The following is a 72,089-nucleotide window of genomic DNA, read 5'->3' on the forward strand; positions in this document are numbered from 1 at the left end:
AAGCAGAAGGAGATGAATGTAGAGGAACTTATTGTTAGACTTCACATCAAAGAAGACAACAAGAATTCATAGAGAAAGTTGTTCTCTCAGGCTACTGTAAAAGCCAATGTGGTTGAGCACGGTTAAATCTCGAAATAGAAGAACCCCAAGTCTTCCAAGATGGGACCCAAAGGTGGCATCAGCAAGAAGAAGTTCCCTGGGAAGTGCTTCAACTATGATAGAATGGGTCACAAATCTTTGGAGTGCAGAAAGTCGAAGAAGAAGCAGGAGGCCAACCTGAACGAGGGACCAGAAATGGGCGACCTCTGCGCTGTGGTCCAAGGAAAAGTGGTGCTGAAGATGACCTCGGGCAAGGATCTTACTATGAACAATGTGTTGTATGTTTTGGAGATTCGGAAGAATCTAGTGTCTGGATCACTGTTAAACAAGCATGACTTTCACATTATTTTTGAGTCAGACAAAGTTGTATTATCCAATAATGGAATATTTGTAGGAAGAAGCTATGTATCTGATGGGATGTTCAAGCTTAATGTAATGGTCATTATGCCTAAGATGAATAAAAACGAGAGCTCTTCCACTTATATGCTCGAGTCTTCATGTTTATGATATGGTAGACTAGGACATGTTAACTATGATGTATTGCATAGATTAATAAACATGTAGAGTATACATACATTCCATCTTGACCCGAAATACAAGTATGAGATTTATGTAGAAGCGAAATTGATGAGGTCATCATTCAACATGTTGAAAGAAGCAACAAACAACTCGGCCTAATCCACACCGACGTGTGCAACCTTAAAGGTACACTAACACGTGGTGGGAATAAATACTTCATCACTTTTGTAGATGATAATACGAAATACTATTATATGTATCTTCTCAAAAGTAAGGATGAAGCTATAGAGAAATTTGCTTTCTATAAGAATGAGGCTAAAACTAGCTTAATAGAAAGATTAAGGTAGTTCGAAGTGACCGAGACAATGAATATGTATCACCGTTTGCTGAGTTATGTGATGAACATGGGATCAGACATGAAACAACAACTCCTTATACTCTTCAGCAAAATGGAGTTACTGAGCGGAAGAATCGAACTCTAAAGGAGATGATGAATGCTTTTCTATTGAGCTCTGGATTGCCAGAATTCATGTGGAGGGAAGTTGTGTTAACAGCTAATTACCTTTTAAATAAGGTGCCCCAGAAGAAAATAGATAAGAGCCTTTATGAATTGTGTATGGAAGACAACCGTCATAGAAACATTTAAGAATATGGGGGTGTCTTGCCAAAGTTTTGGTACCTGATCTGAAAGGATTAAGATAGGACCAAAGCCTGTTGATTGCGTATTTATTGGATATGTACAGAATAACAGTGCTTATCAGTTTGTTGTGTATGAATCACAAATACTAGAGATACATAAGAACTCGATAATAGAATCGAGAAATGTCTCGTTCTTCAAGCATGTGCTTTCGTATAAGACCCGAGAGGATGTTGTTGGATCGTAAAGTTCGCTAGGGGGTGAATAGCGATCGTCGAAAATCATAAATTAAATTGAGTACGCGGTGGAAGAGGAAAAATTGAAGCAATGCTAACAAACCAATTTTACTTGGTTCGGAGCCTTCGTCGACTCCTACTCCAAGGCCTACACGTGAGAGTGTTTTCGTTGGGCAATCACTAATAATTCATAAAAAGTATTACACAATTTAGTACACGAACTATAAAAAATGCTGACAACAAGGAAAATAAAATTGAGTCGCACGTTATCGGAGGAGCTTCGTAGTGTCGTAGGAGCGTCGTAGGAGCAGCGCATAAGAGAGCAATCATAGAAGAAGTTGTTTTTCGCTCTTGGTGGAAGACTGCTTATATAAGAAGTTTCGGGCGCTCGGATCCCTTCCGAGTGCCTGGACTGTGACGTCGGCCCAACCAATCAGCGCACTCCACGTTTGCGACGAGATAGAGTTTTGCATTCCGGGTGCCCGGACCAATTCCGAGCGCCCGGACCAGCTCCGGGCGCCTGGACCAGCTCCGGGCGCCTGGACCCCTTTTTCCAACAAAGCTTTTTCCTGCAAGAAAAAGATTAGTCCGAGAAAATAAACATTATACTACCCTGCAAAACAAAAGTTAGCATAATTTATAAAAACAGAGTAATAATTAGATTCTGTCTCCTCGAGCCCAGAATCTAGTCAAGATCTCAACTTAGATTTTCGAAATAGATCTAAGTTAGATCGACGCCTACTGTTTCCTCAAACGGGGAACACATCCTCACCAAGTCACTCCCCTCCAGTGACTTACCTTAACTTACCATTTTGCCAGACATCCGGTCAGCCCGTCGACTTGTCTGGGCTTCATGTCAGCTATCCGGTTAGCCCATTGACCTAGCTGGACTTCGTACCAACTATTCGGTCGGCCCGTCGACCTAGCTAGACTTTGTACCAGATATCTGATCAACCCGTCGACCTATCTGGACTTCGTACCAACTATCCGATCAGCCCGTCGACCTATCTGGACTTCTCCTGCACACTAGTTACATCGTTAGATTATAACAAACCTAACTTAACTTATTTTGTCATTCATCAAAACCTGAGTTCAACCGTTAGTGCAACCTACACCAACAATCTTCCCCTTTTTGATGCAATGACAACCTGGGTTAAGTTAGGGAAAAAACAATGAAAAAATGATATGGTTTTTAAGTTAGTTTTGTTTTAATGTTATATCTTTGGTATTTTGCTAACTTAAACCACCTAACCCTCTCCCTTTGGCATTCATCGAAAAAATAGACAAGTCATGAAAAATTTGCTAAGTAAAGTAAGTAAAAAAAATTTGATAATAGAAAAATTTTCAAGATTACTTGGGGAGTTTAACTTAGAAAATAAGTCAATTAACTTTAAAAAAAATCTTTAAAGACATCCTAGAACATGATTTTCAAGAGCAAAAAACTTTATGTCAAGCTTTCCAATAATGTAATTTTGAAATTATTTTCAAAATCTACTTTGTTTTCAAAATATAAGATTTTCAAAAGATACAAGAATTTAATAAGTCTAAATTTTTGCGAAATTAACTTAAAAGATTTGAAATTGTTTTCAAAAGCTACTAATTTTTCATAAGGGTTGCAAAAGAAAAGTTTTTGCAAAAAGAACTTTAAGGCTAGAAAATTCAAAATTAATTTTCAAGAAAAATTGTTTTGAAAATAGCTAGGTCTTTAAAATAACTTTTGAAAACTTTTTCAAGAGATGGAATTTTGAAGAAGATATAAGAGATAAATAAAATGGTAAAACTAAGATAAGATTGTGAAATTCTTTGAAAATTGGGTCAAGTTGTTTTCAAAAATATTTTTTAATTCAAAACTTGGATAGTTGTCAAGTTGTTTTCAAAAAAATATATTTTAAAGTAATATTTTAAAGCTTAAATATTTGTCAAACTGATTTTTGAGGGTTATCTTTTTAAAACACTTTTGAAATTTGTAAGGCCAAAAGTTTGAAAACTCTTTAAAAATATTTAAAGTTATTAATCCTCCCCCTGAACCTGACATTCTTTCAAAATAAATAACTAAAAATTATCCTTAACTGTCTAACCATTAGTTACTTACTAACTATCAGAAGATAACAATTTTCACTTGGTTAGTCAGATTAAGTTAATTTATCCAGTTAGTGTTTGACTAAGCTGAAAACTTAACCTGATTACTGTAAGTTTGATTTTTAACCCCCAGACTTGTATTAATGCACTAATATTAGCATCTTAAGTCTAGGCAATCCGCCTATGCATCTCACCCTTTTCTAAGTTTAGCAATACACAAACAAGGTAGTCCTAGTGTGTTGGTGAGATGCTCAAATTCTAGACCTATAGGAGCATGCTTTCTAAGGGTTTGATCTAGACTAAGGCTAAAAGTAATTTTGAAAATTCTAAAAATAAGGAAAATTTTGAGAAAAATAAATAAGGAGTTTTATCCTAGAATTTTAAAAAAATTGAAATTAATTTTGAAAATAAGAGTCCTAGTCTATTAAGCATAATATGACAAGTCAATATCTGAAGTGAAAAATAAGTCAATATACAAGAACAAGGCAAAATGCACGGAGATAATAGCAACCTAGTCTAGTGTGATGAGGAGGAGGGTGGTATGGAACCCAAAGAGCATAACATCTCTATTAGCTCAGTGTGACGAGTCCGATCATCCTCTCGAGAGCTGGATATGTCCAGTCGAAGATTAGAGACATCCTGCAGTAGGTCTCGTCCAAGATAAGAAATCTCCTGCTGCATGTTCCGTCGAAAATCAGAGATCTCCTTCCAAAAATCGATCATAGCTGTCTTAAGGCCGGTAACTCGAACGACTAGAGTTCAAGGGGTGGGATGTGGTGCTCGAGCTGGGGGCAGTTCTGGAGCCGAGGGATCTCCAAAAAGCGCATTCATGAACTCATCCATCCCTGCCTCCTCCCCCTCGGCATCTAGCTGTGGCTCGACATTCGGGTCAAGCTGGTGCTAGGCCCTCCTCCTCCAGGACAAGGCACCCTCATCATCGGTATGTATACCACCTAAAGAAAAGTTCCTAGATCCTACCATGTCAAACTCAGTCAGGGCTCTCACATCACCTCCGGTGACATCAATATCTAAGGATGCAAGGCATGTGGTCAAGATGTGGTAGTAGGGCATGTGAACCCATCTGCTGGTGATGAGTCCAGCTGAGTAAATAATGACATGAAAAATATGTAAGCTAATATCTATGTCTAGTCTATGACCGAAGGTATAGAGTAGAAATGAGTGAAAGGGACGCATCATCGCGACGTCGCGAGTAGCCAATGGCAAAATGCAAGAGACTAACACCCTATAAAGGACATAGTCCTAGATTCTAAGGGAGACCAACCTATATAGGGTAATTGTGGGTATCAGCGCCAACTACCCTAGTGGTGTATGTAAGGTCATCTACTCTAACTACGTTGTTGTACAGTTCAGCATATAAACCTATGTTGACTGAACTGGTACAGTAAACCAGACGATGCAAGCTGTAGTAGTCAATGACCTCTACAACAGGAATGCATGAACGCATAAAAAACTGTCTATCTAAACACCTAGTCCATATAGGCATGTAGATAGTAGTGACAAACCTAATCCTAAATTCCTCAGTATGAAACCTAGGGTCAGTACTAGCAGTAGAAGGCTGAGCACTCGGATTAGAACGTTTCCTAATTTATCAAAGAAAACTGAACTAAGCATAAAATACTAAAATAAAATAATTTAAAAACTTAGGAAGGAAATAGAATTTACCGAGGCATCGTTAATGAAAATAATAGAATTAACGACCTCGGTAATTCTGCAGCGGCGTAATAACTGGATGAGGAAGAGAAAATTTAAAATTTTATTTCTTTTGCGTTAAAGCCTGATGAAGACCTTTGCAAAAGATAAAGGGGAGGTGCAGGTCTTTGGGGGCGCCCCTGCCACCCCTTTTATAGGGCTCTCCGAGTGCCCGGACAGCGTCCGGGCACCCGGAACCAAATACCAGGGGCACCCGCCCCTGGTTTCTGACCTTCAATATTTTTTTAAAATTTTTTTAATTTAATTTAAAAATTAAATTTTGAATTAATTTAATTTAATTTGAATTTTAAGTTAAGTTTAGTAAATTAAGCCTTAATTTAAGTTTATTTTAAGATTTAACTTTAAGTTTTAATTAATTTAATTCTGATTTAGTTTGGTTTAATTTTAATTTTAGTTTAGTTTTAATTTAATTTAATTTTAATTTATCTCTAATTTAGATTAAATTTAATTTTACTTTAATTTAATTGTAGTTTAATTTAATTATTTTTTTTTAATTTAAGTTAAAGTTAATTTTAAGCTAAAGTTAATATTTTTTTAAATTTGAGTTAAAGTTAACTTTTAAGTTAAATTTAATTTTTTTAAGTTTAAGTTAAAGTTAATTTTTAATTTTAAGTTAAATTTTTTTTTTAATTTTAAGTTTACTTTAATTTAATTTAATATAAATTAATTTAATTTAATTTAATTTATTATAATTCAATTTAATTTGATTAATTTAATTTTAATTTTAATTTTAACTTTAACTTTAACTTTAATTTAATTTAATTTAATTTTAATTTAATTTTAACTTAAACTTTAATTTTTAATTTTAATTTAACTTTAATTTAATTTTAAATTTAATTTAATTTAAATTTAAATTTAATTTAATTTAATTTTAATTTAATTTTTATTTTTATTTTAAATTTAATTTAATTTAATTTTAATTTTAATTTTAACTTTAATTTAAATTTAAATTTAATTTTAATTTTAATTTAACTTTAATTTGATTTAATTTAATTTAATTTTAATTTTAATTTTAACTTTAATTTTAATTTAACATTAATTTAATTTAACTATAATTTATTTTTAATTTAACTTGAATTTAATTTTAATTTAACTATAATTTATTTTTAATTTAACTTGAATTTAATTTTAATTTATTTTTAATTTAATTTTAATTTAACTTTAATTTAATTGTATTTTAATTTTAATTTTAACTTTAATTTTAATTTTTAGTCATCTCACCCGATTTATATTTTCAATAAGGGAATCCTATAATTTTTGTGAGATGTAATAGATTCAATTTCATGGTTTGGTTTAACTTCTTATTAGATTCAGGTTTAATTTTGGGCTCAACAAATAGATATTGTTTGGATAAACTTTTGGGCTATGGTGAGCTACCTGGACATCATTAGAGTAATCATGCCTTCAAGGTTTTTTAAATAGTATCATCCACTGAACTTAGTACAAAATCTTGGTCTAGCTAGTTAAGATCCGTAAGAGGTAGCTTTAGTTAGTTCCACTAAGTCAAATGCACCAGGTCTAAGTCATATCTTCCTAGACATGTATAGATAGAGCTTCCATAACCTACTATTATCTAAAATTTCACCAGTATCATAGGTCAAGTTAAACTTTTGTCCCTTTGTACTCAAATCCTAATTACCCTGTCGGGTAGGTTACTTTTGGAGGTGCCAACTAGTTTGGAGCATCCCCTTGAATTATTGCTCAGAATTTTGAAGTTTTAGTTTTGAGTTTATGCCGATTACTTTTGTAATTATAATAGACTTAATGATAGTTTGGATTTGAGTTTATTCTATAGTTATTTTTATGATTTAATTTTGGTTTAGTTGATTTAGTTTTATAGTTAGGATTTTGAATTGGGTTGTTTGATTTTACATAATATATTTTATTTTTAGGTATATAGTATTGGTTAATTCCTACTTGCGTGGTTAGATACGCTTTTGGAACCCAAGCTTTAGTTTATGTTTTGTTTTGAGTTACAAGTGACATAAATGATTTATTTGTTGAGTTGGACTTGTATCCAAGCCCAAATTTGTTGTATACACCTTTTTGATTTTTGAGAATTAAATCCAAGATTTTAGATCTAGTTGTAAAGTTTTCTAACAACCCTTTAAGTTTATTAATTTCAATTTTTAATATTAAGTTTTCCTCCTCGAGCTTTACAACTTGATTTGGATTTTCAATCTGTTCCTTGAGTTGTTGGTTTTCCTCAAGGAGCATTTTATTTTGATTTTCATTTTTAGTTAATTTTTGATTTAAGCATGCGATTATTTTAAAAAACTTTTTGCTTAAATTAAAGCATACCTCATCGGAACCTTCAGAAACGAGTGCGAACTCATGGCTTGATTTGGGTTCGGACCTGTCTTCTGATTCGTTCTCCAATTCTGATTCGCGGGCCATCATCGCGAGGTAGCTTCGATGCTTTTGATCTTCGGCATCTGATTCATCTGATGATTCATCCCACATCGCCTTGAGTGCTTTCTTCTTGGTTGTTTTGTTTTTGTCATTCTTCAGCTTTGGGCACTCGTTTTTATAGTGACCTTTTTTGTTGCATCCGATGCAGGTCATATTTTTTGATTCGTTAGTGGAGTTGATCTTCTGCAAGTCATTTCTGCTAAAGTTCTTCTTTCTCCTGGTGAACATTTTTCTTACCAAGTTCACCAGGTATTCTTCATTTTCTGAGTCTTGGTCAGACTCACCTTCAGATTCAGGCTTAGTTCTTAACTTTTCCTTAGAGGAACCTGTAAAAAGAGCAATTTCTTTCTCAACCTGTTTTGAGTTAGTCTGCTCACAGAGTTCAAGTTCACAAAATAATTCATCAAGTTTTAATTTAGAGAGATTCTTTGAAATTTTGTAAGCATCCACGATGGATGTCCACAATGCATTTCAAGGAAATACGTTTAGGGCGTACCTTATTAGATCGCAGTTCTCCATTTGGTGGTCGAAAGTGTGAAGCCTGTTGAGGATGTCCTTTATCCTCGCATGAAGTTGACTCGCAGATTCTCCTTCATGCATTTTAATATTAAATAACTTATTCAAGTAGAGATCTCATTTGGTTACCTTCGCGTCGCTGGTTCCCTCGTGCAGTTTGATGAGCTTGTCCCACAGTTCTTTTGTATTTTCATGTGGGCTGACGCAGCTCAGTTCCTCCTTCGTTAGCCTGCACTGGAGGGTGTTGACGGCTTTGAAGTCTATTTGGGCTTTCTTATTTATCTCCGGATTCCACTATTCTGAGTCTATTGGATTTCTGGAGTTGTCGACGAGAGCCTTATAGCCTCTGGTGATGCTGAACCACTGGTCGAAGTCGGTCTTTAGATAGACCTCCATTTGCTTCTTCCAGTATGGGAAGTCGTCTCCGTTGAAGAGGGGAGGACGGACAGTGCTGAATCCCTCGATTTGGGCCATAACTCTTGCACACAAAGAAATAAGGAAGAGGATCCCAAGACTTGGTCTTGGATTTAGCAGCGTGGGAGAAAAATCAAAATATTAAAACTGAATTGGTGTTGCACCAATTCAGATTGGTTTACTATGAAAAAAAGTTTCCAAAGAGGGAATGATACCAATTTGAATTATGTTCAAAAACTTAAAGCCGAAAAAATGGGAAAAAAATTTCACCCCCTTTGCCTGATTGGTGGTTGCACCAAATCAGAGCGGTACCTACTCTGATACCACTTGTTGGATCACAAGGTTCGCTAGAGGGGGGTGAATAGCGATCATCGAAAATCATAAATTAAATCGAGTATGCAGCGGAAGAGAAAAAATTGAAGCAACGCTAACAAACTAATTTTACTTGGTTCGAAGCCTTCGTCGACTCCTACTCCAAGGCCTGCACGTGAGAGTACTTTCATTGGGCAATCACTAATAATTCGCAAAAAGTATTACATAATTTAGTGCAAGAACTATAAAAAATACAGACAACAAGGAAAATGAAACTGAGTCGTAGGTTGTCGGAGGAGCTTCACAGTATCACAGGAGTGTCTTTGGAGCAGCGCGCAAGAGAGCAATCGTAGAAGAAGTTATTTTTGACTCTTGGTGGAAGACTACTTATATAAGCAGTTCCGGGCATCCGAATCCCTTCCGGGCGCTTGGACTATGACGTCGGCCCAGCTAATCACCGCGCTCCACATTTATGATGAGATAGAGTTTTGTATTCTGGGCGCCTGGACCCCTTATCCAACAAAACTTTTTCCTGCAAGAAAAAGATTAGTCCGAGGCAATAAACATTATACTACAGTGTAAAATAAAAGTTAGCACAATTTATAAAAACAGAATAGTAATTAGATTCTGTTTTCTCGAGCCCAAAATCTAGTTAAGATCTCAACTTAGATTTCCTGAAATGGATCTAAGTTGGATCGATGTCTACTATTCCCTCAAATGGGAAACGTGTTCTCACCAAGTCACTCCCCTCCAGTGACTTACCTTAACTTATCATTTTGCTAGACATCCGGTTAGCCCATCGACCTGTTTGGGCTTCGTGCTAACTATCCGATCAGCCCGTTGACCTAGCTAGACTTCGTGCCAGCTATCCGATCGGCCCATCGACCTAGCTGGACTTCGTCCTAGATATCTGGTTAGCCCATTGACCTATTTGGACTTCATACCAACTATCCGGTCAGCTCGTCGACCTAGCTAGATTTCTTGTTAAATATCTGGTCAGTCCGGCGACCTATCTGGACTTCTCCTGCACACTTAGTTACATTGTTAGATCATAACAAACCTAACTTAACATACTTTGTCATTCATCAAAATCTGAGTTCGATCGTTAGTGTAACCTGCACCAACAAGCTCCTCAGAGCGGACATATGAAACATAAGGTGATGATGATGATGAGGAACCAGTGGAGGTTGAGCTTAGACGGAGCAAAAGAGCTCGGGTAGAAAAATCCTATAGATCGGATTTTATCACTTTCATATTGGAAAATGAGCCCCGAAGTTACTCAGAAGTTGTAGGCTCTTATGATGAATCTCACTAGAGAGAGGCAATTGCATCTGAGATGGAATCTATCTTGCAAAATCACACTTGGGAACTTGTGGATCTTTCTCGGGGAAGTAAACCACTAGGTTACAAGTGAATCTTCAAGAAGAAAATGAAATCAGATGGCATAATTGATAAGTATAAGGTCAGATTGGTAATCAAAGGATACCGACAATGAGAAGACTTTGATTACTTTGATACATATTCTCCGGTATCTAGAATAACTTCCATTAGAGTATTGTTGACTATTTCTGCTCTATGGAATCTCGAAATATATCAGATAGATGTAAATATAGCCTTTCTAAACGGGGATTTAGAAGAGGAAATCTACATGGAGTAACCTGAGGGGTTTTTTGTGTCAGGACAGAAAAATAAGGTTTGTAGATTGGTAAAGTCATTATATGACTTGAAACAAGCACCAAAGCAGTGACACAAGAAATTTAATAATGCCATAAAGGAATGTGGATTCAAGATTAATGAATGTGATACATGCGTCTACATGAAAGCCACAGAGAGTGACTATATCATCTTGTGCCTATATGTAGATGACATACTTATCATTGGGAGTAATGATAATATAATCAAATCCACTAAAGATATGGTGAACTCAAGATTTGACATGAAACACATGTGCCTAGCTGATGTGATTCTAGGAATCAAAATTCTTAGAATAACAGAAAGACTTGTTCTTAGTCAGCCCCATTACATGGACAAAATTCTTGAGAAATTCACCAAGAGTGATACTGCGTTGGCACAAACGTTGATAGATTTGAATCAACATCTATCGAAAATCAAGGTGAAAGTATCTCTCAACTAGAGTACTCTCGAGTGATTGAAAGTCTGATGTACCTGATGAGTTGTACACGACCATACTTGACCTACGCAGTAAGTAAACTGAGTAGATATACGAGTAATCCCAGTGTTGAGCATTAAAAAGGGATAACAAGAGTACTGAAGTACTTTAGGTATACTCGTGAATATGGTTTGCACTATACAAGATATCCTGTTGTGATCGAAGGATACAGCGATACAAGTTGGATATCTGACATAAAAGACTATAAGTCTATGAGTGTATATGTATTCACTTTGGAAGGTGCAGTCATTTCCTGAAAATCTTCTAAGCAAACCGTAATAACTAGATCCACGATGAAATCTGAGTTTGTAGCTCTTGACAAATGTGGTGAAGAGGCTAAATGACTATGACAATTCTTAGAAGATATTTCACAATGGCCGAAACTTGTGCCGACAATTTGCATACATTACGATAGTCAATCAGCAATTGGTTGGGCATAGAGCCATCTATATAATGATAAGTCTAGATATATATATGTCGTAGACATAATACCGTTAGACAACTACTCTTAACGGGAGTTATCACCGTTAAATATATGAAGTCAAAGGATAACCTAGCGAATCCGCTAACCAAAGGGTTAAATCGAGAGTTAGTTGCGAGCTCATCACAAAGAATGAGCTTGATGTCTTTGTTAGTGATCAGTGCAGAGGACACCCAACCTATACTGACTGGAGATCCCAAGAACTAGGTTCAAAGGGACAACTAATTTGCACTGACTAGATACACTGTGGAGGAACGACCCAATGAATCAGTGAAGGATGGAGGTTAAACACATGACTTTTAATGATCAAAGAAGAGTAATGTGGAATACTCTTAAGGGAACATCCATGTGAGAAAGAAGTGGGGTCACTTCGAAGAGAATTGGAGGCACAATTCTTAGAGTTTCTCATAGAACTAGGCGTGTTCATGGCCAAGAACGAACACACTTATGAGAACTGAGTTATATTAGGGAGAGTCTTTGATGAGATATATCAATGCTTACACAGACGACAGAATAGTTTAAAGACATTACATTTACTATCAGTTATTAAGCAAACAAATCCCATAAGGGAAGGTTCAAAGGGTAAAACCTACTTATTCTATACTGGACTCAACTGCTAAATGTTATCACATACCCTATCTCAATTTATGTGGGGGGGGGGGGGGGATTGTTGGATATATGTGAATGGAAAAGAGGTGGAAGAGGCATGGAGCTCCATTGTGAATGAGACTTTAGTCCCACATTGGGAGCTTCAAGGCATGTTGGTTAGTTTATATTGATTCACATGCATTGAGGATGTAAACAAATGCATGGGGAGATGTTCTCTCTCACGCGTGGGTGCGCAGGGGGGGGTGCAAATCCATGGCCCGGATTACATTGAACCATGTTGATTTGTGTGTGGGCACGACCTACGTGCGTTGAATGTCGGACCGGTCGAGGTAAAATTTGTCCAAGTAGAACAACCAACATTTTGCCACGATGACCCGAGAAAGCCTCGAAGCATAGCCGGAGGTGAGGCGAATCTGTTTCAAGAAAACTGCGTTTGTCGTAGGCCTCGATTCACTCGTCTGACCGCTTTCTAGGCTTCGCTTTGCTGTTCCGCAGTAACTTGCTCGGCAGAAGCCTGCAACTCGCTCGGCAGAAGCCTGCAACTTGCTCGGCAACAACTCGCTCTGCAAAAGCCTGCAACTCACTCAGTAGAAGCCTTCGATTCACTCGGTCGTCCTTAAGCTTCACTCTGTCGGCTTTAAGCTTCGCCCGATCGGCCTAAGCTTCTACACTCGGTCGACCTTAAGCTTCACTCCGTCAGCCTCTTCGCTCGGTTGGCCTTAAACTTCGCTCGGTCGGCCTAAGCCTCTACTCTCGGTCGACCTAAACTTCCACTTTCGGTCGACCTTAGCCTATTTCGCCCGGTCGGTCATTGTGAAGCCTGCGTTTAACACTTGGCAGACACCAACCCCTACTGGCAGCCTGAGATTATCAGCTCAGGTCATTTTAACAGATAAGTTGAATTTATCTGTGTAATTTAAATTCAACTAAGTCCCCGAAAATCTCCGGCAATAAATTATTTTTTGCTAACAATTTGTTTGGTTAATTGATCCTCTTGATTAGTTGATTGAATCTCTATTTCCCTTGTGAACTTGATGACAATCTGTTTGTGCTTGTCTGCTTAGATCGGTTGACCGAACCACCTTATTTGTTCGATCAAACCCTTTGGGCAACCCAAATCTTTATTTTCTATAAAATAAAGTTAATACAATAAAGTTAGAAACATATAATTATGCATAAATAAGTTTGACAATTAGGCTTGTTGATCTCGATTTAGAAGCTTTCGTTAGTTTTTTCAGTTGGATCAATGCCTAAGATTGTCCCAACTATGACGCGTCCTCATTGCCTTCCAGAATGGAAGACCTCTCGAGAACTTACTTTAGTTACCTGCCAAACATATGAGCTAATTGACTTATTTTGATTTATTCTTTTGCTCAGTGTCCGATCGACCTATCATGACTTTTCTTACATGATGTTTGGTCTTCAAGTGCTCTATCAGATCAGTTTATCTGGTCTTCTATATGGTATCTGGTCATTCTGATTTACTAAGATTCGCTTACTTAGTATTCGATCTTCTTGACCCATAATGTCTTTCAAATGTCTAATGTCCTATATTTATGATCCATTAAGATTTTTCATGTTAAGTGATCTATACGCTTAACTAATATATCAAATACATAATGTCTAACTTTAAGCTCTTTGTTAGACATAAAAAAAATATAACCTTGATTATCGATGTTGACTCTACCTAATATATAAAATTTGCATTTAAGAACATATGTTGTGAAATTACAAAAGAAATTGAGTAAAATTAAAAGATTATTTTAAAGTATATAAATAATAAAAAATATAGATATTTTATATCTAAAATACCTTTTATTTCAGCATTATAAATACTTAATAGGTACTTAGACATTTTTACAATTGTGTAACAATTATTAGGTAGCTATTATTATATATAACAATTATTGAGTTACTCCTAAACAACTAGGACATACTGAAAAATTTACTATTTCATTTTACTCAAAATATTACTATATATATACAAAGTTTTATTATATTAAAATATATTTTTACTAACTTAATTAAAATTATATAAACTTCATTCTAATATTTATCAAAATCATTTTAAAATAATTATAATAATTAATTAACTTAAGTAAGAAAAATAATTAATCAGCCTGGGTAACATCGAGCCTGAGGTGACCGGTTCGGTCCCATGTAGATTTCCCACCAGACATCAGGATAAATCGGGAAGCGTTTGCAACGGATAGTTCAGGAACCCAATATCCTTTAGTTACGTGTCCTATTTGGAAAAAAAATTCCTACAAATTCATTTATAATTGGGGCTTGAACCGTAAATACTTAGATGATAATCTAAATACTCTGTCACTACACTATAGTCCGAGTGCTAAAAATTAACTTAAGTAAGTACTATATAATTGTAGCTCCATTTTAAATTTTAAACTCGGAATAATATTATATTAAAATATTTTTTTATAGAATTATTTTAAAAATAATGGTAGCGGCTATTTAGGTAAAACTCACCGAGTAATTCCTGTATAATTATAGAAGTCATACTATGCAACTAACTGTTATAATAATATTAAAATTAGAGATATTTTAAATATATATAATATGAATCTTTTTTTTTTAAAAAATAAAGAATGTTTTTTGAAATTTAGTACGCTCTTTTGATTTCCCAAAGAAACTCCCGTTAGATACGTCAGCGATCTTTCTCGCAAGACGAAAACAACCAGCTGTCACACACACAAACAAACTGTAGTTCACTGTAGCGGACTCTGCAGACTGCCTCTTCAAATTCCACGTGCCTTTTTTCATTTTTTTAAAAACAAATATCTTGGATCTTTTAATCTTCTGATTATTTCTCTCGTCGCCTTCAAATTTAATTTGAATTTTTACATTAATTTAAATGACAAAAGCGACTGTTCATTCGAAAGAGGAGCAGGCTAACGAAGTCGTTGAGCCGCGGGCCATCAGGCCATGTCAGTGCCTCGCGACGGCCGAGTTATCCGCCTCGCGTCTCGACTTCTTCCACCGTTCCATCCCCGCTCTTCAGAGCTCTCAGTCCTCGGACACTCCCAGGCCCCGTCCCTCCGATCTGCTGAGATATGGCTTCCGTTCTTACTGTTGTCTCCTCTTCTTCCTTCGCCTTGTCCAGTCGCAGTCCTCATCGACACTGTTCGCCGGCCGTCCGAGCTCCTCCACCCTTCTCTTATCGCTGCTACTCAAGTGAGTCCATCTTTTCAAGCTTTCCTCTCGCTACTCGCCGATTTTACCAGATTTGTTTTGACGATTTGAGATCTGAATAGGGGGCTTCCAGCGGAGGACGCTTACCGTGAAGGCGGCTGAGACCGACGCCGACGAAGGTTCGCATTCAGTAGGATTTCGTCAGTTTTACCTCTTGCGTCTGCTCTTATGATGTTCGTTTGCACCAGTCAAAGCTGCGGCGCCTGAGGAGGCGCCGTCAAGTAGTGGAGCGGGTGGGTCTAGCATCAATCAGCTTCTTGGCATCAAGGGTGCGGCTCAAGAATCGGTAAACCTTACGAATGGAAAGATGTCCTCTCTATTACCACTACAAGCCCGCTTTTCTTCTGATGGAATTGGTCTATTTATTACCACTTTAAGACCCCTTTTCTTCTGATGGTTACATCTTTTGAATAATAGATATTTGGCTACACAATTGGTTGAATTAGTTCAAACACCAGATAAATATGCTCCGTGATTTTAGTTCAACAAGACTAACTATTGATCTAGTTCAGGAACAGATTTACGTGAATGCGTTTTTTTTTAAACAATTTTGCTGTGGAAGCCCAAGTTACTTTTTCTGTGATTGGGTGGGTACTTTTTCTGTTCTTTCAAGCTATATGGTTCATTGATTATTGGTAGGGTGTTTATTTGCAGAAGCTGCTATAGATTGTTTCCATTAGCAGATAGTCTCTATGATTTAGTTATCACCATATACATCCCTTCAATTATCATTTTAACTTGCTCATTGACTTTTCCTTCTTCAATCAGAAAGCATGCATTGTATAAGTTAGTTCTTTATTCCATGGTTTGAAATCCCGTGCCATCCAAAATGGACGGTATGGACCCTACTGACATTGCGAGGTCGCGGAGGGTGCTGCAACCCTGCGGTTCGTGTGGGTGCGGAGGAGTTGTGACTCTCCACACCTGAGGTCGCCATGAGGTTGCGAAGGGTGCCGTGACCCCGCGATGACCCTCCATGGGGGTGTGGAGGGTGCAGCGACCCTCCACGGGGCCGCGGAGGGTGCCGCAACAGCAACCCACGCTTTTTTAGATTATTTTTTAAATATATATTTTTATATTATAAATAAATTATTAATTATTATATAACTATTTATTATATATAATAGTTATTCATGCAGTGATAAAGGGGGCCCACTAAGTGTGGGTCAAAAGAGGACGTGGAGGTCAAAGTCAAGGATGTCAACGCCAGAGGGTCAACGGATCTATCAAAGGGTATTCGAGCGGAGCTCTACATCATAAGCCGATCGGGCATGTTTTGCCCGACCGACAAAGGGATGGGCCAAGCGAAGCGCTCGTGCAGCCAAGATCATTAGAAGTTCGTCACGGAGCAAAGGAGCGTTGAGATGACCGGAGCGTTACTCCTGTCGGGTGAGAACATACTATCGAGACTCGTCGCCGCATGGAAGAGTAGCCGAGTTTGGCCGACCGGAGAAGTACTTGGCCAAATGGAGGAGTATTAGGCCAAGTGGCTATCTCGGTCGACCTATCTCGACCGACCTATCTCGGGATATCCTTTTGGGAGATAGTGCCACCGACATGGGACATGGTCAACAGGCAGATTGCACGACGATAAATCGGAGGACTTACCCACGACCAATTGGAGAACGTGCCCATGAACACGTGTCCAAGACTAATTGGAGAATGTGTCCGCGACCAATGGGCGAACGTGCCTACGCCTCGAAAAGTGTGCATGTCGTCCACCAGGGCATTATATAAAGGGGGGTGCGTACACCGGCGTAGGTACGTGTTATTCATGATTCACGCCTATATTTACTGTTGCTCCACCTTTTTCCTCTTTCCGGTGACTGACTTGAGCGTCAGAGGGTCAACACCGGGGACCCCTTCCCTTGCTCGACACTGACGTTTCTTTTTGCAAAGCGGAGCGGAGTGTACATCCAATCAACACAATAGCCTCATCCCCAGCTTGTCATTTCCACGATTTTCGGGCAGGATTATATTGGCGCCGTTTGTGGGAAGATAGTCTGAATTCGAAACGCGAAGATGGAGGACGTTGGACGACTCGCCATGGTTACTTTAATAAAGGAGGAGCTGAATATGCTGATACAAGCCTGAGCGACAAAAATAGTGGAGCAACAACATCAACAGGCGCTGGCCGATCACCATGTACAAGAGCTCGCAACCTCAGCAGCGAGTTATCCAGCCGAATATGGAGACCGAGTGGATCATGTATCTGTTCGGGGACAAAGTAAGAAGCCGACCGACACATACGGAGACGCTCCTCACGCACCGATCCCCTTCCATCGAGCACTGTTCCACACTCCAACAGAGGAGCTAGGTCGAGCGGATAAGGAGCGAGGATCCTCGGATGACGCACCCGTTCGGGATGCACGTAAAGGGAAAGCACCAAGGAATGATGATTCGCTCGAGCGGATCAATCAACAATTTTATCAGGGAATCTTGGACGACCCTCAACCAAAGCACTACACCTTGTTGACAATCGGTGAGTACAACGGAACCACCGATCCAGACGACCACTTGGCCCAGTTTGATAATGCGGCCACACTTCATAAGTACACCGACGGGGTGAAGTGTCGGGTCTTCCTCATTGCACTTTCCGGGTCAGCGCAGCGCTGGTTCAGACGAATGCCGATCGGCTCAATTCATAGCTTCAAAGATTTTCGAGCGGCATTCATACACCACTTCGCCAGTAGCTACCACTACCAGAAGACGAGCGTTAACCTATTTTCCTTGAAACAAGGGCCCAAGAAGGCACTGAGAGCCTACATCAAGCGCTTCAACCAAGTGGCGATGGATATTCCATCGGTCTCCTCGAAAATATTAGTGAATGCCTTCGCCCAAGGGCTCACCGAAGTAGAGTTCTTCCGCTCACTCATCCGGAGGCTGCCAAAGGACTTCGACCACCTGCTCAGGAGGGTCACGGAGTACATAAACATAGAAGAGGCCCAAGAAAAAAGGAGGTGTCGGGTGAGCTCGCAGGAGCGCCTGAGCGGCGACCACTTAGTAGCCATCAACTACCCAAGGGGCCCTGAGCGGGTGGAGCACTGCAACAACAGGAGCCTAGAACGCACGCTGTAGAGCATGTGACAGCCAGTCGTCCAAAGGCGACGAAGGGAAAGGTATGAACGCCAATGTTTTGTTCGTTCCATCAGTCGGTAACCCACAACACGTGCGATTGCTACGATCTGACGCCAATTGCGAGCCGACCAACTCCTCAAGGGTATCAGCGTTGGTCACCATCACCCGATCGACATAAGAGGCGCCAATCAGCGGGGCGACGAGATGATGATCGAGCGGCGTCAGCATCTGCTCCACCCGCCCGAGCGAGCTTCTGTTGAGCGGACTAGGACCTCGGCTCGGGAGGAGAACTGAAATAACGACGCTTGGGGAGAGATCGGAATGATCGCCGGATGGCCGACGGATGGTGATTCAAACCGAGCGAGGAAGTCACACGCTCGACGCCTAGAAATACATGCTGTCGGATGCAGTAAGGAAAAGGCCGAGAGGCCTGAGATCAGTTTCGGCCCCGGAGACCGGGAGGGAGTGGAGATCTCTCACGACGATGCCTTGATTATCTAAGCGGTAATAGCTAATTTTACTATTCATCGAACCTTTGTTGGTACAGGAAGTTCAGTGAATATTATATTCAAGAAGGTGTTCGACCAGCTACAAATTGACCGAAGCGAATTGCAGCCACGACCCCACTCGCAATGAAGTATTATCGATCGGCTAGGCTCGGCTGGCCATATTGCTCGGAGAGGAGCCGCTCAAGAGGACAAGGACCACGAACTTTATTGTGGTGGATGCGCCGTCCGCCTACAATGGTATATTGGGCGACTGACCCTTAACGAGTTCTAAGCGGTGATGTCCACTTTTTGCTAGAAGATCAAGTTTCTAGTGGACAACAAGGTGGGCGAAGTTAAAGCCGATCAGCTGGTCGCTTGGCGATGCTACACCGAGATAGTCAAGTTCGAAGTAAAAGCCGCGCAGAAGGCCCCACGCTTGGAAGTGAACGCCATCAAGGAAGAACCTCCCGCGCTGGTCTACGAGGAAAAGGAGGAAGTTTAGATTCATCCTAGCTGATCGGAGGCCACCACTTTCATAGTTGCCGACTTGACAGAGGAGAAGAAGGCGGAGTTGGTCACCTACCTTAGGCGAGACCACGATTTGTTCGCCTGGTCAGCCCACGAGCTCCCAAGCATCTCGCCAAGTGTAGCTCAACACGAGCTTTATGTTCGACCAGACGCTCGGCCCGTGAAACAGCGGAAGAGGGACTTCAGTGCAGAGTAGAACCAGATCATCTGGGCGGAGATAGAAAAACTGTTTGAAGCCAATCACATCCGCGAGGTTCAGTTTCCCAGCTGGCTTGCCAACGTCGTACTGGTCTCTAAGCCAGGTAACAAATGACGAGTTTGCATTGACTTTCGTGATCTGAACAAGACTTGCCCGAAAGACTTCTATCCCCTGCCCAAGATAGACCAGTTGGCGGACTCCACGGTGGGTTGCGAGCTGATCTGCATGCTCGACGCATATCAAGGTTACCACTATATGTCGCTTGCCCAGGAGGATAAAGAGAAGGTCAGCTTATCACTACCGACGGAACTTATTGCTACAATGTTATGCCGTTCGGATTGAAGAATGTCGACGCCACCTACCAGAGACTGATGAACAAGGTGTTTCGACGATAGATCGACATGGAGGTATATGTCGATGACATATTAATAAAATTCCTCCGAGCTGCTGACCTTTGTGCATACATCGAAGAAACTTGGCATACTTTGAGGGCGTATGAGATAAAGCTGAATCCGAATAAGTGTCTGTTTGGAGCAAGGAGTGACCGCTTCCTCGGATACATCGTCACTGAACGGGAAATTAAGGCGAATCCGAGCAAGGTGAAGGCGTTACAAGGCATGCCCCACCCCGCAACTTGAAGGAGGCTCAACGGCTGACCGGACGGATCACAGCACTATCCAGATTCATCTCTAAATCATCCGATCGGAGTCATCCGTTCTTCACGATCTTGCATCGAGTGACTAAGTTCTAGTGGGACGCGAAATGCGACTAGGCGTTGGAAGAGCTGAAGGAGTACTTGACCTCCTTGCCTATATTGGCCAAGCCCATTGCTAGTGAGCCGTTATGGATTTACTTGTCATCCACCGAGTATGCTGTTGACTCGGTGTTGGTAAGGCAAAACGACCATGAGCAACAACTTTTGTATATTTCCTAAGTCATATATTAAAAGATGCAAAATCCTATTACACCAGTCTCGAAAAATTGACTTTTGTGCTAGTACTCACCGCTCGGAGATTTCGTCCGTACTCTCTATCACATTCGATCGCTGTGATGACCAACAACGCCTTGGGAAGAGTCCTTCTTAACCCAGAAGTATTCGGACGGCTGATCAAATGGACAATCGAGCTGAGCGAGTTCTGTTGGTCCCTTTGGAGGCCTACAAGAGGGGAGGGGTGAATTGCCTTGCAAAAAAAAACACAACCATTCTCGAACTTTTAAAGAACACTTGCATAAATTATAAAAGCTATAAATTAAAAAGAAGAGGCAAAGAAGTTTACTTGATCACAACCAAGGAGATTGTTAATCCAAGCAATGAAATACACACTAAAGATCTCCTTCAGACGGAGAAACCTCTTACAGCAATGACGTACAAAAAATAGAAGCTAAACTAAATAAGAAGAGTGCACAAGTGTTGAATATGCAATTGCTTGTTGTGTTGTAGCTTCTTGGACCAAGGCTATATTTATAGCCTTGGTCGGGGCACTTGGAAGGTTCCAGGTGCCTGGAAGGGGATAAAATTTTATCCCTTTTCGCATAGATCGCGTTTGACCCCAATCTGGATAAAATCCAGGTCCGGGCGCTCGGAAGGGTTCCAGGCATCCGGACCAAGAAAGTCAACAGTGTTGACTTTTTCAGTCCGGGCCCTTTGCTCCGGTTCAGCTTGCCTCGATCCGGGTCTTCCGCTTCGGCTCCTCTTGCTTGGGTGATCTCGACCATATGGAACAGGGCTCTCTCGAACCCAAGTTCCGACCTTCTCCTCGAGCAGACTTCCTCCTCGGTTTCTCGTCCCTCGAACGTCGCGTACGTTCTTTTCGTCCACCGGTATACTCTTCCGCGGCACCTCGTCCCTCGGACACACCGAGCCCGTCGGCTCTCTCCTCGTGCCATCCTTCTCGCTAGCCGCGTCTTCCGCTCGACTTCCTGTGCTCCTAAGCTCCTGTACACTTAGACACAAGGGTAAAACTAAACAGGACCTAGCTTAATTTGTTTGATCACATCAAAGCAACCTTGGGGTTTCAACAATCTTTTCCTTTTTGATGCGAGCAACGGGTAAACAAATGCAAGAAAAAATGCAATGTAAAGACAATTAATCTTGAAAATAAGTGCAAACAGATTTTTTAGTTATAAATTAGATTATACCTTCCCCTAGACTTAATATATCCTTCTCCTCCTTTGATCACATAAAAAAAATGGGGTTTCTTAATAAGTCTAAAAAAATTTACAATAAATTAGAAAATTTTAAGTGTTAAAAAAAATTCTAAGTGAGAAAATTTTAGGCAAAAAAATTTCTAAGTAACATAATTTCTAAGTAAGAAATTTTTTAATTTTCTAAGTTAAAAATAATTTTTTTTGTACAACGGAATAAATAACTTAAATAATATTTTAACAGAAATAATTTAAATATTGAATTTTTCTAAGTGAAATTTTTAGAAGAAATTTTAATAAGTGTTAAACCATTGACAAATATTGAAAGAAATTAACTATTTTTTGCTTATCAGTTTGTCAATTAAATATTTAATTTAGAAATTGGCTTCCAGACTGTGGCGATGCACTATGCCTTCTTGGTTGTTGGATTATCAACCATTTCTAGACAAAGCCTTTTAATGAATTTAAATATTTAATTTTCTATCTGAAAGCTCTTAGTCTAATTTCTTTTTCAATTTAAACAAGTTTTTGGAACCCAATATAGGTTCCTTCCTACAGGTTAATCAGGTATTTTCTAGGTATATAAGCTTTTAATATTTTTCTGATCTGTCTTTTGTTAAACCTATAGTACCAGTTTAATCCTTTATAGTTTCTAAAGGCAGAAGTATTTGAACAAGCAGAATTTTTCAAGTTTTCTATTTCTTTTTTTAATTTATCATTTTCAAGTCTTACTTTATCAAAATCTTCTATCAGACATGATTTTGCTAAAATTCTCTTTATTTTTTAATTTATTATTTTTACTTTTTAATTTGTACATAGATTTTGCCATAGACTTAATACCATAATAAAGTTGATCAGGAGGTAAGAGACATACCACACTTACCATATCAGACTTGAAGCCCGACTCTCCCCTTGCTTCGCTGCATTCATCTGAAGTCACTGCCCCTTCATTGATGCTGGCTTTTGATGTACTTTGCCCTTTATAGCTCGCTATTAGTGCTAGTCCGACATATTCTTGTATTTCGGACTCTGATGATGAACTGTCGTCCCAAGTAGCTTTCAGATTCTTGAGTTTCTTGGGTATCTTGACTTTATCCTTCTTGAGTTCTGGGCAATCCTCTTTTAAGTGTCCTTCCTTTTGACACTGGTAGCAATGAACCCTTCTCCTATTTCTTGGATTTTTTTTATTCTGCATTTCTTTAAATTTATTAGATCTAAAGAATTTTTTGAATTTCCTTACCATATAAGCTTCTTGATCTTCTTCTGAGCCTGACTTGGGTTCATCCTTTTTGGTTGCATTTAGCGCCATAATCTGGCTTGAGTCTTTTGATGTCCCTGTACATCTAGTTTCATGTAATTCAAGAGTAGAAAAGAATTCCTTTAGGGTACTTACTTTTAGGTCCTTTGAGATGTAGTAAGCGTCGATTATTGAGGTCCATTCTGGAGTCCTGGGAAAGACATTGAGTGTGTAGCGTATTGTGCCCCGGTTGGTTACCGTTTCTCCGAGGTTTTCGAGTGTGGTGATTAGTTCTTTTACCTTTGCGTGTAGATCGACTACCTTCTCACCTTTTTCCAGACGGATATTTGTCAGTTTGTTCCGAAGTATATCTCTCCTTGCAAGTTTGGCTTCGGATGTACCTTCGTGGAGTTCCAGGAATTTTTCCCAGAGTTCTTTGGCCAACGAGTAGCTTCCGATGCGGTTGACTTCTTGAGGCGCCAGCACGCTCAGCAAGTATTATTTGCTATGGAATCGTTTTGTTCTTTATTCGTCCAAAGACACTCTCTTCTTTTTCCTCTTTATTTTGATTCGTAGGAGCTACAAAATCATATTTTATTATTAAACGAATTTCAAAGTCTGTTTTTAGAAATACCTTCATACGATGTTTCAAGTGTGCGAAGTCTTCCTTGAATTTTGGTGGAACGATGCTTGGTCCGACCATTGGTTGCTTTGCTTCGGTCGGTGGTTAGTCTTTCTGAAGCATCCTCGCTCTGATACCACTTGTTGGTCCCTTTAGAGGCCGACAAGAGGGGAGGGGTGAATTGCCCTGCACAAAAAAAAAAAGCACAACTCTTCTCGAACTTTTAAAGAAACACTTGCATAAATTATAAAAGCAATAAATTAAAAAGAAGAGGCAAAAGAGTTTACTTGGTTACAACCAAGAAAGTTGTTAATCCAAGGAATGAAACATACACTAAAGATCTCCTTCAGGTGGAGAAGCCTCTTACAGCAATGACGTACAGAAAATAGAAGCTAAACTAAACAAGATTAGCGCACAAGTGTTGAATGTGCAATTGCTTGTGTTGTAGCTTCTTGGACCAAGGCTACATTTATAGCCTTGGTCGGGGCGCTTGGAAGGGTTCCAGGAGCCTGGGAGGGGATAAAACTTAATCCCTTTTCGCATAGATCACGGTTGACCGCGATCTGGATAAAATCCAAGTTTAGGCGCCCGGAAGGGTTCCGGGCGCCCTGGACTAGTTCCGGGTGCTCAGACCAACAAAGTCAACAGTGTTGACTCTTTTAGTCTGGGCCTTCTGCTCCGGTTCAGCTCGCCTCGATTCGGGTCTTCCGTTCCGGCTCCGCTTGCTTAAGTGATCTCAGCCATTCGGAATAGGGCTCACCCGAACCCAAGTTTCGGCCTTCTCCTCGAGCAACCTTCCTCCCTGGTTTCTCGTTCGTCGAACATCGCGTACGTTCTTTTCGTCCACCGGCGTACTCTTCCGCAGCATATCGTCCCTCGGACGCACCGAGCCCGTCGACTCTCTCCCTGTGCCGTCCTTCTCGCTATTCGTGTCTTTCGCTCGACTTCCTGTGCTCTTAAGCTCCTGCACACTTAGACACAAGGATTAAACTGAACAGGACCTAGCTTAACTTGTTTGATCACATCAAAACAACCTTGAGGTTCCAATAAGTTCGACATATAATATCAACCCAAGATGACAATCAAAGCCCAGACTTTAGCTGATTTTGTCACTGAGGTCTTGAACACCGAGCCGGACGCAACTTGGAAAATATATGTAGACAGATCGTCCACTCGACAAGGTAGCGAGATTGACATTCTCTTGATTTCGTCACGGGAGGACAGGATGCAATTATCCGTGCGGCTAAACTATCAGGCCATAAATAATGAAGCCGAGTACGAGGCCCTAATAGCTAGCTTGTAGGCGGCTCAGCATGTCGGAGCTATAAAAATCCTTATTCACTCGGATTCTCAACTGGCCGCTCAGCAGCTATTGGGGACATTCGAAATAAGCAGCTTTCGACTCAGGTTATATCCAAAAGCATTTGAGAAGTTGAGGGCAAGCTTCTAAGAAGTTATTTTACAGAAGATCCCCCGATTAGACAATCAGACCGCGGACGAACTGGCTAAGTTAGCCAGCTCATTATTGTCGGTCATGATAAGCCAGCCGATTGAGCATGTCTCACTTGTGGCACATATCGATAGCTTAGATGGACTAACCTTTCCAAGTGACTGGAGGACCTCATTGATACAGTTCCTCCAATCGATTAACACTCCAGCCGATCAAGATGAAACTCGCCCGTTGAAAAAGAGAGCTGGACGATTCACGTTGATCGGAGACCCGCTATATAAAAGAGTTTTCTCAAGACCGCTGCTCAAGTGTGTCCAATCGGAGGACGTCGAGTACATCCTTCAAGAAGTGCATCAGGGCTCCTGCGGAAGTCATCTGGGCGGCAGATAGTTGGCCCAAAAATCCTATTGGCGGGATGTTTTTGGCCCACGCTACAAGATGATGTCGTTTCAGAAATATCACAACATCCAGCATCGACTGACTAAGGAGATGAAGGCATCCACGGTGTCTTGTCCGTTCGATTAATGGTGCATGGATATCGTTGGACCATTCACTATAGCGATTGACCAACGAAGATGTCTGCTCGTCGCAGTAGACTACTTTTCAAAGTGGGTGGAGGTCGAGCTGATAGCCAAGATAATTGAATATATGGTCATTAAATTCATATAGCAGAATATCCTATGTTGGTTCGGCATCTCTCGCTGGCTCGTCTCGGATAACGGGAGGCAGTTCGCCGGACGGAGACTCAAGGAGTGGTGTGAAAGCTACGACATTGTGCAGGCTTTCACCTCAGTGGCATACTCTCAGAGCAACGGCTAGGCGGAAGTCACTAACCGAGAGATCCTTAGAGGGTTACGGGCTCGTCTAGACCATGCTGGAGGTAGCTAGGGTCCCAACATCTTGTGGGCCAATTGCACCACATCAGTGTACGAAGGAGAAGCGGTAGTGTTCCAGTGGAGGTCGGAGTAGAGTCCGATCTGGTGCAGCTTTACGACGAGGGGAACACCGAGCGGAGATTGATGGAGCTCGACTTGGTGGAAGGAGCGAGGGATAAGGCAGTTGTCCGACTGATGGCGTATAGGCAGCGAATGAAGCAAAACTACAACCGAAGGGTGATCCCAAGGTCATTCTAGGTTGGCGACCTAGTGTGGAAACTAATAAAGCCGATCGGCGATGTTACCAAGCTAGAGGCTCCCTGGGGAGGATCATTCAAAGTCGTTCAGAATCTCCGCTCAGGAGCCTACTGCCTATAGGACATAGACGAGAGAAAGCTTGAGTGGCCTGGAGCGCGAACTATCTCCAGCCCTATAGGGCCGGGTGAGAGGTGCGTGGTTAAATCCAAAAGTATTTGTGTAAGTGTGTGTCTTATGAATGCAAGAAGACAATGAATAAAAATTCAAAGTGTTTCAGACTCTTGTACTGTTCGGCCAAGTTAAAAGTCGAGTGGCGACTATAAACCCTAGTCTACATCAACAGTCGAGCGACGACTATAAACCCTTGTCTTCGTCAACAATCGAGCGGCGACTATAAACCCTTGTCTTCGTCAACAGTCGAGCGACGACTATAAACCCTAGTCTACGTCAATAGTCGAGTGGCGATTATAAACCCTCGTCTATGCCTTCAACAGTCTAACGACGACTATAAACCTTAGTCTACGTCAACAGTCGAGAGACGACTATAAACCCTTGTCTACGCTTTTAACAACCGAGCAGCGGCTATAAACTCGAGTCTACGACGAATAATAGCCGAGCAGCGGTTCTAAAACTGAGTCAGCGATGAATGAGGCCGAGTGGCTTACATAAAGCCCTAAATAAGTTAAAAAGTTGAGTAGTCACCAAAGTAGAGACGCATTGCTATGATTTAACCATTTGATTTATGTTGGAATGAGCATCTGGACGTCTTTGAGACTAGTTACACTGATGATCAGGAAAGCAGTGAGGTATACTTAAAATTTCAAGAAACGCTAAGTAGTACAAAGCCTCATCGGAATTGAACTGCGAGCAGAGTAGTATAAAGTGTTAGGACTGTTGGGCCGGCTAGAAGGGGGGTTGAATAGCCCTACACGAAATAAAACAGAAAATACCCTTCTCGGACTTAAATGAACACTTGCATAAATAAAATTAGAATAAACAAAAAGCAGAGGCTCAAGGGATTTACTTGGTTACAATCGGGGAGGTTGTTAATCCAAGGAAGTGAAGCGCACTAAATACTCCTTCAGGCGGAGAAGCCTCTTACAGCAGTGAAAGCACAAAAAGATGAAGCTAAACTAACAAAGGGAAGCGCACAAGTGTTGTAAATGAAATTGCTTGTTAATGTTTAGCTTCTGGAGAAAGATTGTATTTATAGCCTTGGTCGGGGTGCTTGGAAGGGTTCCTAATTTTATCTCTTTTGCAACGGATCGCGGTCAAACGCGATCTGTATATTATCGCATTTCGGGCGCCCGGACCCTTAAAGTCAACACTGTTGACTTTTTTTGGTCCGAGCCCTCTCCTCCGGTGCTGCTCGTATCGGTCCGAGTCTTCCACTCCGGCTCCGCTCGCTTGGGTGATTTCGGCCAACCGAAATAAGGCTCACCCGAACCTAATTTCTGCCTTCTCCTTGAGCAGGTTTTCGCTCCGGCTTCTCGCCCCTCGAATGTTGCGCACGTTCTTTTCGTCCACCGACGTACTCTTTCGCGGCGCCTCGTCCCTCAGACGCATCGAGCCCGTCGGCTCTCTCCCGTGTCGTCTTTCTCGCTAGCCGCGTCTTTCGTTCGACTTCCTGTGCTCCTAACCTCCTGCACACTTAGACACAGGGATCAAAAATCAACAGGACCTAACTTAACTTGTTTGATAATATCAAAACAACCTTGGGGTTCCAACACAAAGCCTCAGGCCGAACACGTACAGGACGCCCTTCAACAATAGCTTATAGATGTGATACTTCTGACCAGTCAAACTGGACGCTGCTTGGAGATAGTCTGATCGGCTTTGGTAACTCCTGAGCGACGGAGGCTACATCACTTCCATCTGTCAGCCGGTGGAGAAGTCATGCCGCTGGGGAAAACGAACAAAAAAATAATATTCCTTCCAATGTTTATTGGAGGTCGGCATTTTGTCAGAAAAAACTGAGTCCACGCGGGCTTGGAATAAAAAGGTGCCGGACTCGGATAACTTAGGATAATAGAAGTAATGGAAGATCCGAGACGTCAAAGGGATGCCGTGTAGGTGAAAGAGAACTACTATCCCGTACAGCAACCTAAAGGAGTTCGATACTAATTGATGTGAGGAGATGTGGAAATATTCACAGAAGGCGGAAATGAAGGGAGAATGGGAAACCAAAGGCCTGCACAAAACTGATCCTTAAAGAAAGTCAAAAAGTCGGTTGATAATTTGTGCGACTGGTCATAGGCAGAGGGAATGACAATCTAGTAATCGGATGGAAAATGATATATGGATTTAAGCTAGTCTATCTCCTCCCCGTTAAACCTTGACTCGGTGGAAGTGTACCAGAGCCCGGGGACGGGCATAGGAGGTTGCGGGAAGTCAACCATCAAAAACAAAGAATTCGAGAAGAAGCAACAAACGGATTCAATGAAGGAAAAGGAGAAGAAGGTTACTGAAGATGGTCGTCGGAGAAGAAGAGGAGAAGAAACGTCACAGAGACTGCTTAAAGACGAAAATGCCAGAAATGAAGACGATGGCGACGCGACGTAATGTTTATAAACCTCGCGGTCGATCGCCCTGAGCCGTCCGATCAAAGGTTGCGAAAAATCAGGAGAAGATCCGACCGTAGAATTTGAAAAGACGCCTGTTACATCACCTGTGGATATACGTCGAGCATGCGATGACAGAAGGTAGGACACGTGGCAGCAAGTTATAGCGGAGCATTAATGAGGTTTAATTAAAAAATATGGGCGGCGTGCTCGGCCATAATGAGCAGAGATTTACACGGTCTTCTAGAAATTGAAAGGACGTCAGCTCTTATCGTTGGGCGCCCAGACAAGAAAGTCTAGAGGAATGAAAAAATTCGCTAAGTGTTGGCGCCAACCATCCCAATCGGTACAAATATCCGACTATGGTATAGTTGATCGGCCGATCCAACACCAAGCTTATGAGATATAATCCGAGTGCCAGCTACACGCCCAGTCAAACATATGAAGCAATGTGGCGAAGTAATGTGATCCGATCAGAAGATCGAGACAAAAAAGGAATGGCCAGTCGGCGAGTTAAATAGCCGAATCAACGACCAAATTTCGCTGCTCATTACATCCGAATGACGATTAGTAGATATCAGCCGACCAACATCCAGAGCACGGAGTGTTCGATCGGCGGAGGTTACCTAAGGTACTATTTGTCAAATCAGTCGGACTTGCAGCCTCCTTCGACTAGACTTAAGGGGAAGACTTGTGATGCAGTGATAAAGGGGACCCACTAAGTGTGGGTTAAAAGAGGACGTGGAGGTCAAAGTCAAGGAGGTGCCAGAGGGCTAACGAACCCATCAAAGGGTATCCGAGCGGAGCTCTACATTATGGGCCGATTGGACATGTTTTGCCCGACCAGCAAAGGGATGGGCCAAGAAAAGCCTCCGTGCAGCCAAGATCATCAGAAGTTCGTCACGGAACAGAGGAGTGTTGAGATGACTGTAACGTTATTCCGGTCGGACGAGAATATACTATCGAGTTACTTCTTCTGTGATTGGGTGGGTACTTTTTCTGTTCTTTCAAGCTATATGGTTCATTGATTATTGGTAGGGTGTTTATTTGCAGAAGCTGCTATAGATTGTTTCCATTAGCAGATAGTCTCTATGATTTAGTTATCACCATATACATCCCTTCAAGTATCATTTTAGCTTGCTCATTGACTTTTCCTTCTTCAATCAGAAAGCATGCATTGTATAAGTTAGTTCTTCGTTCCATGGTTTGAAATCCCGTGCCATCCAAAATGGACGGTATGGACCCTACTGGCATTGCGAGGTCGCGGAGGGTGCTGTGACCCTGCGGTTCATGTGGGTGCGGAGGAGTTATGACTCTCCACACCTGAGGTCGCCATGAGGTTGCGAAGGGTGCCGTGACCCCGCGATGACCCTCCATGGGGGTGTGGAGGGTGTAGTGACCCTCCACGGATTCGCGGAGGGTGCTGCAACAACAACCCATGCTTTTTTTAGATTATTTTTTAAATATATATTTTTATATTATAAATAAATTATTAATTATTATATAACTATTAATTATATATAATAGTTATTGATGCGGTGATAAAGGGGACCACTAAGTGTGGGTCAAAGGAGGACGTGGAGGTCAAAGTCAAGGAGGTTAACGCCAGAGGGCCAACGGGTCTATCAAAGGGTATTCGAGCGGAGCTCTAAATCAGAAGCCGATCGGGCATGCTTTGCCCGACTAACAAAGGGTTGGGCCAAGCAAAGCGCTTGTGCAGCTAAGATCATCAGAAGTTCGTCAGAGGAGCGTTGAGATGACCGGAGCGTTATTCCTGTCGGGTGAGAACATACTATCGAAACTCGTCGCTACATGGAAGAGTAGCCGAGTCTGGTCGAGCGGAGAAGTACTTGGCCAAGTGGAGGAGTATTGGGCTGAGTGGCTATCTTGCTCAGCCGATCAGCAGGATCACTGACCTATCTCGGGATATCCTTTTGGGAGATAGTGCTGCCGACATGGGGCATGGTCACCAGGCTGATTGTACGACGACAAATCAGAGAACGTGCCCACGACCAATTGGAGCATGTGTCCATGACCATGTGTCCAGGACCAATTGGAGAACGTGTCCGCGACCGATGGGAGAACGTGCCCACGCCTTGAAAAATGCGCATGTCGCCACCAAGGCATTATATAAAGGGGGTCCGTATATCGGCGGAGGTATGCGTTATTCACGATTCACGCTTGTATCTACTGTGACTCCACCTTTTTATTTTTTCCAGTGATTGACTTGAGCGTCGGAGGGCTAACGCCGGAGACCCCTTCACTGGCTCGACACTGACATTTCTTGTGTTGCAGAGCGGAGCGGAGTCCACATCCAGTCAACACAATAGCCATATCCCCATTTTGCCATCTCTACGGTTTTCGGACTGGATCAATTATAAATATAATATATTATTAATAATAGTTATAAAATATTAAAAATTATTTAAAAATTTTAAAATAATTTTTAAAATTAATAAAATATTTAATAAAATAATTTAAAATTTTTAATATATATTTAAAATTGAATGTAAATTTAAAATAATCTAAAATTTTTCTTAAATATAATTCTTAAACATTTAAATAAATTTTTAAAAAATAAAAATTTATAAATACATTCAAAAAATAATTTATGACCTTTAAATAATTTTATAATTATTTTTGAGCTCTCAAATAATTTTATAATTTTAAATTAAGTTTTGAAATTTGAGAATTACATATTTTTTAAAATATTTTTTACAAAAATTTAATAGACATTATCTTACGAGAAAATATTGAAATAAGAACTCAACATCTCAAAATATTACATTAATAGTGAAGATATTTAATAATCAAATATTAATAAAATTTATATATATTTATATTTAAACATTTTAAAAAATATCGGCACAACACGATACTATACCAAAACCATATTATTCTAGTTTGGAGTTGAAACTCCGGCACGAGTCAGAATTTTAAGTCATGCTTTGTTCATTTACTGATTATCTTATTATATTGTGGTCATGTTTACGGAGTCAATGGCATTGTGAGAATGCCAAATTTTTGGGGTATTAGGCCTTATGAATAATTTCTTGACTTACAAAATCGGAACTTAGGAAGTGACATTTTTTTTTCTAGATTGATCTCTTTAGTCTCTAGCATCCCACTGATAGCATTGCAGGAAGCCCATGTTACCTTTCCTACTGTAAGCGGACCATCCTTAATCACACAATAAAATTCTATCCCAAAGCCATGCAGCTTACAACTCTATTAGAAAGTAGAACAAATAACTTTTAGACCAATTTTCAAGTGGATAAGATGAGTTGTAGTAGTCTCATTTTGAGGTGAGGTTGCACTTGTTTATGGACTGAACAAGATTCTGGCCAATTAGGAACAACTCTATTAGAAAGTGTAGAGATGACTTTTAGACCAATTTTTACCTGGATAAGATCACTTGAGCAGTCTCTGTTTGAGATGGGAATTGCATGTCTATCGGCTGAATGAGATTCAAGCCAATAGGGATCAAATTCTACTTTTATTTGAGTTTGATTCAAATTAGATAGTTTTTTAGAGAACCAGATCTTCTAGTATTAACATCTGTTGTTACACAATACATGACAAGAGGAAGTTCTCTGTCTTTAGTATGCTGCTTGTCAAGTGAGAAATGTTTAGAACAATGGTAATCTGATAGTGTTTCTCGTGAACTGAGGTGTTTGCTTGGAAGTTCCTTAGCAAGGCATCTGGTGAGGGAAAATACTGGAAGTGCTGCTGTCTGAGTTGCATAATATTGTGTCTGAGTTGGTGTTTAGTGCACAATCTGTGATAAATAAAGAAACGGAGAAATAGTAGAAGATCTTTACAAACAAATATCATTCAACTATCTTCCATTCCGGGGTGTGGGTTTGGTAGAAAAATAGTTTGTAAAACAGCTTGTGATTAATGAAATAGAAGTTAAATAATGTCAACACTTCAAGGGAATGAGTTAATGAAAAAATTCATTCGGTAATTTCTTGTCTCTTGCTAAAATATTCAGAAGACAACCTCATGATACATCCACAATCTCTCACTTGCATGCGCACAAAGGGAGATGGTGATTCCACTTTTCACAAATAGCAATAGGGGAAGAATATGAATAAAACACCAAAAATGATACGAAAGTGAAGTGAGAATAAGTCACACCTGTAAATATCCCGTGGTAGTTTTGATGTGGTCAACCAAGTTATGTTAGATCTTATGTATTTGATCTTTGTGTCTAAGTGTGTAGGAGCTTAGAAACACAAGAAGTCGAGCGGAAGACATAGCTAGTGAGAAGGATGACACAGAAAAGGAGCCGACGGGCTCGGTGCATCCGAGGGACGAGGTGCTATGAAAGAGTACATCGGTAGACGAGAAGGACGTGTGCGGCGTTTTAGGGACGAGAAGCCGGGAAGAAAGCCTGCTCGAGAAGAAGGTCAGAGTTGGGTTCGGGTGAGCTCAACTCCGGATAACCGGAGCATCATCCGCGCAAAGAAGACCCACCTTCAATGCTTCATGGAAGGCGCCTTCACTAGCCACTATCCGAGGATAAAATTTTATCCTCAGCGGATAAAATCTATCCGATGGAAGACGCCTTGGACCACTTTAAAGGCACCTTCAAGTTGTGGATAATATTTTTCAAGGGTTATAAAAGACTCCTGGAGATAGGAAATATTCAACAACCCTTATATTTATTTCCTAGCATATTTCTGAGCGTTCAACTAGTGTAAGAGACTTCTCTGCCTTTAACGAAGGAGACTTTATAGCTTGGTTTAAAATATTGAGCCGTTCCGCCCGAAACTCATGGTTTTTATCGTTCCGATGGGGGGCCGACACTGGCACGCAACCGCTACAGCACGTGCACGAGAAGGTCGGATAAAGAAGTTCGGATAGAGAAGTTAGGATCATCATTGTGTGCGTCCAGTTGCGGCACAGTGCGCGATAGAAGGAAAAAGCACTATATAAGCAATGAAGACTTACCTGGAAGCATTAGCGAGGGAGATTATCACTTCAATAGGTACCATAGTAAATTTTCAATTTAAGTAAAGAAACTGAAGAAATTTGAGATCTAAATTGGGAGCGAGATCACGAGTAGAGGAGGGGATGGCGGACGATAGAAGAATCGGCGAAATCGCGATTCATAGAAATGAATAGGGTTTTATTAAAAACTTCAATATAACGGTTTTAATTAAAACTGTTATATTGAAATAAAAAAAATTATTTATATGTTATAAATTATAATTGTTATAACTGTTATAACAGTGTTATATTTAATTTTTATAAAAATTTATATATATAATTATATAATATATATATATATATATATATATAATTTCTAATTAATAATTAATTATTATATAAACGATAAGTATATATATAAATTAATATTAATTAAATAAATTGTTAATTAATTAATATAATTATAATATATAAATTTATTTTTATTAATAATAAAAATATTTAAATTTTTAATTCATATTTGTAATTTATTAAAAATCAAATTAAAATTATATACATAAATATGTAATATATTATTTAAAATATATATAATTTCTAATTAATTAATATATAAATTATAATTAACTAATATAATTATGATATATAAATTCATATTTTTATTATTTATTATTAAAAAATAAAAATATTTTAATTAAAAACTTTGAATTTGTAAGTTATTCAAAATTATATCTTAAATTAATTTTATAAACAGAAATAGTTTAAAATTTTAAATAATTTAAAAATCTATAAATAATTTTAAAATTTTATAAATGATTAAAAATTATTATAAATTTTAATCTTTTAAATAAATTTAATTTTTCAATGTAATATAAATTATAGTATTTAATATACAAATTATATAGAATATTTATAAACAGATTATATAAAGTATAGTATAATATAAATAGATCACCAATTTCCTTTTATATGAGTTAGAGTTTAACAAAATTAATTAGTTAATTTTAGCTATTTTTCATGCATCGAAGTTTACATCTCTTTATCAATCTTTAATTTTCTAATTAATTCCTTAATATTCTCTTAAGTAAATTAACTTAAATTAGTCAAATATTAGCAATTTGATTATTCATGAGCTAAAATTTATTTACGCATGTTATAGCTCACTTGCGTTTTATTTTCGCTTATTTTATGCATAATTTTAGTCATTTTTTGCTATTTTTTCACATTTTATGATTAAATTGTAATACATTTTTCCTAAGCGAATTATCATGGATTAGTATATTTTTATAAATAAATAATTAAGTAAGTAAACTAATAATTAAGTTATATAATTATTATAGACAAATTAATATTTTAAAATTATTTTTACATTAAATAAAAATAAAATAAAATAAAAAATAATATAATTCTATGAAATTATTATGAAACTATCACAGGAATCTAGTAAAATTTATCTATTCATTATTTTTTATATAAATATCTAAATATTTTATTACATGTATACTTAAATAATTAAATTAGTGATATTTTAGAAAATTTTATGAGGAGAATTGTTAAACTGGTTATGAATTGAATAAATAATTAATTTTTTTTTATTTATTAACTAATTTATAGTAAATTTTATCTATTAATTATTCTATATATATATCTAAATTAATTATTTCATATTTACTTAAATAATTTAATTAGTGATATATTAGAAAATTTTATAAGAAAAATTGTTAAAGTGTTTATTAATAGAATAATTTAAATTGTTTATTTATTTGCTAATTTTTAAAAATATATAATTTTCAATGTTTTGAATAAATTTAGTTTTAAAATTATATATAAATATATAAATACTGATTTTTATTATATAATATACAAAATATTTAAACACTAACTATGTAGATATATATTATATAAATTAATAGATAATTAATTAAATTGATAATTAATAATATAATTATCATATTTATTAATTGAAATTTTAATTTTATTAATTTCTATAGTTATGAATATTTAAATTTTTATAACGCATAGATAATGGCATCAAAACAATAATCTTATGATTCATTTTGGAGACATGCATGTCTATTAGAAAATCGATTTCATTGGCAATGTTTGTATTGCTATATGATTGGACGTGACGATAGGATCACACGTCTAAAACAATATCTTGCTAGTGGATATCCAGATGTCTTTAAATGGCCAAAAGTTTCTTAAGAAGTTCGTCGTGCAATGAAAGAGGAACTTGATGGCAAAAAAGAATTAAAGTATAAACAACAACAACAACAACGTGAAATGCTTGATAGACGAAGCTCTAAAGAACCCGTCTTTGATGAATTTGAAGGGCGTGGTGAAGATCCAAATGACAAAGAATTTTTAGTAGCTCTTAGTGCCTCTCGAACTCAATATGAATATGAGCGGCATATGCAAGATAGTGGTGCTATAATTGGTGCTAGCGGAAGTGGCTGTGCTAGTGGAAGTGGCTCAACTACTGCAGCAACATTGGGGAGGAGTGCAAGGGTTCGTGTTACTTCAACACAAGGTGGTATTGGTCGTTTCTTTCCTTCTATGGGACGAAGGCGTGCAATTGATATTACTGATATTGATCCACTAGCATTTCTAGACCAAGCTAGCAAACAGACTAGGATTGATAATGCTTATACAAGGGAGAAGAAGAAATCAATAGGTCAAAGTATTCCTAAATTTTTTCATTTCAATCGAATTCCTCCCAATGCAGCAAATAACACATACTACCGTAGCATGATGTCCAACATTCAAAAATCTGGACCTAGTATTCAACCTCCGACTGCATATGAAATTGTTGGTCCGTATTTAGATGAACAAGTAGAGGAAATCAAAACTTGGATCCTATCATGCAAAAAACAATAGGGCTTATATGAGGTTACATTAATGTGTGATGGTTGGACATGACCTATACGAATGAGCATTATTAATTTTCTGCTATACTGCAATAGAAAGGTGGTTTTTCATAAATCTGTTGACGCAACTGTAGATTATCATGATGCATCTTATATATATCATTTGATGGATAATGTAGTTCAAGAAAGAGGTGCAGAACATATAGTGCAGGTAATTACAGACAATGGTGCTAACTTCAAGAGGGCTGGAGAGTTATTGGAGCAAAAATATCAAACATTATTTTGGGCACCATGTGCAGCACACTGTATTGATTTGATGATGACAGATATCGGTAAACTTGATATAGTAAAGAAGGTAGTGAAAAAAGGTCAATCATTAACAAAATTCCTTTATAATCATCATTGGGTGCATGAATTACTGAGGAAATTTATTAATGGGGAGATTCTACGACCAGGAGCAACTAGGTTTGCAACTCATTTTCTCTTATTAAGATCATTATTTCAGGAAAAAGTCGGATTGAAGGCTATGTTCACTTTTGAAGATTGGGAAACCTCTCGATACTCTAGTTCTACTAAAGGAAGGGAAGTACCAAAAATTATTATATCTGCTAGATTTTGGGACTATATTTCAGATATTCTTATAGCTGTAGAACCCTTGTACGTTATTTTACGTAAAGTCGATATGGACAAGAAGCCACAAATGGGCAACGTCTATCGTCTAATTCATTAAGCAAAAGAAGAAATTAAGAGACGTCTACAATCACCAACCAAGTATCAATATTATATTGATATAATCACTACAAGGTGGGACAACCAAATGGGAAAACATATTCATTTGGCAGGTGTGTATTTTTTATGGTACAGAATTTTTAATATTGCTATTAATAATTATATATGCTTAATTATTTTAGGTTATTATCTCAATTCGACATATCAATATCGTTATAATCTTGCCACAAATGAAGATCTATTAGTAGCCCTCAGAAATGTAATATCAAGACTCCAAAAAAATAGAGAATTAGCTGCTGAGGCTATTAATGAAAGTCGATTATTTCGAGAGGCATATGGTTCTTTTAGCGATTCTTTTGCAGTGTCATGCATATATAAAATGGATGTAGGTAAATATAGAAAAACTTATTACTAATTATTGTCAACAAATATAAATATTATTTTAATTTTATTCTTTTTTATCTTATAGCTGAGTGGTGGTTACAATATGGAGGGTCATTCCTAAATTTAAAAAAAAATTGTAGTACAAATTCTCTCACAAACAGCGTCTTCAAGTGGTTGTGAAAGAATTTGGTCAACTTGCTCCCTTATTCATACAAAAGTACGCAATCGTCTTTCTTATCGTCGCTTGGAGAAGATGGTCTATGTTCATTATAATATGCGTCTTCAACTAAAAGCGATAACAGAAGAACAATAACAGGAAAAACAAGAATCTAGTGATGTAGATCCATTTGATATTGGATTTGTCTAAACTGAGGATGATCCAATGATGTTCTGGTTGAGCGCTGTTGAGGCTGAGAATCCCTTGATGAAATTGGAGATCCACCAAGACCATCTCAATTTCTTACTCAAGAGATTGAAAAAATACAAGCTAGAGGAGATGTCAATGAAGAATATAATGATGAGGCTTTTGACCAAAAATTTCGATTTTCTGGATCACGATCGACACGTTCTCAAACATCTCAACCTCAAACTCAACCAAAGTTCATAGATAAAGACAAAGGTAAAACTCCTGCAATTTTTACTAAAGAGAAAAGAAAAGTCAAAACTCCTACTTTTAAAGAAAAGGTTAATTGAGAATTAGTGAAAATCCACTCAATGCAATTGATGAGCAAGAACATGATGATAGTGATGAAACATCATCACCTTCTGACACTATAGTCCGACGAGAAGTTCGAAATGATGATAGTGATGTCAATAGCAGCACAAGTACTAATGGAAGTGGTGGCAGTTGTGATGCATCTGGTGGTTGTAGCACTTATGCTCCTACTCCGGCACCGGAGCCTTGGATATGTGAGAAAGATTACACACATGCAACCCAAGATGATGATCACGGAAGTAGAATTATTAAAACTCAGTATCAATGTCGATCTAAGGGTGACAAACAAAAGAAAGCTCATAATTATCAAGATATGCAGGAGAGTTTAGCTGAGATTAATTCTGATCGAAGTTCATCATACTCTCAGTCTTCTTATTAAGTTCGGATGCATCATATGGTGATCCATTATATCAGAGCTCAAGGACGTATACTTATCGTTATCCTGTGCCTGTACCTGTACCAGTTCCAATTCCAATAGTGCCAGTTCAAATTCAACTTTCAATGGTCAATCGAGACATGTTGATGGACATGTGGAGAAATCAATATCAATATTGCATGTCATGGGATGATTATTTAATCTGGGTATTGGAAAACTATGGAGTTGATTTAAGTAGAATGTTGTATGAACCAATGCTTCCATCTGATTCACGTCACTCCTTTTGGTATTAGTAAGGTATTGTATTATGATATATCAATTTTAATTTGAGTTGTTCATATATCAATTTTTTTTAAAGAAAAATATAATTATTTGTTTTTGCCTAACATTTATATTTAAAAATTAAAAACTATCGAAATTGTATCGGCACGATACGATATCGAAATCGTATCATTCCGGTTGAGACCGAAACTTTGGCATGACTCAAAATTTTAAACCATACTTTATAATACTTTCATTTGTCTTGGATTAACAACCACGTAGGATGTAACCAAGTAATTCTTCCGCCTCTTTTATTTTTAGTTGTTAAATTAATTTGTTATAATTATGCTACTAATCTGAGTTGAAAATCAGGAAAGGATTATTTTTTATTTTATAGACAATTCATCCCTATCTTCTCGGCCTACCTGTGACAACAACATCTACATAGCCTAGAAGGTTTAATTTTTCAGGCTGGGTTAGCTACTGATAATATATATTGTCAAAATCAAACTGGGACTGTGTAATACTTGCTGCGTAGAATCCACGACCCCGGTTAAAATGTTGGCCATTGAGGTTGTGAAAGAATTAATATTCAGTAGATGATAAAACTATTGGAATGAAAATTTCCATTTTCCCACTTTTCTCCCTCATGGTATTTAGCATTTTTCTTACTAACATGCTTATACTAACATGCGTATTTGTATGTTCGATTTAAGTCACATTTTGTACTGGTCCAATATTGAATTGACTTCTCTTATAAAACACAGAATAAATGGAAGATACGTCTTCAACTTACAAAACCAGTCACTTGGCCTCCACTAGTGTGGGGAGTGGTTTGTGGAGCTGCTGCTTCTGGTAAACAAAGTTTTTCCTACGTCAGTTAATAATTTGATCTAGTTCATTTATTATATTCACTAATTTTTTATCAGATGAGCAGATAGCATCTCCTTCAAGTAATATAGATGTGCTCATAACACAATCTGTCTGAATTGAGCAAGTTATTTGGTTCTCATTTAAGTTACCTACATGGTATTTATCCTTAATGATATGAAAACTTTGGAATATGAAAAGGTCACTGAAAATTTTCTGTGAAAAGGGACGAGTAACAACCCATCTATAAGCATGTTTATAGACTGTGTTTATAGTTTTTACCATATAATTTCTTAATAATTATGCGTATTTTCCATCACTTACTTCTTGGTCAATTACCCATTTGTTAAAGATCTATATAAAATTTATCTTTTGACCGTGTCAGATAAATTTGGTATACGTCAGTGAATTCTATCATAAATATTATCCATACGATTTCATCAACTTGCACACTTGAGAAGTGAAGAGGGAAAGATTTGGGATAATTTCCCTATGAAGTCCCTTCCACCTATGTATATATTATTCATCAAAGGAATATTACATTTAGTGTCTTGTAAAATATAGTATTTACAAATGGGTCAATAATACTCTCCTTAAACTGTCCTTAAACTGGAGCAAGGTATTATAAATCAGCTAATTGATTGTTAGAGCTCATAAATGATGTAAAAATTTCATTATACTGCTCTTTCTCACTAACAAAGTGACAATCAATCTCTATGCTTTATTCTCTCATGGAACACTAGATTTGGTTATCATAATATGACTTTATTAGGTTCTTTAGGAGCAGATCCCAACTTAGTCAATTGTTGCTTAACCCTAGCTAAGATCATAACTCTATATTCTTCCTCTATCCTCGATTTGGCTACAATGCTTTGGTTTTTTAAGAAATCAGATTCACTCCCAAAGGGATGTAGTAAGTCTAATATAGACCTTCTATTGGTGGGAGAATTTGCCTATTCCACATCAGTGTATCCTACAATTTAAAGATGACCTCAATTTTGATAAACAAGATATTTTCTTAAACATTCTTTAAATACGTAGGATCCTTGAGGCGGTCTCCAGATGAAGCTTTTAAGGAACTAATTGATCACATTCACTATGAATGATATGGTTGGTCTTGTAACCATAAAATTATTCAAATTTTCGAGCCTTCTATATTTTTCTAGATCATACTTTTCTAGAGCATTTAATGGCTCTCCTACATTAGTTTAACATTTGGATCCATAAGAGTATCAATTGGCATATTTTTCCTATAAGATAAAGATGTCTCCCCTTGAGTGAGCCACCTTTTTACCAAGAAAATATCACAAATCATTAAATTCTTGGTCTGAAAGTGTTGATAAAAGAAGGCTTTTAGCCTTGTTATCCCTACAAAGTCATCAACAATTATAATAATGTATCTAAGGAAAATACTCTTTAGATGGAGAGGTAAGATGAAACAATTTGAGGCACTTTGATTATCTCCAACTGAATGAGGGCAGAATTAAAATTTTCAAACTTGAAGAATATACAGAGACTAAGCCACTCTCCCCTCAAACAACAAACCTCGAAGGGATTCTATATATACTTTCCCATAAGATCACCATGGAGAAAGATGCTCTTGATATTCAACTAGTGAAGGGGCCATTTAAATAAAGCTCTTAAGGTAACAAGCAATTTGACAGAACTAATGTTAACCATAGGTGAAAAAGTGCATATATAATCGCCTCCATAGATTTAAGCGTGTTCCTTATCCCGATCGACAACTCCTATGGCTAATATCTTCATTGTCAATAACTAGTTGCGGAATATTGTGAATTTTCCAAAAGGCAAAGGTACTAGATGTTAGGACCAATGAGGTTGATGGATCGGATGGCTAGAAAGGGGAATAATGCTTGACCTAATCCTTTACTCTTGCTAATACTTAGCAAGGACGCACAATTAAGTAGTGTAATGGAAATAAAAATGCAGATTTTATGTGGTTCGGAATCTTCATTCTTATTCCACGACCTATAACTTTTCGGATGAGTCACTCCTAAATTCCACTATTTTTCTTCTTCTTGGATGCTTCCTAAGGTAGAGAAACCTCTTATAACAATAAGGAATACAAGTAAAAGCAACTAAGACAACTACAAATCTAAGGCTATAAAATTGAACAAGAAAGCACAAAGAATGAAGTTTAGTTCAGATTCACTAACCTTGATAGCTACTCTTGGTCCTTTAATTATATCCTCCAAGTTGTTTTAAACCAACTTACCTTTGTATTCTACAACACCCTAGTAAACTCTACTATTTTTAGTCTTCTGTTTCCCTGATTGCTTCAGCTTTTCACTTGACAATGGATCTCTTAGTTGACTCACCTTGGCACTAGTTGACTCCTCTGCTTTGTAATGACTCCTTAGTCGACTGATCCTGTCGATTGAGCCACTTTATTGTCTAAGCAATCTAATGGTTGTAGCTCTCATCTGCTCAATTAATGACCTTATTTTTGACTCTTAATAGGGAGGGGATTTAGTCACTTGCCTTGCCCAGTTGACTAACTTGGTTAGTTGACTACTAGTCGACTCAGCTTTTCATAGAAATATTCTATGTTAGTAGACCAACCTGAGTTGGCTCTCTAGTCTACTCGACTAATCTAATGGCCAAGTCATCGTATAAGTCAAGGCTACCTGAAACCCAAATTATAGGTCTTCACCTCTCATAATTCACTTAAGAGTCTATCTTTGCATCTTTACTTCACTTACAAGGTCATTTTCCATTACAGGTGATAATCATTGTTCACTTGTTACAGTTGTCAATCATTCTTCACTTGCTCACATATATAGTCCGTCTTGTCCAACTTTGTCAAAATTATTGCAACTTCACTTTTCCCCAATGGTTGTCTCCCATTAGGTTGTCGGTCCCTCAGATGCACCAAGCCCTTGGCTTGTGCATCACTCGTTCACCTAAGTAGTATACCTTTTATGATTGTCGTCAAAGTTGCCACCTTGATACTTTTCATCCCACAGTTCTCGGATGCCCCATATCGTCCTTCTTGGATCTCTAGCGAACCTCGAGCCATTAAGCCACACCAACTTTGGCCATGCAAAGTCATCAACCACAACTCAACCTCATCTAGTTTCAAGCTTTGCGAGCTTCGTGTGCATCTTGCGAGCTTCATGTCCGTCCTGTCAAGTCCTTACGCAACTGACCACTTACATTAGTAACACAGACGAACCTAACTTTAATCCTTTGCACAACACTTTAAAACACTTTGGTTGAACTTGACCATTTAGGCACAATTGCGCTAATACTAGATCCCATCTAACATTAGAATGCAATGCTTATATCTTTTCCACCATAACTTATATCCACTTCTGTATTTGGGAGCATCTATGTAAGAGTTAGGAATATGTAAAACCAAAGAAAAAAATGAAGGTAGAATGGCTAGGTGATAGTGAATGTAAGACAAGAAGCGAGAAATTGGATGAGATGGAAAACAACTGTTAGTATCTTTTTTAGGAAAGTTTAAATCAAATGATGGATTCAGAACAAGAGTTAGTGTTGTGCAAGCATTAGAGTTTTATAGTTGTCTAATGTAGGTCCTAATGGTGGGGCTTCTAGTATTGGTGATCCTACAAAAGAAGAGTACTAGTAGAGATAATAAAATAGGCAATGACATAGTGATGTAGCACGATAGACGAACGTAAAACCTCACCTAAAGGAAAGGTCTCACATAAAAAGAGAAAATTTATTAATTAAAACCTACCTAATATGTGAGATCATAACCTTTTTTTTAGATTGATAATAAGACTTGTTCTTCTTGAACTAATGACTCAATAAAAACTTAACTATTTTTTCTTAAAAATTAAACAACTATTATAAAATGTCTAACTATTTCTAGAAATATAACAAGTTAAAAATTTGATAATTTTGACACATTTGAACTTTTCAATATTATTTTAAATAGGATTTAAAATGCTAACTGTGTTACCTAAGAATTAGAAGCATCTTAATCACAAATTCTAAAATAGTTGGTGAGTCTGAGAAGAACTGAATGGAGTCAAACAATGGGACATCAATCAAGATAAATACATGTAACTTAGGAGTGTTGCAGTTGTATCCCCTTTTTGTAATGGAAAGTAGCAGAGGAAGAAACACTTAACTGAGAGAGGTGACAAGTTATCCTGAATCATGGTAGACTATGTACAGTACGAGTACACCCTAATACGTTGGATGGAATATATATATATATATATATATATGAAAGAAGAATATTAAAAGCAATGACCATGAAGAATAGAAGAGGACATGGAGCTTGTAAGCTAGCGTGTTGTAAGAACCATGTCAACCTAAAAACTTAGTGGAACCTTAGTAAGAAGTGTTCTGACACTTTTAACTAAGTGGCAATTTTCCTTTTCAGATGCACAATTCTGTTGGGGTTTATACGACAAGATGACTGATGAAGGATACTTGGCAAGAGATAGGGATTGAAAGGAGTGTGAAATATTTCTTAGCATTATCACTCATTAATGTCTTAATTTAGACACCAATTTTAGATCATATTTCAACATAAAAGGAAGAAAAAATAGAATACACTTCAGATCAATCTTTCGTTAATGAAAATTAAGTCATTCTTGAATAATCATCAATAAACATAACAAAGTATGTAAAACTAAGCTTGGAACAGACTCGACTAAGACCTCAAATATACTAAAGAAAATGGTCTAGAAGCATGAATATTGACACTAATAGGAAACATTGAGTGATATTGTTCTGATTGACAAGATTTGTATTCAAAACTCTTAACATAAGATAAAGTAGGGACTATTTTTCGAAGTTTAAAAGATTCAAAATGACTAAGAAAATTGTGAATTTGTAGACATTGTTGCGAAGGACCAGTCATAAGAGTAGATCAAAGTGGTGTAGATAGTCGATATAAACTTTGAGACTTATATCCAACACTAATCACCTTCTTTGTACATGAATCTTTAATGGAAATAGAGTTACTGGTAAATATTATAGAGCAATTTGAAGATTTTATAACGTTATTACCTAATAATAAGTTCAAAGAGAAATCATACATGGAAATGTTTTTTGCCAATATAAAAGAACCATGCAAGCATGACATTGGACAATTTGTTATTACTTTATATGTATAGAGAGGTACGTACCTGAGTCAAAAATCTGATAGAAGGTTGGATGGAATATAACACAAGTGTAGCAAAATTACCTCTGCGAATAAAATAACAGTTAACTAAGATGAGGATGTATTGCAGTATGAAGCTGGAGAAAGTGTGAATACTTCTATACTCAATAGGAACTGTGATAATAAAGATAAAACCCAATGAAACATCTTTAATCTCTACTGATAATATGAGCCTTGTAGAGGATAACTTGTTTGAGAAGCATGAAGAGGGTTTTAGATGTCTCTGACACATCTAAGTTTTCCGTAGTGGGCATATTTGGGTCTGCCGTATGGACTTTCATGATTTCTCCTATGACCTTCTCTACGACCTTAAGCCCCCTCTGGATGACAATTGAGTGGCCAACTGGAATTACCTAGCGAGGGGTCTGATGGTTTTGGAGATTTGGTTAATGCCCTCAACACCCTCGTATAAACATCAAATAGAGGTGAGATGAAGGTGCCTCCTAGACCTGAGTCTTCACAAGCTCTAACTTAAGTCAAACTGTGTCAAAGTATATAATGGTCAAAAACTGATCAAAATGCTGTTGCATGGCTCTTACATCTAATACATTCAAAAGATATCCACAGATCAGTAGCAATAGCCTGAACTCTTACCAATATGTGTGATGATCTCTATGTCAGACAGTGGCACTTTGAAGAGACTATTATTCACGCCATAAGCTCAAGAAAATATCATTGATGTATAGATCTTTTCCATGTGTTCAAGTCTAGATCTCTAGCCTATGCCCAAGTGTCATAGCACGAAAAAAAACATAAAAAAAATGCTCATGAGAATGAGACCAGCAGACTGCCTAAGAAGAAGAGTAACCATGCATCAATCTGCTCTCATGAAGCTCTAATGGGCTCTGGGATATTGGCAGCTTGGGTAGTGAGATATTCCACTTGCCCTTGACTCATAAACCATGCACTAATTGCATAGATCACGAAACACAATTTTTGTTCAACTTTCTGTGGTAATATGCATGGATCTTGAAAGATTCAAGGAAGTAGTACATTGAACATACGTTGATGTGTTGGAGGAGCTTGTCATTTTGAAACAATTTCCGTTTTAGGAGGGATTAGGTTGCTTTTAGAACGTCTATCACCATGAAATGATGAGGGCAAATGGCTGTAGATTCAGATGACCACTAGATGATAAACATTTATCTAATACCTAAATGGTTGACCTAGGGTTCACACACTAAAGCCACATGTTGGGATGCGGATGCCCAGAGTTGTAGAGGCATGGATGGCCAGCTGGGGATTGGCTGATGAAGGGACCCGAGGTTGTAGGCAGAGGAATAATGGAGATTAATAGAATTTTTTTTTTTTTTTTTCATCTCAGAAGTGCAAGCCAATGCTACACTAGAAGAGATCAACTTGCTAATCCATTGTAAATCGCTATCTATCATGAATTGGGAGGGGGGAAGAATGAGGTCGATAAAAGGTAGGTACAAGGGTGCCGACGATGACTTGCACCTCGAGCGAGGATGCAATATTAGCAAAAGAGGGCACAAAAATCTTTGTTGAGGACACAACGACTACTGTTTAAGAGGGAAAGATTTAGGATAATTCCTCTAGGTAATCTCTTCAACCAAGATATATATATTATTCACCAATGTAATATTACATTTGGGCCCTTCTAATATATACTATTTACAAATAGATATATAACAAGAACACATAAACCAATAATAAATTCCTTGGGTTTTTTTCTTCTTTCAAGGTGTTCTTTTCAATTTCATGTGGTCATTTTATTTTTCTTGAAGGTTTTATTTAGAAAGGCTCCTCCAGTACATATGTTTGAGAAGCTAGTAGACTAGTGGAAGTTTGGTACCCTTCTTAAATAAAATAACTGTCCTGTAAAGCATGGCCTTGTTGAATGAAGCTTTTGCTATATGGGATTTAGGTTGGTAAATCTGTGCATCCTTATGGAATAGCTTTTTGTCTATCATCTTTTGAAGAATGATTTGCTTACCAGTGAATGAAAACTGCCATTTTTCCAGGAAATTTTCACTGGAATGTTGAAGATGTTGCTAAAGCTATTGTCTGTATGATAATGTCTGGACCTTGTCTAACAGGATATACACAGGTATGCTGATATACAGCATATTTAGGACTTTATACAACCAAAATGTTCTGTAAACCATTATGAGATGTGGCATTTGATTGCGTCTGTTTGTAGACAATGAATGACTGGTATGACAGAGAAATTGATGCAATCAATGAGCCTTATCGTCCTATTCCTTCAGGATCAATTTCTGAGGGTGAGGTATAAATCTATTAAACTGAATAATATTCATTCCTATGACCTGTTTTTTCAAGATCCATTCTAACATGTGCCTATCATTTATGTGCTACTTAGTCATTGGTTGCAATGAGGCAGGCTACACCTGTTGAAGAAGGGTGACCACAAAAATCAACAATGTATTGGTAGTACAAGGATTTAGAAAAATATTTTCTCATTTTATTTTCATACATTTATATTTGCACCAACACTACCTAGATGATCTATCAAGAAACTTACCTAATAGGCAACTATGTCCATCTCTGTAGCAGTGTTCCCCACACTTCTCTCACCACCATCCTTTCCATCTGGATTCCCGAGGGTGGAAGCATATAAATACAATTGACGCCAATTAATTCTAAAAAAGAGAAAAAACTATCGATGGATTAAGTAAATACAACTCTTACATGCACATAGACCGTGCCATAGATCATAATGTTTTCAAAGATGAAATTACATTGGCAACAATATATATATATATATATATATATATATATATATATATATATATATATATATAGCACCGTTGTTTTTAATCCAGTAATTGCTTATTAGGGTCAATAATGTGGTAAAAGGAATCCAACTAGTTCAAGAAGAACATGGAAAATTTTATGATAATTAAAAAAAAACCATAGAAAATGGGTAAATAAGTCTGGTTTAATTGGGTTTCACACTGGTTTGATTATTTTTTGACTTTTCTCGGTTTGAAGCTTAATTTTGACTGGAATAAGTACTTTATTACCTACTAGTTCAGATCAATTTTGGAACATTATGTCTACCCGCTAAAAAAAATTTCTGGCTCCACAACTGGTTGCACTATTATCTGCTGTAACAGAGCAGACAGGTTTGTTGGATATTATTGGTAGCAACAGATTGACGGATTATCTTTTTTCCTTTAATCATTTTTTTAGAAACATTATCTGGCCAAATGCATCAATATTGGTTGGTGAAAGGAAAAGGAACCATTGGTATGCAAACTTGTTATGCAACAATCGAATCCTTTTTAATACATTTAATATATCTCTTTCTCAGGTTATAACCCAAATTTGGGTGCTTCTTTTAGCCGGCCTTGGATTGGCAGGCCTGTTAGATGTGTGGGTAGGTCTTCTTGAGTACTTTTAATCATGGTAACTTTCATGTTGCACCTTATTATTTTTTCTCCACGCTAAAACTCTTTACCACTTAATTTCAGGCAGGGCACAAGTCTCCTGACATATTTTATTTGGCTGTTGGTGGATCTCTTATCTCTTACATATATTCCGCTCCTCCTCTTAAAGTACAGACATTTCTTCTCTTCTCTCTGTTACATTGACATTTTGGATTGTCAAAACAAACTATCCTTAAAATTCGTTCATTCTCTTGTTAATTTCCAACCTCACAGCTCAAGCAGAATGGTTGGATTGGAAATTTTGCTTTAGGAGCAAGCTACATTAGCTTGCCATGGTAGTTATTGATGCTTGTAATCATGATTGATTCTTGTCTTGCTTCTGTAGCATTTATTTCTTCTTTGAGCTTTCTATTCAAACATATGTTGATAGGTGGGCTGGCCAAGCACTCTTTGGAACTCTGACTCCCGATATTATTGTCTTGACACTCCTTTACAGCATAGCTGGGGTACTAGTGGTTGTTCTACAAGCCAGTCTTGTCAACATATTAGGTTATTTAATTTAATACTGCATTCTTTTGGCTCAGCTTGGAATTGCAATAGTAAATGATTTTAAAAGCATTGAAGGAGACAGGGCTTTGGGACTTCAGGTTCATATTCCAGAACACTTGTGATCTGTATGGCTTAAACTGATGTCAATAATTGCATACCTATACTCTGGCATTTGACAGTCACTTCCAGTTGCCTTTGGTGTGGAGACTGCTAAATGGATTTGTGTAGCTGCTATAGATATTACGCAGTTATCAGTTGCAGGTATATATTTATACAATTTCTCATACTCTCTTATTCTTCCCACTTTACAAGTATAAAATCCAGGGCATTCAGTTTTTAATTCAATAGTAATTTTGGAAGGTAATTAAAAGGCAACTTTTTTGAAAATTGTATTAGCATAATCTAATGGGGTATAACTAAAATAATAAGAACCTATTTTCCAATGGATCTTCAACTCAGTTCCTTTCTGGCAGACTCTGGATAGAAGATATTGATTCCTTTATTACCTTTTTTGGGTTTTTGATTTTCTCTGTCATCCAGCTTCTCACCTTATCTATGTTGTGACGTTTTAATCGGGCATAGCTGAGTCGTGTAACTTAGACAAGATTCAGATCCCATGAAGAATATACCCATATAGGTTTATGTTAAAATGATCAAATTTATATTTAAACTTTCAACGGAGATGGTCTTTTATGGTCTTTAGCTGATTTGGCGGAGAGTAAACCATGCTTTATTGCCTTGACTGCTTGTTTGTGATGGTTTTAAATTTAGAATTCACTCATAACAGTTTATTCATATATTTGCCCTCGTTGCAGGATACCTTCTTGGTGATGATAAGCCATTCTATGCATTAGCATTGCTTGGATTGATCCTCCCACAAGTATATTTCCAGGTAATATATCTAAAATCACTGCTAGTACCTGCAAAATTTCTATAAGAGAGGACTATCAAATATCCACCTCATTGATGTATTCTGAGGTTGTTGTGGAGTCCTCGTAGAATGAATGCCTTGATCCACTGTAATCCATCAAAATATATTATGTCTATGCTTTCATTTTTTGGATATGAAAACTGTTCTATTTTTGTGGTCATGATAAATTTTTTCTTGGCAGTTTGAATACTTCTTGAAAGATCCCGTTAAGTATGATGTCAAGTATCAGGTAGTTCCAGTTCTTTACATGTATTTTGATCTTTGACTTTAATATCCGAATAACATGTTTTCACTTTCCACAAGCAGGCTAGTGCTCAGCCCTTTCTGATCCTGGGTTTGTTAGTAACAGCCTTGGGGATCAGTCACTGATTCTACAAGTCTGTCTTGTTGCTCAATGATTTTGTAATCGTTTGGTGGTTTGCTTCTCTTGATGCTCTAAATGGACTACCATGTCCGTATAGATGTAACAAGAAGCTGTAGATTGACATTGCACGGCAGAACGGGCTATAATAAGAGGTACTTATATAGTAGTTATGCGGAGAGGATTCTGAATCTGCTTTATCTATGAATAAGAAAACTACAAGTACTGTCTTTCTTTTGTGGAATGTGTTTGATTGATGGATTGATGTGAGATATTCGGAATTCTTATGAAATGATCTATCCATGGGTCCTTAATTATTCCTGGGCTACTATTTTGTCAAAATTGATCCGAGCTGAACTTTGTCTGAATGAAGTGTTATGAAAATTTTAAATACGTCTTATCCGTGGTTATATAGATTCCTTCTACATCATTAGATTATATTCTTTACTATATTATTATTTATATTTAAATAAATTTATTCTTCTTTATTATTATAAATTTTAAATAAATATATAAAATTAATTGGTAAGTAAAAAATTCTATGGTATAATATCTCAATTTAATGTATAATTTGTTGAATATTCCTTTAATCCCTTTAATGCGATGGTTATTGTTGGGTGGTGGAAAAAGTTCTATTTAATCGCTTTATGCTTTGTTTACTTCTGCAGATGAAATGCGGAGGGAAAGGAATTCAAAACGGAAAAAAAAACAGAAGTCCGAAGGAAAGAAAAGAGAATAATAAAAAAAAAGAGATGAAAAAACAGGATGGATTAGCTCATCGTCGAGCGAGCTTGCGGTCGTTGCCTATGGCCATGTGCAGCAGTGCAGGGCTTGTGTAAGGTGACCTAGCGCACGGGGTCGCTGCTTGCGATCGCGCAAGGCCGTAGGCAGTGGCCACGTGAGGTCTTGAGGTGACCTCAGACGTGGGGGTGTCGCCTACAGCAAAGCCAGGCGTGTACGCGGTTGCGAGTATGTTGGGAGAGAGAGTCTCGATTTGAATGGATGAAAAATATATTAAAAAATAATCGGAATCCTTGGATAAAGAATAGAATCTATCTTTTTGGTAAATTAGAGAAAAATCTTCAATGGTAATCATAATTTTACATACAATCCTTATGCCTAAAAAATTTTGTTTTCACTCCCTGCATGCAAAGTATTACTTGTTTCAACTCCCTCATGCAAATATTGATACCTAAATTGCCCCTCAAATTTTTTAGGTACAAAAGTCCAAAATTGAGTATAAAAAGTCTGAAAACGAGTATAATTCTTCTTAAAGTCAGTACTTTATATTAAAAATCGAGTATATTTTCTATCAAAATTGTCCATCTTATTTTTTAGGTATAAAAAGTCTAAAAATAAGTATAATTCTTGTTAAATTCAGCACTTTACACTATAATCCAGTACTCTATACTAGGATCGAGTATATTTTCTATTGAAATTAACCCATATTTTTTAGGAACAAAAAGTCAAAAATTGAGTACAAAAAGTCCGAAAATGAGTATAATTCTTCTTAAAATCAGTACTTTATATTAAAAATCGAGTATATTTTCTATTAAATTCAGCACATTAAACTAAAATGAGTATATTTTGAGGTGAAAAAAAGAATCGTACTCAATTTAATAGAAAACATATTAGATTCTAATTTAATATACTGAATTTAAGAGGATTTATACTGATTTTTGAACTTTTTGTACCTAAAAATATCATGGGCAATTAGGTAAATATATTTGACTGGGGAGTGAAAAGGAAGTTTTTTATGGATGGGGACTGCATGTAAAGTTGAGTTTATCAATGAGGAGTGCATGTAAATTTACCCCATCTTTTTGATGACGTAAGTAAGGGAAAAAAATTTACGACGAAAATCTCTAACACTTTTTATTTCCATCCTCTCTGAGCTGACTAAATAGAGGCTCAGTGTAAATGGTAACGTTGCTCGGTAGATAATGTTCTATTTAATCTGTTTAATATAACCAGTCAAGTCACGTTGGAAAATGTTATCTTGACAAGGCCGAAAACTACCTTCCTGAGCTTTGAGGCACGGTGCATCCGCAAGGCACTCAGAATAAACAAATTTGGGATATTAACGAGAAGTTGATTGTACTTTTAGATTTATCTGATAAGTAAATTAAGAAAAGGTGGTATATTTCAGTCAGGATTCTTGGACCACAATCTTTGATTCATTTTTAACCAAGGATTACTAATAGATGGTATTTTATGGATCCTATCTGTATAATAGATGGGGTCCATGAGATTCCATCTATGAATGAAATGATTTATTCTACTTTATGATCCAGAAGATCCGACCTCTTTATATTTCAAGGACTAATTGAGTCTAAAATTAAATTAATAGATTTGATGTTATTTGATTTAATTAATTATTTTTTAGTTGAACATGTTTATGAGAAAAATTACCTCAATTTTTTTAATAAAAAATATGTTTTATAATTTATGGTAGAGTGCAATAGAATCATAATTAATTAAAATATTTTAATTGGTAAATAAAAATATATAAACATTTTTGAGGAAACTAAATATTTTTTAAAAAAAGAATGGGTGTTATTTTTTCGATAAATTGAAGAAAAATCCCTAAATACAACTTCAATTTTATATACATCTTTAAAAAAATTTATTTTCATTCTTTACCTGTAAAATTTTATTTATTTCAACTCCCTCGTACAAATATCATTACCTAATTGTCCTTCATATTTTTTAGGTATAAAAAATTCAAAAATAATTATAATTCCTCTTAAATTCAATACTTTAAACTAGAATCAAGTATATTTTTTTTAATCAAATTGAGCACAATTTTTTTCTCACTTAATATAAATCCTATAAATTCAACACCATTTATCACTATTTAAATAGATTCTAGTATATTTTTTTTATCTAATTAAGGTGAAAAAAGAGTCATGCTCAATTTTATAGAAAATATATTAAATTCTAATTAAATTTACTGAATTTAAGAGGAATTATATTCATTTTTATATTTTTATACCTAAAAAATATGAGAGGGAATTAGGTAAATTGGTATCCATTATATTTGGGTAGGGAGTGAAAAATTGAGTATGATTTTTTTCGTACTTAATATAATTCCTCCTAAATTCAACACTATTTAAAGAGAATCTAATATATTTTCTATTCAATTGAGCACTATTTAAAGAGAATTTAATATTTTTTTCATCCAATTGAGGTAGAAAAAGAGTCATGCTCAATTTGATAGAAAATATATTAGATTCTAGTTTAATGTGCTGAATTTAAGAAAAATTATACTCATTTTTAGACTTTTTATTCTTAAAAAATATGAGAGATAATTAGATAAATTGATATTTATTATTTAGTTAGGGAGTAGAAATAAAATTTTTTGGTATAGGAATTATATGCAAAATTTTATTTATGATTGATGATTGCATGCAAATTTTGCTATTATTTTTTCTTATTCACTTGCATGCCACTCACCCTCATTAATTAATTTCGTCTATATTTCCACAATGGATTGAAATGTGACCAAAACTATTGTCTTTTGTAATGTTCCTTGAAATTAATTAAGCATTAATATGCTACCTCCTTTTTATTAGTTTTGTATCTTAGGCTTGCTCTGTTGTGCATTACACGTTTGTTCTCTAGTACCATATCATGATATTTGGAATCAAACTTGAATTTGTGCAAGAGACTTTTCAATTCAGTGACTTGTAATTTTAAAGATTCATTTTCTTCCTCAGATGTGAAACTTGCGAAAGGTCTTATAATTCCCATGTCACGTGAATTTTAGGAATAGAAGAGAACTCAAAATAAAAAAAACACAAGAATATAGATCTGATTCATTGTAATATGACAGAAAAATAAACATAACAAAAAATTTGATTAAAGAGTTATTATCTTTATCTTTTAACGTGGTCTAAGAATCCCTAAGGAAAAACAAGCAGTATAACAGGAGAGATCTTCTAAGGGTATTTGGATTGATGGCGCCGCAAACTCTCGTTAATAGAGAATGATGATTCTGTCAAGATGACCTAAACCTTTAGAGACCAATCCTTTATATAGAGGTTCTGATCTATTATCAGTATATAGATGATAACAAATCAGGCTAAAGGGTTCTACACATTAAATCTACATTCAATAATCCAAAATCCAATAAATTTAAGTTAGATAACTTTATATGGGTTATATTCGTATTCATATGTATGACTTGTAATTAAGTCCACCTAATGGAGATAATATCCAATAATCTCTCACTTGAGCTAAATATGAGTTGTATATAAAATACAAGTAAAACCTTAATTGATATCAAATTTCATGGGTATAGAATACCCTAAACAATCTAGTTTATCAACTTCATTAGTATACAACTAAAGAGGTCATAACTATTATACATGTCTGTAATAAGCCCTAATAATAATCACAATATCAATATCATTAATGACATAGATCAAAATACAGATGTGTAGTATGTTAATTATATGAAATATGATCAATAAATATTAATTTTTAACTGGTCCTAAAGTGACTCAAAAGAGTCTGATCATATTTGCTAAAACTTTATGCTAAACTACATCAATAAATCATGATTCAAACCTTACGATTCCAAATTGAATTTATATTATATTTACAAATATTAAATGTTAAATAACAACAGTAAATTATGATATTTTATTTCAAAGAGTCAAACAAATAATAAAATTTCCATTAATGTTTTGAATACTATAATCAAAATAAAATATTTGTCTTTATTGATATAGAGCAATAAAAAATAAATATAGACTCCTACTAGATGTGTTCTTTTTTCATAAGGACTCTCATTTCTACAATATACGCATGAAACGCCTTAGGCACCAAGCCTTTGGTGAGTGAATTTGTCAACATGAAATATGTGCTTATATACTTTATTATAACATGATAACTCTGAACTCTTTCTTTAACTATCAAAAACTTGATGTTAATGTGCTTGGACTTTGATGAACTATGATTATTCTGGGCATACAATTCTATGGCTTTATTATCACAGTTGATCTTCAATAGCTTATCAATGCCATCAATGATTTGCAGTGTTATGATGAAGTTCTGTAGTCAAATCTTGTGATTAGATGCTTCATAGCATGCTACCAACTATGGCTCCAAGTAGAAGTGGCTAATAGCATCTTCTTAACGCTTTTCCAAGATAAGTCCCTTCAATAACTATGAAAATATAGTCCAAAGTGGACCTCCTGTTATCCAAGCATCCAACAAAATCAAAATCTGAATATCCAATAACCTCCAGGCGATTTGACATCGGATACGTGAGCAAGTGTCATTTAGCTCTTTACAAATACCGCATCATTCTCTTTACTACTTTTCAGTGTAACAATCCTGGGTTACTAACATATTTGCCTAATATACCTAATATAAATGCTATATCTGATCATGTACAAACCTGTGCATACATGAGACTTCCCATAGATGACGCATAAGGGAATTGTTCCATCTCCTTTATTACAAGTTCAAGACATGGACATTGCTATAAACTGAAATTGTCACCTTTAAACACAGGGTGCACAGTTTTTCATGATATACCTTATAAGTACCTTTTCAATATAGGTATTGTTGGAGTGTATACTGAAAGCCTAAGCTTTGTAAACATTCATTATGAATAAAGAATCACATTTGATCAAATTGTCTACATTTAGTTGTAGTTGTTCAATTAATTTATATTGTAGATAACATAGTATGTGGTGTCACATGCAGAAGATAATGTTATCAGTACCTTATAAATTATAAACAGTAGCTCACGACCAAAATGGAAAGGAACAAACCATTAGAAGGTCGTAATGTAATTAGGTATTAGTTTATCTTGACTATATAATTACACTAGTACACTCAGAGTGTATTGTGTAGGACCATTTGAGGTCGTTTCTTTTATACTGACTTTATAAAGGAACAAAGACCTCAGTTATTATGGAAGTGTGTGCTCTTAATCCTAATATAATAACAAGCACATATATTTGATATTTATTTCTTTAATTTATCAATGGGTGAGATTTAGTTCGATGAATCAATAAACCTGATAAGTTGGGAAATGATATCACTTATAGTGTGTGTTGTTGATTATAGAAGGAAACTGTGTCCTAGAGATACTAGGTTGATAATGTCCTCAAGAGGAGCTCATAAGGATTGTCATGTTAAACCCTGCAGGTGGACTTAGTCCGACATGATGATAAGGTTGAGTGGTACTACTCTTGGACTAAGATATTAATTAAATGAGTTGTCAGTAACTCACTTAATTAGTGGACATTCGATATCTTAAAGACAGGGAGACTAACACACTCATAATAAGAAGGAGCCCAAAAATGTAATTTGGGATTGGTGCGGTAGTTCAATAATAGTTCTCTAGTGGAATGAATTATTATTGATAAAATTAAGTTGTGTGTTCGGGGCGAACACGGGATGCTTAATTTTATCGGGAGACCAAAACCAATTCCTCTTTTCGGTCCCTATCGTAGCCTCTTATTTATAGAGTACTATACCCACCTATACCCACCTTCTATACCCACCAATAGGGGGCCGGCCAAGCTAGCTTGGGAACCAAGGTAGGGCCGGCCTAGGTATAAATTGGGGTGGCTGGCCCTAGCTTGAACCCAAGCTAGTGGGGGCCGACCAAATTAAATTAAAAAAGAATTTTAATTTTAATTTTTATTATGTGGAAGAAATAATTTATTAAAGAGAATTAAATTAAAATATCTCTCTTGTAAAAGATTTATAAAAGATTAAAGAAAGAGATTAGATCTCTTTCCTTATTTGTAGATTGGTGAGATGTTTTATTTTCTCTTTAAAATTATTCACATGTTGATAAAATTAAAATTATGGAAATTTCTTTTTATCAACCATGAAGAGATTTTAAAAGGAAATTTTATTTTTTAAAAAATTTCCAAAGACAAATAAGGAAATTTTAATTGTTGATTAAAATTATCCTATTTGCTCTACATGAGGTGACCGGCCATTAGAGATTAATTGGGGAAATTTTATTTTATTTTTCTCAATTAAATCATGTCAAGGGAATTAAGGAAATTTTATTGTAATTAAATTTCCTAATTTGCCTAGGCCAAGGAATATAAAAGAAGGGGTGAGGGTGCCTTCACAAGACACAACCTCTATTATTTTCTCTCCCTCTTTTCCTTGGTGTTGTGGCCGGCCATCATCCTCTCCCTCTCTTCCTCTTGTGGTGGCCGAATACTTCATCCCTCTTGGAGTTCTTGTGGTGGCCGGATACTACTTGGAGAAGAAGAAGAAGAAGGAGAGAAAGCTAGCATCTCTTGGAGCTTGGTTGGTGTTTTGATCTTCTTCCTTGGTGAAGCTTCCTTATTGTTGGCCGAACCTAGCTAGGAGGAGAAGAAGGTGGTTGGTGGTTTCTCATCTCGGAAGATCGTTGCCCACACAACGTCCGAGGTTAGAAGAGGAATACGGTAGAAGATCAAGAGGTCTTTCTAAAAGGTATAACTAGTAATTTTTCTTTCCGCATCATACTAGTTATTTATGGAAATAATACCAAATACAAGAGGCTTACGATTCTAGAATTTCGAATATGTTTTTCGATGTTGTGTTCTTTTGTTTTTTCTTTTCCTTGTGATTTGATTGTTCTTTTCGGTTAACGTAAAGTTATTTTAGGAAATTAAATATTAGTTTTCCATAAGAGGTTTTGTCTAGTCGGTGGTGGTTGCTCCCATATCCAAGAAGGCCATGTGCCTCGCCACGTCAGTACTGGGAACCAATTATGGAAATTAATATTTAATGGAATTAATAACTTAAGGTGACTTGGGTCGAACGTGTTAAGTTCTGCAGGAGATCCAAGTCAAAACCTAAAAGAACAAATAGATTAAGTTTTGGATCAAACGTGTTAAGTTCCGCAGGCGATCCAAAATTTAATTTAAAAGAACACATGGTAGCTAGGAAAAGGTTCAGACCTTTGTACAAAATTTTTGTACAGTGGAACCTATAGGTTTTCCGAGTAGCAACCAACAATTGGTATCAGAGCTAGGGTTTTGCCTCTGTGTATTTGGTATTAGGTTAATTATGCACATGTCATACATAATTTAGGCAGGTTAATAGTAGGATGTGCTAACTTTGTGGATGCAGGATCCAACTATTATGAATTTTAGTTATTATGTGTGTGATTGGACCTTTGGACATGTCAAGGGCATTTATATGTGTGTGCATGATTGTATTAAAATACAGCAGGAGCTGTATTTAGTTTTATTAGGATTTTATTTTTGATCTTGATACATGTACATTCCTTTTATGGAATATAGGATCAAAAATGTAAAATTCTATTTATGTCGCGGATCGAATCTTGCAAAGTGTGGAACCTTCTAAGGACCAGAGGCGCAGCGGAACAAGGAGCAAGATGGATGCGACAGCTAGACCCGGTAGCGGTGGCCAAATATGGCAGCAGCTTGGGATGACAACACACGGAGGACAACTAGAGATAAAAGCCATAATAGTTGAAAATTAGATTTTCTATTTATTGCTTTTATATTGTGCTGTGTGTGCATGTTAGTTTACAAGTTTAGTAGGCTAGCATAGTTAAAATTCCTCATTTATAAATAACTAAGTGGGAGAGGAATTTTTAAGTAAATCCCATGGTCTCCATTACTGGTTTGTAAGTGATGCAAACAAGCTTGCGCACTGGCTCTGAGTGCCTTCCTCCATAACGGATGAGCTTGTTTGTGGATCACTAGAACATACTTCCATTTTTGGATGACTATAGGAAGTTAATTAAGAGCGTGTGATCTTCCCCAACGGAAGGGGCATAATCTTATTAATGGACTTAGTGTCAAGTAATGGTATACACTTAGACACATCTAATAGTATCCTCCCATCGGAGTCACTGCTATTATTTGTGTGACCAAATGATACCAACTATTAATTTTATTTGTCAAAAAGTTAGGTTGACAAGATAATAAAATTAATGGGTTAAAACCCTCCTTTTACAAATGTTGAATTTGTATACGTCCACACTAACGTGACATACAAAATTCACGGTGTTATGAGGTGTTGGTTAATTTAAAATAGTATTGTTTGAGGAATTAATATTATTCTAAATTTAGAGTTCTGACCAAAAGTTATTTATGATTCTTAGGATGACTTTCAACCCACTGTCCATCATACTTCAACAGAATAGACTTACTGGACCTAATTACATAGATTGGAAAAGGAACCTGGACATTGTCCTTACTGCTGAAAGCTATAAATTTGTACTAACTGAGGCTTGTGCACCCACTCGTGAATCTACCCAAGAGGAGATTGAATATCATAGGAAATGGGTAAAGCAGAGATGGTGCGGTGTTACATTTTGGCTTCAATGTCAAATGTATTGCAACATCAGCATCAAGATTTACCAACAGCCTATGATATTATGAATAATCTCAAGGAACTCTTTGGTCATCAGGATAGGGCTTCTAGGCAAGAAGCCATGAGAAAGATAATGACAGCCACCATGCAAGAGGGTACTCCTGTAAGAGATCATATCCTAAAGATGATGGCTTATCTGAACGAGATACAGATCCTTGGAGGAGAAATTGATGGGGAAACCCAGATCGATATGATCCTCCAAACGCTACCGAGAAGTTTTGAGCAGTTTCGCCTGAACTATAATATGAATAAGAGGATTTATTCATTAGGGGAACTACTGACAGAACTTCAAGCGACAGAAGGATTATTTCGTCGCAATTCTCAAATTCACTATGTTGAAAATGGTTCTACTTTTAAACCGAGAGGAAAGAAGAAGAAGAAACAAGCTGGCTCAGCAAAGAAAGTGAATAAATCTCAGAGTACAAGATTTAAAGCTGGAGTGAAAGTGCTTCATCTGCAAGCAGTCAGGGCATTGGAAGGCGGACTGTCCTCGTAGGAATCAGAACAACAAAGGTATATCTCATACTCTAGTTGTTGAAACATGTTTAGCGGTGTTATCTACCAGCACCTGGTGTGTAGATACGGGAGCCACTAATCATGTCTGCAATTCCTTGCAGGGGTTCCAGGAAACCCGACAACTATCTAAAGGAGAGATTACCGTCTACATGGGCAATGCTACTAAGGTGGCAGCTGTTGCAGTGGGAGACGTCTACTTATCTTTTAGTAGAAATAGGAATTTGGTTTTAAGAAATTGTCTTTATGTACCCAGTTTTAGAAAGAATTTAATTTCAGTTTCTAAACTGTTTTTAGATGGATATTCTGTTTCTTTCAGTAACGATGTAGTTATTAAAAGAAATAATGTGATTATCTGTTCTGGTGCATTAGTTGGCAATTTGTATACTTTAAATCCAATTTCTTCCACAAAGCAAAACATGGAAATTTATAACTCATTTTCTAATTCTAATAAGAGAAAAGAACCTTCGGAAATGAACCAAGCATATCTTTGGCATCTAAGGCTTGGTCATATTAACTTAAGTAGGATTCAGAGGCTTATAGCCGATGGACTTTTGGGTTCATTAGAGTTGGAAAATTTTCCAATTTGTGAATCCTGCTTGGAAGGTAAAATGACCAAGAGGTCGTTCAAGGCCAAGGGGTATAGAGCCAAAGAAGTGTTAGAGTTGGTTCACTCTGATTTGTGTGGTCCTATGTCTGTCTAGGCAAGAGGAGGTTTTGAATATTTTGTCTCTTTCATAGACGATTATTCAAGATATGGATACATTTACCTAATGCGCGGCAAGTCCGACTGCTTTGATAAGTTCAAAGAGTACAATGCTGATGTGGAGAAACAACTAGGTAAAAGTATCAAGACACTACGATCTGATCGTGGTGGCGAATACCTCTTAGGAGAGTTTAGGAATTACTTATCAGAGGCTACCATTCAATCCCAATTGTCTGCACCTGGAACACCCCAACAGAATGGTGTGGCAGAACGAAGGAATAGGACTCTTATGGAAATGGTTAGATCGATGATGAGTTATTCAGAATTACCAAATTCGTTTTGGGGATATGCTCTAGAAACAGCAGTGTATGTTCTGAACTTAGTACCTTCTAAATCAGTTTCTTCTACTCCCATAGAATTGTGGAATGGGTGAAAACCCAGTCTAAGACATATTCGGATTTGGGGTAGTCCAGCACATGTGCTGAAACCAGATGCTGATAAGTTAAAATCTCGTACAGAAGTTCGAGTATTTGTGGGATATCCCAAAGGAACGAAAGGAGGTTTATTTTATAGTCCTAAAGACCAGAAGGTCATTGTTAGCACCAATGCCCAGTTTTTAGAAGAAGACTATATAATGGATCACAAGCCTAGTAGTAAAGTTGTTTTAGAAGAACTAAGAGAGGACACGTCTACTTTAGTACCAACAGTACAAGATGAAGTACCACAAGAAACTGCAACACGTGTCACACATGATACACAACCACAGACAGTGCCTCATCGTAGTGGGAGGGTTGTAAGGCAGCCTGAGAGATTCATGTTTTTGGGAGAGTCTTCAGACTTGATCCCGAGTAAACATGAACCTGATCCCCGGACATATGACGAAGCACTCCAAGATATAGATGCAGCATCTTGGCAAAAGGCGATGAATTCTGAAATAGAGTCTATGTACTTTAATAAGGTCTGTGAGCTTGTAGAACCACCTGATGGTGTAAAAGCCGTTGGATGCAAGTGGATCTACAAAAGGAAAAGAGGGACAGACGGGAAGGTAGAAACCTTCAAAGCTAGGCTTGTTGCAAAAGGGTACACTCAGAAAGAGGGAATCGATTATGAGGAAACCTTTTCACCGGTAGCCATGCTTAAGTCTATCCGGATACTCTTATCCATTGCTGCTCATATGGATTATGAGATTTGGCAAATGGATGTCAAGACAACTTTCCTTAATGGAAGTCTTGAAGAAAACATCCATATGAAGCAACCAGAAGGGTTCATTGAAAAAGGCAAAGAGCATCTAGTGTGCAAGCTCAATCGGTCCATTTATGGACTGAAGCAAGCTTCAAGATCTTGGAACATCCGGTTTAATGAAGTAATCCAGTCATATGGATTTATTCAAAGTCTGGATGAGTCTTGTGTATATAAGAAGTGTAACGGAAACGTGGTGATATTTCTTGTACTATACGTAGATAATATTTTGTTAATTGGCAACAATGTCAAGGTATTGTCAGACGTAAGGGTATGGTTGTCCAAACAATTTGATATGAAGGACTTAGGAGAGTGTGCACACATACTTGGGATCAAAGTAATAAGGGATCGCAAGAAAAGAATGTTGTGTCTGTCCCAAGCTTCATATATAGATACAATCCTTGTTCATTTTAGCATGCAAGATTCCAAGAAAGGTTTCTTACCTTTCAGGAATGGAATAGCTCTATCTAAAGAGATGTCTCCTAAGACTTCAAAGGAGATAGAAGACATGAAAGCAGTTCCTTATGCCTCGGCTGTAGGATGCCTTATGTATGCAATGCTATGTACGAGACCTGATATTTGTTTTGTCGTGGGCATGGTTAGCAGATATCAAAGTAACCCTGGACAAGGACATTGGACTGCGATAAAGCATATATTAAAGTACCTGAGAAGGACTAGAGATTATATGCTAGTATACCAAGCAGATGATTTACTCCCTGTGGGTTACACGGATTCAGACTTCCAATCAGATAGGGATAATAGTAAGTCTACATCAGACTATGTGTTTACTTTAGGAGGTGGAGCCATTGCATGGAGGAGTGTTAAACAGAAATGCGTTTCTGACTCAACCATGGAAGCTGAGTATGTGGCAGCCTCTGAGGCAGCCAAAGAAGCTGTATGGCTCAGGAACTTCCTAATGTACTTAGATGTGATTCCTGGTTTGCCCAAAATCATCACAATCTATTGTGATAATAGAGGTGTAGTTGCAAACTCAAAGGAACCACGAGCCTATAAGGCAAGTAAACATATAGAGCACAAGTACCACCTGATACGAGACATCGTGAAGCGAGGAGAAGTTGTCGTCGCCAAGATTGCATCAGCAGATAACCTGGCAGATCCTTTCACTAAGGCCCTTCCGAGAAAGCTTTGATCGGCTTTTGGAGGGAATGAGAATCAGATGTATGGTAGAAGATATGACAGCTTAGTCATTAGTATAAGTGGGAGATTGTTGGAGTGTATACTGAAAGCCTAAGCTTTGTAAACATTCATTATGAATAAAGAATCACATTTGGTCAAATTGTCTACATTTAGTTGTAGTTGTTCAATTAATTTATATTGTAGATAACATAGTATGTGGTGTCACATGCAGAAGATAATGTTATCAGTACCTTATAAATTATAAACAGTAGCTCACGACCAAAATGGAAAGGAACAAACCATTAGAAGGTCGTAATGTAATTAGGTATTAGTTTATCTTGACTATATAATTACACTAGTACACTCAGAGTGTATTGAGTAGGACCATTTGAGGTCGTTTCTTTTATACTGACTTTATAAAGGAACAAAGACCTCAGTTATTATGGAAGTGTGTGCTCTTAATCCTAATATAATAACAAACACATATATTTGATATTTATTTCTTTAATTTATCAATGGGTGAGATTTAGTTCGATGAATCAATAAACTCGATAAGTTGGGAAATGATATCACTTATAGTGTGTGTTGTTGATTATAGAAGGAAACTGTGTCCTAGAGATACTAGGTTGATAATGTCCTCAAGAGGAGCTCATAAGGATTGTCATGTTAAACCCTGCAGGTGGACTTAGTCCGACATGATGATAAGGTTGAGTGGTACTACTCTTGGACTAAGATATTAATTAAATGAGTTATCAGTAACTCACTTAATTAGTGGACATTCGATATCTTAAAGACAGGGAGACTAACACACTCATAATAAGAAGGAGCCCAAAAATGTAATTTGGGATTGGTGCGGTAGTTCAATAATAGTTCTCTAGTGGAATGAATTATTATTGATAAAATTAAGTTGTGTGTTCGGGGCGAACACGGGATGCTTAATTTTATCGGGAGACCAAAATCAATTCCTCCTTTCGGTCCCTATCGTAGCCTCTTATTTATAGAGTACTATACCCACCTATACCCACCTTCTATACCCACCAATAGGGGGCCGGCCAAGCTAGCTTGGGAACCAAGGTAGGGCCGGCTTAAGTTTGGGTGGCCCTAGCTTGAACCCAAGCTAGTGGGGGCCGACCAAATTAAATTAAAAAAGAATTTTAATTTTAATTTTTATTATGTGGAAGAAATAATTTATTAAAGAGAATTAAATTAAAATATCTCTCTTGTAAAAGATCTATAAAAGATTAAAGAAAGAGATTAGATCTCTTTCGTTATTTGTAGATTGGTGAGATGTTTTATTTTCTCTTTAAAATTATTCACATGTTGATAAAATTAAAATTATGGAAATTTCTTTTTATCAACCATGAAGAGATTTTAAAAGGAAATTTTATTTTTAAAAAATTTCCAAAGACAAATAAGGAAATTTTAATTGTTGATTAAAATTATCCTATTTGCTCTACATGAGGTGACCGGCCATTAGAGATTAATTGGGGAAATTTTATTTTTTTTTCTCAATTAAATCATGTCAAGGGAATTAAGGAAATTTTATTGTAATTAAATTTCCTAATTTGCCTAGGCCAAGGAATATAAAAGAAGGGGTGAGGGTGCCTTCACAAGAGAAAACCTCTATTATTTTCTCTCCCTCTTTTCCTTGGTGTTGTGGCCGGCCATCATCCTCTCCCTCTCTTCCTCTTGTGGTGGCCGAATACTTCATCCCTCTTGGAGTTCTTGTGGTGGCCGGATACTACTTGGAGAAGAAGAAGAAGAAGGAGAGAAAGCTAGCATCTCTTGGAGCTTGGTTGGTGTTTTGATCTTCTTCCTTGGTGAAGCTTCCTTATTGTTGGCCGAACCTAGCTAGGAGGAGAAGAAGGTGGTTGGTGATTTCTCATCTCGGAAGATCGTTGCCCACACAACGTCCGAGGTTAGAAGAGGAATACGGTAGAAGATCAAGAGGTCTTTCTAAAAGGTATAACTAGTAATTTTTCTTTCCGCATCATACTAGTTATTTATGGAAATAATACCAAATACAAGAGGCTTACGATTCTAGAATTTCGAATATGTTTTTCGATGTTGTGTTCTTTTGTTTTTTCTTTTCCTTGTGATTTGATTGTTCTTTTCGGTTAACGTAAAGTTATTTTAGGAAATTAAATATTAGTTTTCCATAAGAGGTTTTGTCTAGTCGGTGGTGGTTGCTCCCATATCCAAGAAGGCCATGTGCCTCGCCACGTCAGTACTGGGGACCAATTATGGAAATTAATATTTAATGGAATTAATAACTTAAGGTGACTTGGGTTGAACGTGTTAAGTTCCGCAGGAGATCCAAGTCAAAACCTAAAAGAACAAATAGATTAAGTTTTGGATCAAACGTGTTAAGTTCCGCAGGCGATCCAAAATTTAATTTAAAAGAACACATGGTAGCTAGGAAAAGGTTCAGACCTTTGTACAAAATTTTTGTACAGTGGAACCTCTAGGTTTTCCGAGTAGCAACCAACAGGCATATTGTGGAAGTCCAAGAATGCCTCTTGAACGATTATGATAGATCTATATACTTAAAATAAAGGATTCTTTATAAAGATCTTTATTTCAATAATATTAGATAGAAATAATTTGGTTTTATACAGCAATCTCTTATTATTACTCACAAGCAATATGTCATCCACATACCGAATAAGTATAACAAACTTGTGTTGGGGTTGCAAGGTTGCAAACATAGTCCCATATTGGAAACACATCGGAAAGATCATGGGTTTATAAGAGAAATGATATCTCCATTGGCTTGAGGCCTTTTGGGTAGAGCCCAAGAGCAAAACCATGAGGGTCTAGGCCCAAAGTGGACAATATCATGTCATTGTGGAGATATCTAAATTTTTTTCGATCCTACAATTGGTATCAGAGCGGGGTCGCTTTGAATTGGTGCAACCACCATTCAAGCATTTTTCGTGGCTTTGTCGTTTATATAGGTTAAAAACGCCTTTCATTTTTTCCCTCCAAAACTGTTCTTGAAAAATTAATTTTCATCTTTTCACCATTGGTTGGAATTAACAAAATATTGCATTTTCAAAAATTTGTAGTAATATTTTTTTTAATATTATTTTAATAATATTTTAATAATATTTTATTATTTTTTCTCAAAATTCCTTAATTACTATTTTTATTTCTCTCCCGCATTACTAATCCAAGACTAAGTCTTGGAACAAGTTTTATTGTGTTTATTTTGCGAGATTGTCTTTCTAAGATGGCCCATCAAGAAGGCTACAACACTGCTCGCCCACCGCTTTTCTCCGGAGATGATTTTGGAGATTGGAAGGGTCGGATGGAGGCGTATCTCCAGACTCACTTTGAAGTCTGGATGATCGTCAAAACTGGGCTTCAACTGCCAACTAACGGCGCCGGCAAGCCACTACCGTACGAGAACTGGGACGCGAACCTTATCAAAAAGGTAGAAGCAAACGCAAAAGCAACGTACACACTTCAGTGTGGCTTAACGAATAAGGAGTTGAATCGCGCCGACCCATTCTCAAGTGCCAAGGAGCTATGAGAGAATATGATTGAGTTACACGAAGGTATTCCTGATACAAAAACAGGTAACCATGTTTTAATAAATAAATTATTTGAGCAGACTAATACTAGTCCGGCCGAGGAAGGTGTTGCGTTATTTGCAGGAACAAACAAGACGAAGAAAGCACTGAAGGCAACATGGTCCGAGTCATCAGATGAATCCGAATCGGACGAAGAAGAGCAAGCGAGCCTTTTCGCTCTACCAGTAGTAGCACATGTTGCTGAAACTGAGTCCGAGTTCGAGCCCGATTCAGAAACCGAGAGCGAATCAGACACCGAGTCCGAGCGAAGCCACGGATCCGTATCCGTTTCTGAAGGACCCAAAACCACTGTAAGTGCTCTAATTTCAAGTATTAGCTTAGATGATTCAGAAAATTTAATTCCTTACTTATTAAAGAAGTTGGCAAAATCCAACGTCCGGGTTAAGTCGCTCCAAAAGGAGGTAACATCCCTTAAGGAAGCGACTGACTTGAGCGCTTTAACTGAGCCAGTTCAAATTGGAAATTCGACTCAAGTCCAACAACTTGAGGAAGAAAATTCTAATTTGAAAACTCAAATTAAAGAACTCAAAGACACGTTAGAACGGTTCACCTTGGGTTCCAAGAATTTGGATCTAATTCTTGGAAAACAACGAGCCATTTACAACAAATCCGGACTTGGATTTAAGACCAAAACAAAATATAAATCATATCTGTCTCTAGTTAATAGAAATAATAGAAACATAATTCAAGCATGGGTGCCAAAATCCAACTTGGTTAATCAAGTTGGAAATGGTCACTATTGGGTCCCCAAGGATCAAGTCTATTACCTTGATAGACCATATCGAGGCTATGATCTAGGGGGAGCTAATAGAAAAACAATATTAAGAACATAATTCAAATTAATATTCAAAATAAAATTCAAAATTAAATTCAAAATTCAAAATTCAATTAAAAACTCAAAATTTAATTAAAATTAGTAATTAAAATTAAAATTCAAAATTCGAATTTATTATTAATTATTAAAATTCAAAATTCGAAATTAATTACTAAAATTAAAATTCAAAATTCAAAATTTATTATTAATTATTAAAATTCAAAATTTGAAATTAATTACTAAAATTAAAATTCAAAATTCAAAATTTATTATTAATTATTAAAATTCAAAATTCGAAATTAAATTCAAAATTCAAAATTCGAAATTTATTATTAATTATTAAAATTTAAAATTTGAAATTAATTACCAAAATTCAAAATTCGAAATTAATTACTAAAATTCAAAATTCAAAATTTGAAATTAATTATGAAAACTCAAAATTCAAAATAAATTAATTCAAAATAGAAGGAAGGTCTAGAATAGCTGGCAACTCCGAAACCTATTAACCTGACTGGGTAACTGAACTTAATCTACCCGAAATGGGTAAACAAGAGTAAATTACCTGATAGGGTAAGTAAGGATAGATTAAAAGGGTCAGATTTAACTTAAAACACAGTACTGGTAAAATTTTTGGATGATAGTACGTTGGGGAAGCTTGGGCATCGCATGTCTAGGAAGATATGGCTTCGACCTGGTGCATTTGGCCAAGTGGAACTGACCGAAGCTACCCTTAAATGGATCCTAACTAGTTAGACCAAGGTTTAGTATTAAGTTCAATGGGTATGACTATTTGGAAAACCTCGAAGGCATGGTTACTTTAATGAGTACCTTGTGACTCACCATAGCCCAGAAGTTTATCCAAAGAATGCTTACTTGTTGAACCCAAAGCTAAACTTGAATCTAACACAAAGTTAAACCAGACCCTTAAAATCAACCATAATTCATCTCACAACAATTATAGGATTCCCTGATTGAAAATTTAGATGGGTGAGATGACTAAGGAATTTTAAGAATTCAAACGCATAATTATTCAAAATTATTTCAAAATCTTTTAAACTCAATTTCAAAATTATTTCAAAATTATTTAAAAAATCTTTTAAACTCAATTTCAAAATTATTTCAAAATTATTTTAGAAATCTTTTAAAACTTATTTAAAATTCTTTTAAAAATTATTTAAAAAATCATTTCAAAATCTTTAAAACTTATTTAAAATTATTTTAAAAATTATTTGAAAAATCATTTCAAATCTTTAAAATTTATTTAAGATTCTTTTCAAAATTATTTGAAAAATCTTTTCAAAATCAGTTCAAAATTTTTTAAAACTTCACTCCAAAATTATTTGAAAAATCTTTTCAAAATCATTTCAAAATTATTTTAAAAACTTAATTTGATCATTTCAAAATCTTTTGAAAAATCATTTGAAAAAACCCTTAAAAAAATTAATTTCAAAATTATTTGAAAAATCATTTGAAATATCCTCTGAAAAATTAATTTCAAAGCCCTTTTCAGAAGTTATTAAATTCTTTGAATTTCTAAACTCAATTAATTTTTAAATCTTCAAAATAATGGTCACCTATTTGGAATTCTAACTGATATTTTAAATTAAAGTAAATTCCATCTCACACTCACTCATATGCTAAACATGCTTGTTAATCTAGAATGAGTGAGATGGAAAATTAGGAAAATAATGTTTTAACCTCTCATGCTTGAACTCCTGAACTCAAAAATTTATTAAGGCATTAATTAAGGGGGAGTGATTTTAAGTCGGTTTTAAAATTAGTTTTTCTTTAATTTTTTTTTTACTTGACCTCAAAATTAAAAACTATTTTTGACATATTTCGAAAATTCAAGCTATTTTTTAGCTTTAAAATTAAAATTATTTATGACCTGACCTTCAAATTATAACTCCTCTATAAGCTAAATGTTTTCAAAGCTAAGTACTTAATTAAGTTTTCTCTAACTAAACTTAGTTAAATTATCTTCTAAACTTAGCTAATTGGTAAGATGTTCTCTAGAGGCAATATTAAAGTTAAGCATGCTTGTACTTAAGGGCTCTGATACCTGATCAAAACCAAATCTTTACTCATGCTTGGACTTTAGGGCTCTGATACCTTACTAAAACAAAATGGCAAGCTATTAAAAAAAAAAAAAATTTAAGGTTATCGCTTCTCCTTTGTCTTAAGTATTCTTGAAATTCATTTCAAAGTAACTTTTTCAAAAACTCTCTCCAAATTTTCAAGTGTCCTCTATTCTGAAAATTTTTGTTAGAAAGTTATTTAAGCTGAAACCTTTTCGAAAATTCGTCAAGTTGAAAATTTTTAGAAAATTATTTAGCTTTGGAAATTTTTGTTTGGAAGCTATTCTGAAATTTTTTTTTGAAAACTTCTGAAGTTGAAAATTTTGTCTAAAAATCTCTGAAGTTAAATTTCTGTTTGAAAATTTTTCTGTGAAAACTTTGGAAAATGTTACCTTACACTTGAAAACTTCAAACACAATCAATTGACAAAATTTTGAAAAATATTGCTATTCTAAAGTGTTACCTTACACTTGCTCCTTGCCTAAGTCAAAATGTTTTCTGCTAAAATTCTGTCTTGAAAAATTAAGTTTTTCAAAACTAGCTCATTTTTGATATATGGCAAAGGGGGAGAGTAGAGAAATTCAAAGAAAGAAATAGAAATTCAAATTCAAAAAAAGGGGAGTAGAGAAACTCAAAGAAAATATTTTAAAGGGAGCTTAAAATTAAATAGACTATTTCTCTCTTTTATTAATTCTTTTTTATTTATGTCAAAGGGGGAGAGAAAAGTCAAAGTTAAGAAATCAAGAAATTAAACATAATGAAAGGGGGAGCATAAACTTTAAATTGCATTGATGCTCATGGTTAACTTCCATTATTTATTCAATTATTTAATGTTATGTTTTACTTAACTTTGAGCCAAGGTTGCCATAATAAAAAAAAGGGGAGATTGTTGGTGCAGTGAGCACCAGATGATCGAACCTGAGTTTTGATTATGGCAAAGGGCTCAAAGTTAAGCTGTGGTGTTATCTAACAAGGGTCATGGAGCTTGCAGGAAAGTCCTAAGTGATACTTAGGCAAAAGTCCTAGCTGCGGCTAGGCAGGTAAAAACCCTAGGGGGTGGTAACCCTAGGTCCTAGGGGGCGGTAACCCTAGGTGGAGGAAAACCCTAAGGGGCGGTAACCTTAGGTCCTAGGGGGCGGTAACCCTAGGTGGAGGAAAACCCTAAGGGGCGGTAACCTTAGGTCCTAGGGGGCGGTAACCCTAGGTGGAGAAAAACCCTAGGGGGTGGTAACCCTAGGTCCTAGGGGCTGGTAACCCTAGGCGGAAAGTCCAGTCGGTCTGGAGGACCGGACTGGCATCAGGTAATCTCTCCTGAGAGGAGTAGGTGATGACGCGTTCCCCGTAGAGGGAACAGTAGGCGTCGGGTCGACCTAGGGTTTCCGGTTAGGAAGACCCGGACAGTCCGAAGACTGTCGTTTATTCTTTGCTATGTTTTATCAGATTCTAACGCTGTCTTGCAGGGTATTTTGCTCAGACTAACCTTGTTTTGCAGGTGAAGAACCTGCTGGAAAAAGGGAGGTCCGGGCGCTCGGGACCAAGTTTTATCCCCTGCACGACTTCGCCACGTGGAGCATCCTGGTTGGTTGGCCACGTCACACTCCAGGCGCCCTGAATGTCATATAAAAAGAGGGTCGAGGGAGCAGCTACAGAACAACAATCTTCTAAGCTTTCTTTTGTGAAGTGCTGCCTACGAGACGACCTTGAAGTGCTACTACTCGACGTCGACAACCCAAAGCTCAGACTCTTCGATCTGTTGTTGTCGGTATTAGTTTACTTATTGCTTTAATTGTAATTCAGATTGTAACTTTTACGAATTATAGTTGTTGCCCACCGGAAGCGATCAAGGATCGCGGGCCTTCGAGTAGGAGTCGATCAAGGCTCCGAACGAAGTAAATCCACTGTGTTCATCAGCTTGTGTTTCTTTCATTTCTGCTGCGTTTTTACTCGAGTGTTTTACGATTTCGATAAACGTTAAAAATAGCCACGAGCGCTATTCACCCCCCCTCTAGCGCTTTCGATCCATCAATACCAATTGTAAGATCGAAAAGAATTTAGATATTTTCACAATGACATGATATTGTCCACTTTGGGCCTAGACCCTCATGGTTTTGCTCTTGGGCTCTACCCAAAAGGCCTCAAGCCAATGGAGATATCCTTTCTCTTATAAACCCATGATCTTTCCCATGTGTTTCCAATATGGGACTATGTTTGCAACCTTGCAACCCCAACAATCCCCCCCTCAAACA

General features: G+C 36.8%; 1 protein-coding gene across 1 annotated transcript; it reads left to right on the forward strand.

Moving 5' to 3' along the window:
* Nucleotides 1-15,089: 15,089 nt before the first annotated feature.
* On the forward strand, nucleotides 15,090-50,699 carry LOC121984344 (chlorophyll synthase, chloroplastic-like). Its single transcript, XM_042537233.1, has 15 exons — nucleotides 15,090-15,407; nucleotides 15,488-15,544; nucleotides 15,614-15,711; nucleotides 39,898-39,985; nucleotides 47,153-47,238; nucleotides 47,332-47,418; nucleotides 48,466-48,531; nucleotides 48,626-48,709; nucleotides 48,815-48,876; nucleotides 48,972-49,047; nucleotides 49,126-49,188; nucleotides 49,270-49,351; nucleotides 49,906-49,982; nucleotides 50,203-50,250; nucleotides 50,328-50,699. Exons 1-15 carry the CDS (start codon nucleotides 15,287-15,289, stop codon nucleotides 50,388-50,390), a joined length of 1,158 nt encoding a protein of 385 aa, XP_042393167.1. The 5' UTR covers nucleotides 15,090-15,286; the 3' UTR covers nucleotides 50,391-50,699.
* The last annotated feature ends 21,390 nt before the right edge of the window (nucleotides 50,700-72,089 follow it).

Source organism: Zingiber officinale, chromosome 5B, assembly GCF_018446385.1.
Source record: "Zingiber officinale cultivar Zhangliang chromosome 5B, Zo_v1.1, whole genome shotgun sequence".
Taxonomy (NCBI): domain Eukaryota; kingdom Viridiplantae; phylum Streptophyta; class Magnoliopsida; order Zingiberales; family Zingiberaceae; genus Zingiber; species Zingiber officinale.

Excerpts from the sequence above, each read along its gene's own strand:
- LOC121984344 (XM_042537233.1), top strand. The coding sequence starts at position 15,287 with ATGGCTTCCGTTCTTACTGTTGTCTCCTCTTCTTCCTTCGCCTTGTCC. Across the intron at positions 39,986-47,152 it reads TTGTGGAGCTGCTGCTTCTG|GAAATTTTCACTGGAATGTT; the intron begins GTAAACAAAGTT and ends CCATTTTTCCAG. Across the intron at positions 48,710-48,814 it reads ATTCCGCTCCTCCTCTTAAA|CTCAAGCAGAATGGTTGGAT; the intron begins GTACAGACATTT and ends CCAACCTCACAG.